Source organism: Leptodactylus fuscus, chromosome 5, assembly GCF_031893055.1.
Source record: "Leptodactylus fuscus isolate aLepFus1 chromosome 5, aLepFus1.hap2, whole genome shotgun sequence".
Classification (NCBI taxonomy): Eukaryota; Metazoa; Chordata; class Amphibia; order Anura; family Leptodactylidae; genus Leptodactylus; species Leptodactylus fuscus.
Window position 1 is genome coordinate 62,952,331 of NC_134269.1, and position 72,089 is coordinate 63,024,419.

At 41.1% G+C, this 72,089-nt stretch overlaps 1 protein-coding gene across 2 annotated transcripts; it reads right to left on the reverse strand.

Annotated features, from left to right (window-relative positions):
- Nucleotides 1-21,998: 21,998 nt before the first annotated feature.
- DET1 (DET1 partner of COP1 E3 ubiquitin ligase) lies at nt 21,999-57,982 on the reverse strand. Of its 2 annotated transcripts, XM_075273278.1 has the most exons (5): nt 57,903-57,982; nt 52,609-53,714; nt 45,551-45,741; nt 38,964-39,155; nt 21,999-22,238 (listed from the first exon to the last, which is right to left on the reverse strand). In XM_075273278.1, exons 2-5 carry the CDS (start codon nt 53,704-53,706, stop codon nt 22,049-22,051), a joined length of 1,671 nt encoding a protein of 556 aa, XP_075129379.1. In that variant the 5' UTR covers nt 53,707-53,714; nt 57,903-57,982; the 3' UTR covers nt 21,999-22,048. The 2 variants fall into 2 exon arrangements, with proteins under 2 accessions (XP_075129379.1, XP_075129380.1); XM_075273279.1 differs by lacking the exon at nt 57,903-57,982 and having other exon boundaries at nt 52,615-53,724.
- Between the last annotated feature and the right edge of the window lie 14,107 nt (nt 57,983-72,089).

Here is a 72,089-nt window from a genome sequence, read left to right on the forward strand (position 1 = left end):
GGAGTCCTGTGAGGATCTTACTTTAACTCTACTTAGAAATCCTTGTGGGCGCTCACACTACCGTTGGTGTCCGCTCTGCAGTGTCCATGGCTATTGTTCATACAAGTTTTTAGTAACGAACACTAGCTGGTCCATTTGCAATTTCCATTTTTTTCAATGGGATATTATATTGTGTCCTTTAGTATCCGTTTGTGTCCATTTACAACCATGTCCGTTTTTTTCAAGTGGACAAAAAAATCCTACATTCAGGACTTTCTGTCCGTTTGAAAAAAAATGGACAGTAAGTTCCCCTTTTTTTTTTTTTTTTTTTTTTTTTTTAACATTGAGGCCTATGGGCAACGGACATATATAACAAACATTAACTGATAGCTTTCAGTTACTGTCCGTTTGTGTCCGCTATGATAGGTGTCTGGGTTTTTTTTTTTTTTTTTAAATGGACACCTTCTGAGCGGACACCAACAGTAGTGTGAATACTACCTTACTGCAAATCATATAAACCTATATACCACAGAGTTTAGTTTCTCTCCCTCTATTATAGGTGTTTACAGATAGGGCAGCAAGTATCACCTAACAGGTTCACTTTAAATATCCTGGGTGGTAACTTCCAAAATGTAAAATCATCTTTAGAGAATGGAAAAAATACACCCATAGCTTCAATAAAATGAGCAACAAAAATAATTCAGCTGGTGTGTGCACAATAGAAGAAGAACTTGTGGACACAAAGAATAAATAAAAGGAAAACAGGGTCAGAGATATGTCACTAAAATATGAATATGCATAAAGTTACAAATCTGATTAATAGCAAATACACAAAGGTGAACAGTATAAACCGCATAATAAATACAATGTTTACAGAGCAGCCTTCCTGCATAATGCATTCAGCAAAATAGGAAGGTATACAAGAACCAAATTTATTAATATATATATATATATGTATATATATATATATATATATATACACACACACACACATATACATACACACCCAACCTGTTCAAAATGGATCTAAAACTACAGGTTCTAAGTATAGTAGCACCAACATTTTACCTACTGTCCATGTAACATGCAGTACCATGGAAATGGTAAGGTTGGCTGATTTTCTTGTCACGGGGCATTGGAGGAGGGTTTTTGTGAAAACATTGCAAGTCATTTTATCATAAATCTATAGCCTTACTCTAAGTTCCAGAATAGACTTAAAGAGGACTTGTCACCAGGTCTTAAAAGCCCAATGACATGCACGATCTGATATAAGCTGACACCCTGGAGCTATAGGTACTTTTTTTTTTTTTATCCAAATCCGTTCAGCCATTCCAAAGGTATAAGCTCTTTTGGTGTTAATAGACTAGGGCACAGTCCGTAAAAACAGTCATGATGACACAAACTGGTGCAGTAACTGGGAATCAGGGAATTCACAGTGATCGCAATAAAATACATCTTTGGCCCGGTTCACATTTGGGTTCGGTATACCATTTAGGGAGTCCCTAAGCAGACTCCCCAAACGGAAATCTATACGCGTTAAAAAGCGGTTAGCTAAGAAACCACATGAACCCCAGAGGCTATAATGGGGTCCGTGTGGTTTCCGCACGAAACATGCAGAGAGAAAAGTGCTGTGGACTCCCCAAACGGAATACCGAATGCAGATGTGAACCAGGCCTAAGTCTCAAGTCTGTCTCTAAGGGTACATTCACATGCGGCATATACAATGTGGATTATCTACAGCATACACTACTGTGGTACAGACTTTGAGCCACAACGTTCATTGTACGTTGCAGGTTTACACCACAGATTTAACTCTTTGCAATACTTTGGGTTAAATCAGAGGAAAACCTGCGGCAATTACAGTATACTGTAAATTTTGTCTCAATAACTTCACCATTTCAGGCATTTTTTCTTACTCTTTCTTACTTGTATCAGGTTATTGAGTTTACTGTACTTGTTGTTGTTGTACTTGTACTATGTATGTAAACCCGCTCATAAATGTACCGCACCATGGGATTTATGGCTCTATGTAAATAAATAAGAAGAACAATGGCATAACTAAAGTCTTCTGGGCCCCGATGCAATCTTATGTCTGGGGCCCCCTACCTCATCCCTACAGCGAATTCTCGATGGTGATGGTTACAGGTGCTAAGGAGTTTAATCACCCTTAGTGTGGTTAGGGTAATCTGTGGGTCTCCTTGGTTTATGGGCCAGATGGAAGCTGCAATCTCAATACTGATGGCACTGCTTATGGCCCCCCTAAGGCTCCTGGACCCTGGTGCAACTGCAGCCTCAGCACACCCTCAAGTTACGCCCCTAAATAACAAAAAGTTTTTGGAATAGAATTTATAAAACTCCAAATGGAATCAAATAATGCAAATCACACTTTTGTCGACGGTAATGAATGTAACTTCGCCACGCCTGAAGACATCACATGTTATTTTCACCATTTGGCTCCTTGCAATTATATAAACAGAATGCGAGATTATAATATTACCACTTGGCATAGAAAAGAATGTAAAGGGTCTGCATGATGTGGAGCATTTCAGTAAATCTTCATTCTTCAAGATTATGTTTTCTGCTATGACTCACATTTCGTTCTTCTATAAGAAAATTATTGGTTGGAGTTTCTTCGGCGTCATTACCAGTTGAAACAAAGGCTGGAATCACCAGATAGCTATGGTGGATTTTTTGGCTGTGCAGACCAGACGGTTCTTTTTAGCCAAAGTAAAACAATATATAAAGGGCAGACAATGTAGCGGAGATATTGTATGGTGTGGTTCAGTTACGACTGCACCAATTGTAATTGGGTAATTGTATACTTGACAATCAAGTTGCACATGATTGCTAAGTGCCATTATGAGCCGGAATAATAACCATCATGTAATTCTGATCAGTTTCTGTCATGTGCTGCTCCTGCTTGCAGGGCCTGTAATGGGCAGAAAATCTAACAGGATGCCTTAAAGAAATTGGAAAGCGGGAACAGAGATTAAGCTTTGCATTCTTATCTGATGAAGACAATTAATGTCTCTAAATTTGAGAAGTGCTGATTTTAAGGTTCAGAAAAAAGGCACTTACAAGAAATACAGGTCTGATATTGAAAGGAGGCAAGCATGGAGTATGGGTACTTCAAGAAGATGGACTAGCAAATCAGCTTGGATTAACTCCTCCATATAGTGTAGGACTTGATTTCGATGCTTGCACATTGCCGAGAAGACTGTAATTGGAAGCCAGACTAAAGCCGTTGTACGCAATAACCTGCGATTTTGTACCTGAAAGGCGCAAAATCTTTATTCGGAAACTGCTGTGTGGATCACAGTATGTTATAAATTGTAGTGCTTGACATATGCTAGAAAAGAGCATTAGGCCTACACTTTATGATTCCTTAAATAAAATAAGGAATATTGTGCAGCTCTACTTCCCCACACCAAAAAAAGTTTGCTTTTAAACTTTATTAATGCTTTTTCCCTGTACCTCTTGCAGAGCTACAGTTATATTACTATGGTTTTCAGCTGAAATATAACCTTCGTAGTATGAAAACGTTTTTAGTAATTATATACTTATTTTAAGCTGGGGCTTCTGACTGTGATGTCAATATGTACAAACAACAAAAAGTGACCATAGTGGCTGCTGACAATTACACAGACTTAAAGCAAACCTGAACTTCCCAACAACTTTTCAGTTTCTGCTAACATTTGTGTTATTCATAGTTGTTTTTTTTATCCACTTTATTAATGGATTGTGGCTCCTTTCTGTGAAACCCTGCACTACGAAAATTCACTTTGTTTTGTTAAATTTATGACTTTTTTTCCTTGGGTTGCGCAGGTCACTTTTCTTAAAAGTAGGCAGGCATGGCAAGAAAAGGGCAGAGCTTTCCAGCCAATATAATGAGACCTTATTTGCACAAGAAAACTGGCACAAATAACGGCTGGAATCTACACTGGCCTTAAAGGGGTTGGTAACCTTCAGACCAATATTGACAAACAAATGTACAATAAAAAGATATACAATTTTCCAATATACTTTCTGTATCAATTCCTCACAGCTTTCTAGATCTCTGCTTGCTGTCATTCATTCTGTTACTTCTAGTGGATAAAACTCTGACCATGGTCATGTGATTTACGGTCCATGGTCATGTGATTTACGGTCCATGGTCATGTGATGAGTACACAGGTGCCGCTCGTTATAGTCACAGCACAGTAATCAGATATCTGCCTGGTAATCAGCTGTGCACCTGTGTACTCATCACATGACCATGGACCGTAAATCACATGACCATGGACCGTAAATCACATGACCATGGTCAGAGTTTTATCCACTAGAAGTAACAGAATGAATGACAGCAAGCAGAGATCTAGAAAACCGTGAGGAATTGATACAGGAAGTATATTGGAAAATTGTTATCTTTTTATTGTACATTTGTTTGTCATGAGCACAGCAGAGCACAACTACAGGTCAGCACTATTCTTTTTTTTTTTTAGCCTATATTAACCAAATCTAATAGCAATTTTTCAGGTAATGAACAAAGAATATTCAGGTGACCAATCTGCTTAAATGGGTTTTCCAGGTTGAAAGATAAAGATGTCCTATCATTGCACAGAGTTTTTTGGACCGGATTTTGACGCAGAGGACGCCTCAAAATCTGGCTCCAAAAAACGCATCCCGCCTTCTGCTCCGGATTAGGCCCAAATGAATGGGCCCTAAGGGCTAGTTCACACGGAGTCAAATGGGCAGGATTTTGAATCTGCGTCAGAAACCGGCTCAAAAAACCACCTCCCATTGAAATCAATGGAAGCCGGTCATTTCCTTTTTCCGTGAGTAGTTTGTTCCCGCTTGCGGAAAACGGCTACATCTCTGGCATGCGCTGCATGCCAATTTCAGCATACCCTCTGCTTATGTGCTAACCTTTTATTGAAGATGAAATAAATAATTGACAATTTTAAATCGCTGAGGTGAGTGCCCTGTTACTTTTATCCTTTGTTTTTGCATAACTTAAGGTTCCATGCAATATATTGTGAAACAATAAAAAAAAAATATATATTTATGAGGTAAAATTGAAAAACATAATTTTGCCCTTGGTTTTTGTCTTTCGGTTTTACCCCCTTCACTGTAAGATAAATATTGGGGACCTAAGATACTGTGTCAACCATGTTGGATAAACTTTTTTAAATTTTATTCAAACATTTTCAAACCTGTTTTGTATTGTCAAGCTAATTTCAACATTTTTTTTATTTTTAATTTCAATATTTAATGTTTTTAGTCCCCCCCCCCATGAGGCGGGAATATGTATTTGTTTGATGACTTGTTTAATACACTGCAATACTTTTGTAATGCATTATATTGTGCAATCAATCATCACTCTATTACACCCTGTATAACTGCTGAGAGTCCACAGCACAATTGAATGTGGCATTTGCAGAGTTAAGCTACCTACATGCCTAGAATCTATTATACAAGGTGGGCCATTTATATGAATACACCTAAATAAAATGGGAATGGTTGGGGATATCAACTTCCTGTTTGTGGCACATTAGCATATGGGAGGGGGAAAACTTTTCAAGATGGGTGGTGACCATGACAGCCATTTTGAACTCGGCCATTTTGGATCCAACTTTAGTTTTTTCAATGGGAAGAGAGTCATATCACACATCAAACTCTTACAAACCCCAGCTGCTGCAGTATCTCAACAAGGATGACCCAGATCAGTGCTCTGAATTTGCAGAATGGGCAAAACAAAAAATTGGAACAGGACCCTAGGTTTACACAGAACGTTATGTTCTGTGATGAGGCAAACTTTTTTGTGAATGGCAAAGTTAACAAACAAAACCACTGCTATTGGTGTGACACTAACCCACACTGGATAGATCCCTCCAAGAATGCTGGAACACAAAAATTGATGGCATGGTGTGGTATATCGGGTGCAAAGATAATGGGGCCATTCTTCATCAATGGAAACCTCAATGCCACTAGATATCTGAAATTGCTACATGATGTATTCCCCTCTTTATGCACTGAAGCTGGAACGTTCCCTGAGATTTTTCCAGCAAGATGGTGCACCACCACATTATGGGTGTCAGGTCCGAGCATTCCTAGATGAACAGTTTCCTGGAAAGTGGATTGGTCGTTGTGGGCCAGTTCAATGGCCACCAAGGTTTTCTGATCTGACCCCCTTATACTTTTATCTTTGGGGTCATTTAAAGGCAATTGTCTATGCCATGAAGATACAAGATGTGTAGCATCTGAAACAACGGATACTGGAAGCCTGTGCTAGCATTTCTTCTGTGGTGTTGCTATCAGTGTGTCAAGAGTGGGAGAAGAAGGTTGCATTGACAATCCAACACAATGGGCAGCACTTTGAACATTTTATAAGTGGTCAGAAATCTGTAAATAATTCATGAAAGAATAAAGTTACATTAAAACCAAGCACACCATTGTTTTTCCTGTGAAATTCTCAACAAGTTTAATGTGTCACTCTTCCCATTGAAAATAAAACTAAAGTTGGATGCAAAATGGCCAACTTCAAAATGGTCAACTTCAAAATGGCCTCCATGGTGACCACCTATCTTGAAAAATTTCGCCTTAAATCTGAAAATGTGACACAGACAGGAAGTTGATATCACCAACCATTCCCTTTTTATTTAGGTGTGTGCATATAAATGGCTCACCCTGTATTATAGCTGTCACACGGTGGCTCCTGAGCCTCTTCTTTATCCCAAGCCAGGGGTGAACCTCTCTGTTGCCTGAGGCCAACTAGAGAAAGACACCCCCCTCCCACACCACCAAAATAAATAATCTCCACACACACTTGGCCTGGCTATCTTTGGTAATATGTTGGGCCCCCCTAATTAGGACACTCTCCCCATTGGAAGATCAAAAAATCCCCTTATTTGGCCCCACACATAGTATAACACCCCCTTTTCATTGGCCACCACACGATATACAATCCCCTTTTTTGGGAGGGCCACCACACTATACATGAAACCCTTTTTTGGCCCTGCACACAGTATATAACCCACTCTTTCTAGTACCCCACATGGTATATAGCCACCTTTTTTGGGGACAACACACAGTATATGACCCCCTTATTTTTTTAGCCCACTGAATCGTATATGGCTTTTTTTTTTACACCCCCCCCCCCAAGTTATATGGACTCAACAGGAGAGACCGACACAGGCGGAACTAGTAGTCAAACTGGAGATCACATGATCCAGCTGTTCATAAAGAAAGCCCCAGTCTGACTATCCCAATTTACATATTCACATTATATATTACGGAAAACCTGAGACACTGGTAATGTAGTTTAGGAGCATCTCATGTGATAGTAACATATAGGCACAAAGACAATGTGTACTTATTATTTAATACAACCTACAGAAAGAAACCAGAATGACTGGCACGGCTTACAAAAAGTGTACGTCAATTTCCATAAACTGTGCCTGGTCATTTGGGGGTTAAATAGTTTCCAGCATTACGTCAGTATTTGAATCTATGTAAGTGGTGTTTTTATGCCATTCAAGATCCTTTTTACGCATTTTGTGAAATTAGCAGAACAACTCTTGTGGCCATACTTGGTAACTTTCCAAAACACGGATCTGCTAGTGTGTCTCTGTCTCATTTTAAGTTAACAGCATCAAAGCAAAGCATTCAGTGCCCTATTTCATGACCGGCAAAAGGAGCATTCAGTGCAATTTAGGCCAATCTCACCTTCCCTGTAATCAGTGCTGAAGGTGCTATTAAGAGCTTAACTGGGTCACCACTGACAAATCAATCCATTAATTTCAAAGAACCAAGCAACTGGTTTCCAAAAGGCCGTCTCCAGTATACGTGTGCCTCTCTTCTCACCTCCTGATTTACTCTAACTAGGAGAGAGGACAAGTTAGTGGCGCAGGAAAGACAAAACGATTGTACGGTGTATTAAAAGTAAGTGACCTGAATTGAAATCAGACAGAGCTACTTGCTTTACCAGGTAGCTGGCGGTTTTTATTTTAGTTTTTTTCTTTCTTTTTGGGCACTTTTAATACAGATGACTGGTTTTGTTACAGATTGCTTCCTAACACAATATTCTATATTCTATAACAGGAAGGGGATAGGAGGCTTTAAGGAAGTAAAACGATAAATATTCTCTAGATACTTTATATAGTAGTTCTTAAAATTTCTGTATGGATACTGTTAAGACCTCAAGTGAAAATAAAATGAGATGTCAATCTCAAATTTGTTCTGGACAATTAGGTGATCCTTCACTTTCCTAGCATAAAATTGGCGCAGCCGCACATATAACAACCAAAACTATAAAAACGACTGCATCAGTTAACCCTCACTGAGCATTCTAAAGTTTACAAAAATTTCCAGACTTGCTATTTTTATTGATCCTGTCCCCAAAATAAATTAAGATAAAAGCAATAAAATAATTGTATACCTAAAATTATTACCAGAAAATATCAACGCATCCTGCAAAAAAGAAACTCTCTCAGGGGCAACATGGTGGCTCAATGGTTAGCACTATAGCCTTGCAGGGCTGGAGTCCTGGGTTCGAATCCCACCAGGAACAACATCTGCAAGGAGTTTGTATGTTCTCCCCGAGTTTGTGTGGATTTCCTTCCATTCTACAAAGACATACTGATAGGAGAAAAAACTGTACATTGCGATCCCTATATGGGGCTCACAATCTACCGTACATTTAAAAAAATAAATAAGTGAAAAAAGAAAAGAAGTCATATAATGAGCTGCAGGTAGAGCATGCACCCTATGGTCTATGAGAGTAAAAGAGATAGACAAGTACATAGTTTATCCTATCTTAAGGGGATAACTGTAAAACTGGGTGAAACCCCTTTCAGAAAAATATTTTTGCACAAATGAAAATCACTTTTTAGTCTATTGGTGTCCATGAAGCTGTGCACATCTAACAGCTGCAGCAGCCGACCCCCATCAATCTAATATTAAGTAGGACTGGGATACAACTGGTTCTCTGTCAGCAGAAAGAACAGGACTTCACCAAATAACCCATTGTTTCCTTCTGCTGACTGGTGGGAAAACTGGGGGTTGCACAAAATGGACCATCACAGAATCCTGGACCCAAGCTCTAAATGAAGTTTGCATATGTTTATTGACTTTTCACTTTCTTTATAAAATATCATACAAAGTAAACTTTGCTAATACATTATAAACTTTCTACTTTACTTTGTATATCGAAGTCCCAATAAACATGAATTTATTTTTTTTTATTACGATCTTTGACAATATTTTTTCCTGTTGTTTGTACAAAATATTTTTGTCTGCAAATCCATCCCCTAGTGAAGGACAGACCAAACTAATTTATTTCCTTATTAATAGCTATTCTTAGTGTTGCAGCCAATCTGGTCGTCATAGTTACAGTGATTAGCAAAGGCTAAAATATCAAGTCAGTCTAGAGGGAGGAGAGACATTCTGTACCTCAACATACAGTAACCAAGGTCAGCAGGTACATATAATCCTCCCAACCCTGTCCTGGATTATTGCAAGCTACAAGGAAGCAGAGAATCTGGCAGCTGGCTGCCAAATAAACTGTGCGCCAACCTCAAGATGCTTTCCCTTAGGCTTACAGTGATAAACAACTATACTTTATACCCATTCTAAAATAAAAGAACCATCTGCTTTCCAAATGCACAAAAATCATCATCTGGCTTGCATATATATTTATTGTCCTATTGAAACCTTTGATTTTGCCTTTATTTGCCACTAGTCCTGGACCAACTTGCACATATACTAGCAAAATCTCCTGACTCGTGTGCAAAAGTAAAGCTCCAATAGCTGCAACTTTATATCATGTAGTTGATTATGCTAAATATTTATGTCTAAGCATATACATATTATATATTCACTTAGAATCAGTACTTAAATTGGGAAAAAAACTTTTTTTTTTTTTTTTTAGGGGGAACTCTGGAATAATTAACCCCTCCCACACGCGCACACTATTATGCCCCTTAGTGGCCCCTGCACACAGTATTATGCCCCATAGTGGCCCCTGCACAGTTTTATGCCCCATAGTGGCCCCTGCACACAGTATTATGCCCCGTAGTGGCCCCTGCACACAGTATTATGCCCCGTAGTGGCCCCTGCACACAGTATTATGCCCCGTAGTGGCCCCTGCACACAGTATTATGCCCCGTAGTGGCCCCTGCACACAGTATTATGCCCCGTAGTGGCCCCTGCACACAGTATTATGCCCTGTAGTGGCCCCTGCAGACAGTATGATGTCCCATAGTGGTCCCTGCACACAGTATTATGCCCCATAGTGGCCCCTGCACACAGTATTATGCCCCATAGTGGCCCCTGCACACAGTATTATGCCCCATAGTGGCCCCTGCACACAGTATTATGCCCCATAGTGACCCCTGCACACAGTATTATGCCCCATAGTGGCCCCTGCATACAGTATTATGTCCCTTACTGGCCCCTGCACACAGTATTATGCCCCATTGTAGATCACCCATATACAATTATTATACTCTGGGGTCTTTTCAGACCCCAAAGTATAATAATCAGAGACCCACGGGAGGATACATAAGGGCACAAGCCCGCCCCACGTAAGTAACATTTTTTTTTTTTAATGTTCCCTCACCTCTCCTAACCCTCCGATCATTTTACTCGGGGGTCTTAAAACACCCCCGGGTATAATGATAGCAGTGTTTGAGGGGTTCTTTATACCAGGACACTGAAAGACAGTGAGTCTTTATGCTGGAACTGAGTTATGGCCCAATTTAAGAACTGCATAGTATACATTTTGTTGTAGCCAACTGTAAAAGAAAAAGAAGGAGGACTACCTAGAAAATGTACAAACACATCTTACAGATGCAAGGAACAGTCTCTCAACCAGTTTGGCATCTGTGCCCAAGGTATTTCCCAGGGCATATGGATAACATTAGCACAGAACGCAGTGCAACATGACCCATCAAACCCATATACAATAATTAGCCAAATCTATACCCAAATTACATTGGAATATCTTACATTGGAAAATCTTTGCCTAAACTGTGTTGCAGAATGTAGTATGCCATACTTTTCAATACAACTGTCTAAAAAAAAACGCCAATGCAACTGTAGGCATATAATTTTATAAGTCATGTCAGAAAGCAACACCCTAATTTGGTAAGAGCTCATAACAGCACCCCTACCAATTACAAGACTTGGCCATCTCGGTCAGTGAAACAGGCATTAAAAATAATGGAAGTGCTGAACCCTCAGTTGGACTCCCCATTGATGATAAACTTATTACATCCAGTTGAAAAGCATTACGTTTCTGTGGGTCAACCTCTTTAACACTGTGAGAATAATGTTATTTGATTTCTCCAGTGCGTTCAACACCATTCAGCCAGGGCTACTGAGGGAGAAGCTGAACCTTGGTGGTGTGGACCATCACCTGTCCAACTGGATCCTAGACTACCTGACAAACCGCCCTCAGTATGTGAGATCCCAGGACTGTATGTCTGACACTGTGATTTATAGAATAGGGGCACCACAAGGTACAGTTCTTGCCCCATTTCCAAACCCTATAACTTTATTTTCTACTCACTTCTTGGGGAAGTTCTCTTCTAATACGAAGCACTGCTCCATCACCACCAAAAACGCCAATCCTGCATTCATCTCATCCTCCTCGGCAGTGCGAGATCAACTGACACTGGCACAGATTATAGAAACAATGGAGCCTCTGTACAAGATGGACACATAAAGGGTTGTCCAGGATAACTTGTTTTTTTAGCAAGGTCGGGGGAAAGTGAAAACGAAACATACAAAAAACCCATACTTACCTGTCCCCAGTGCTTTAGTGTCACCCACTGTGGTCTGGTCCACCTGCTCCAAGATTTTGCTTTGGCGGAAGTCCCTGCCGCATTTGAACGTTAATGCCAATCAGCAGCCTATGTATAGGAACCTGTATAGGTATCCTGTATCCTTTCCTTTGACCGCTTAAACTCCAGAGCAGCAGGACTATATTGTAGTAGGAGTCTCCGGGGCATCGGGGACAGTGGAGTATGTTTTTTTTTTTTTTTACCTTCTCCAGCTTCCTTGCGAAAAAAGGGTCATCCTGAACAGCCCCCTTACTATGGTGTTGATAAGTGACATGTAAAATTCTGCAAAATATATAAGGAAAAAAGGTGGGTGTTTGAATTCCAACACAATAGTCCACATTACCAATTGAATATTTTATGAAGGGCCCCTTTAAAGGTTGGGACCCCACAGGTTAGAAACGCCACAGGAAAAATCATGGTGTTTTACAGTAATTGCAAAGTTGATGGGATTCATACGAATCCTATGCCCACTTTGCGGTAAAAACCACAGCGTGGACATGCTACGATTTCAAAAACTAGCAGCCAGGTTTTGGAAATCTAAGCATGTCAATTATATCTATGAAAATACCGGCGGCTTCCCAGTTTATATAATGGTAGCATAAAGTATGTGGAGGAAAATTCTGTCAACTTTCTGTTCAAAGCGTTGCGGGAAGAACCACAACGCATTCCCGCCACGGTTTTTCCCACATCGCTTTAGCACTGTGTGTCGTCCTGTGGGGCCTTAGCCACAAACTGTATATTCTGTTTTCCGGTTTGGAAACTACATTAAGCTGAGGCCACATGCTGCCGAAAAAACGAGTTTTTTTTATTTTTTTTTACAGATTTTCTGGCATTTGAGCCAAGAGTGGCTTAAAAAGGAATGGGAACTATAAAAGGAAGCTCTTCTACTTCTCCCTTTTGCTAAATCCAATCCTAGCTTTAACTGAAAAAAAACAAACTAAAAACCAAAAAACACAACGCAGTCTGCAACAAAAAGCCTCAGCTTTTCCACAGCATGTGTTTGTCATAGAGGTTCATTCTACTTAGACATATGACATAGCAGCCGAACAGATGACTGCCATTAACACAAGTACATTACCAGCAGGACACTTGAGAGGCAGATTAGGATTTGGGAGGAGGGAGTTAAGGAAAATGGTATGAGGGAAACATGAAACAGTTGCTTATAACCAATGAGGATGCTACATTTATTTGTCTTCCATCAGATCAGGAATCAGAATAGTTTCACTTGTGTCTTGATAAATCTCCCCCAGCGGCTATAGGATCTTCAATGCTCTCCTAATAGCCTTGTAATGCTAGACATTCACATCTCTGATCAAAAACAGTAATGACCTTTAAAATGGCGACAAAAAGAACTTAAAAAAAAAAAAAAAGGGTACTTCTCTCATGACTGTAATACTACAAATATACCCATCCTTCTACAATCCACAGGACCTTACATGTAATGTTACTCTACCTTTAAAAGGATTGTTCAAGCAAAAACGGACAACCCATTGAACCAATCAGCGACCTCAGCGAAGGGCATGCTATGTCACTGACATCAAAGGTCTCTTTCTAAGCTCCACTGAACCATCAGCCTCAGGAAGAGACCCATGTGAAGCCACCGGGGCAGAAGGACCAGAACACATTGGGAGGACACTGGAAGACTGGGGACAGGAGAGTATGAATTTTTTATTTTATTTTTTTCACCTTCCCCTGTTGGAGAAAAATAAATAAATAAATATATATATATGAATAATAATAATAATTAAATAACACATACATATAGGTATATATTTATTAATAATACATGCCTGGACAATCTCTTGAATATGCACAATAGCTGAATGCAGTATCTATTTGCACATCCATGCAGTAGGTGCATTTTAGACATGTATAATAGGTTGGTCAGAGCAGGCTTATAACTAAACACTGAGTATAGGGTAAATGCACCAAAACTGGTGCAAAGAAATGTGGAGCAGTTTCCCATTGCAGCCAACCAGATCTGGTTTTACTCCCATGTCGAATAAATACACATTTCTAAATCATTCCTGTATCCAACTTTTCTTTTTCAATAGGTTTCCATTCAATACAGACACCGACTGAACAATTACCGCCACAAAGAAATAAGAATCACATAACCTACCTCAGATTTGTAATAAAAACCTTTTATTTAAATTAAAACATAAATATTTTGCCATCTATTCACATGTATACAAAAGGTACAATGCAGTATATGCAATAGACAAAAGGTGTTTATGGCTACAATTCATCAAAACCTTGTAAAATATGCTCAGAATACATTAAAAGTACCACCTTTGGCATCAGCAATTCTACAGTCCAAAACATTTTGCCTCCTCCCTAGCAAAGAATACAGTCTTAAAAAAATAAAAGCTTAAAATGCAGAAAGACAAAATGATCAAGCTAGAAAATATTATCTTTAAAGGCTTACATGAAAATGCCTTTTTAAATAAAATCTGTGTTTAGCTTTATCACACCCACACAGAGAGATTTCACCTTCACAAGACAAAGACTTGCTGAATAGAGACAGAGTTCCCGTTAAACCTGGAGGTTGAAAGGTTTGACATGAAGTGAGGATCTTTATAGGAGATGCTTTACAGAAAATGGATTTCTCCTTAGTACTAAATATATTTGTCATTTAAAGAGACTTTTGCATTTGGTTTTACAGCACTCTCAAACACAAAAGGTTACAAGGTTTTCCCACATTCTGCTTTACAGGTTTTATCTGTGTGAGTTTTACTTCATTTTAAGGCCTTCAATAGCACTGTAAGGGGAAGAACACAAAAGCACGCTAGAGGGATCATAATTGAATTACTATTGTGTTGTGCCATCTTTGGAAAGGTCCTTGGAATCGGCAAAGATTATAGACAGCCTACAACATTTAACATGTTGAGTTCCAAACGTAACATAAAACAGAGCGGCATGGTCACGGAAGAACAGGTAATTGTGCGGCCGGCTCGAGGTGTCACCGCAAATATTACTGTTGGCTGGGAAATCTATCAGACACATCTGTAGACCAATAACCATGGAGTTGTGACATATTGATTTTAGAATATTGTTTATATGGAGAATTGTTCCAACCCAAGCAAAATGGACAAATTGGCAACTAAACAGTTATCCAACACAATACAATTCAGGAGGCAAAAAAAAAAAAAAAAATACACTTAAAGGATAAGAACAGATGGATTTGTCAGAGCATTTTTTAAAGTGTTTCTGCAGTTATAAAACAGCTTTGGACAATGCAGGTGAAGATTAGAAATAAATAGGTTTAGTTCTCCATTTATCATGCTGAGTTACTGCTTACATAGAAGTCCATAGAAAGGGGAGGGGGAGGAGACCCTGCTGGAAGAAGACTTTCACTACAAGGAGTGCGAGCGTCCTTTTGCAATGCACCACTGAATAGAATTAGGTAATAAATCAATTCACAGCTTCCTCCTCCCCTTTTCCATAGACTTCTATGTGTGAGGCTGATGATGGATACACGAGATAACAGTCTGAATGGAAGGAAGAGGAAAGCAGCCTAATAAGTGGAGAAGGAAACATTTCTTTAACATCTTCTACAAAGTTTCTTAGAATGACAATTTTTATTCCTATGAAAAGTCACATTCCAATTACGAATTAAGTTTACAGTTTCTATTACTGGATAATTTACCCTGTCTGTAGTATTGATGGCCTTAGTATATAGTATAGCCGATACCCCCACAGATCAGCTATCCTGGGACAGTCTGGCTCCTGGTAATGTATACATCACTCAGTGTATGAAGTATAGCAATTTCTTTAGGTCTTGAGTAGAGATGAGCGAGTACTGTTCGGATCAGCCGATCCGAACAGCACGCTCCATAGAAATAAATGGATGCACCTGGTACTTCCGCTTTGACGTCGGCCGGCCGCTTAACCCCCCGCGTGTCGGCTACGTCCATTCATTTCTATGCGAGCGTGCTGTTCGGATCGGCTGAACAGTACTCGCTCATCTCTAGTCTTGAGCGCTGTCACAGACTTCAATGGGGCACCACTGCAATACCTAAAGCTGCCACTAGTGTTTGTACAGCAGGTGAGAAGTGAGGCCCCCAGAATGTTCACCTTACTGGGAGCCCTGCTGTTCTGGAAAAATTAACCCTGCATATCTAATCCAAATACTATTACCAATATCGGAAAGTAGAGAACCCCCTTTAATCTGCAGCTGATATTTGTAGTCACAGCTAGCAATATTAAAATAATGTTTAGCTTCTGATGTGCCTGTTGGTCTCTATAGGAGATCCATCAGGTCTCGCTTATGACCACTTTTTATCAAAGAACATACAAATTCAGTGGAAAGTACAGAAAAGAAGGTTTTTCATCATCTTTGTAAATTTAAGCAATGACTCAACGCTAATATTTCAATACCAATGCTAAATCTCTCATATAAAAGGTCTGTCAAGCTCAAAGCCAAAATGGAGCTATCCAGAAGTCTGCAGGAAGATAATTCACATGTACTAAAAAGAAATGCAGGCTAACCATCGGCTTTCATGTATAGATTAAACAGATAATAGCAAAGATATTACAAGTGCCCTTATAAGTTACTTAACATCCCAATTACTATAATGCACAACATGAGCTCTCTACTAAATGCAAAATTTCCTTACACAAAATGAAATATTGAAATTTGAAGTAAATTTGTGGTTTTAAGATCCATGATCCTAAAAAGAAGAGACCCGAGACACTATTCCAAACACCAGGTTCACCAGATTTTAGTTTTAAGATGTTACAAGTGTCAGAGGCAGCTTAAAGGGAACCTGTCACAGAGTTCATGCTGCTCGAAACATGGACACGGTCCACCTGAAGTCAACAGGGTCCATTGTAAAAGAGCAGGGTGACAAACAAGACAATTTAAGGTTTCGCCAATAAATTGTCGATGTGGGTGTTAGTTGAGATAAAGCCTGGTGAAGAGGTGTGATTCATGACAAAACACATCGCTACCGTATAGGAGTAAATCTAGATGGAACTTTTAAGGATTCAGCATTGATTTTTTTTTTTGTCAGATGACTTACAAGAAGAGCCGAAATTTGGAGGAATTTTTTTTGTGTGTGGTACTAGTTGAAAGTATCTCCCTATAGAGTCTGACACTGTATAGTCAGTGCTTACAATATTATATATACTCTTGACAAGGAGAATTTTAATACACAGTTATCAATTTACTATATTCATAGTTTTTTTTTTTTATAGAAGGGCTCCAGCAAAAAATCTTTTTGCCCCCACCATTAGAAAAAAAGCCTGTGGATAGTATAAGGTCATGGAATAAGTTACTGACAACTTTATTGTGAGATTATGTGCTCCCCTCCAGAGCACTGGCCTCTTCTTTACTTCTCTGATACACATAACTGGGAAAGACCAGAGTTTCGAACATAGTTTTTGGTAATCCCTGCTCTGCAAACCCTCGCCATTCTGAAAAAGGGGTGTGGTGAGGGTGGTCTGTGGGCAAAACCACAGGCAACCATCAATACAGGCCTATGGGAGTCATACTATGGCTCTATTAGGCTTGTATTGTGAGGAGAGCACATAACTTCATAAAATTGCCAGTAAGTTACTGAATAACATTACACTGCAAACAGGCGCTTTCAATAATGGGGACAAAAATTTTACTGGATTGCTTCTGCAATAAATAACAGAGGAACCTGCAACAAAGATTCTTCCCATTTGTATTCTCCATAAAATAACAAATCTGAAGAGATGACAGATCCTCTTACAAATGAGCCAGGAAAGGGCTAGTCTCTAGAGACTTATTGAAAAAGACCATAGGTGTCCATGATCTATGCCCATGATGTATTTTTTCATGGATTGAACTCTAGCATTTGTTTCCCTGTAGGAGATTGCAACAAAATAAAACAGATCTCTGATATAAATCGGCTTGGTCATGTGAAGAAGCTGTAAATCAGGAGAGATTTGTCGATCACGCCATGCAGGATGTGGAAAGACTGCTAGATTGCTTCAGCGTAAAGCCCAGCTTTCTGTCATGAGGGACAAGTGGTTGGCGCATTAACTGGCTGACAGGTTCCCTTAAAGTGCCCTGAAACCACCAGTACAAATTTCTACTTGTCAAAAGACTTAAAATCAAAGGATCGCTTTATTCATTCTCCATTACCGTTGGCAGCATCACAGTGCTCTTACCAGAGTAGAATTAACATAAATTCTGTAAATCTCTCTTATTCCACAGAAAATAGTCATACACCCCCTAAAAAGATACATTCTGGGGTAAGAGAGGGCAGAGATGCAAAGATCAAACACAATGGACAATGCATATTGTGCTGCTATACAGCTCTGTTCACATGAGCATCATGGCTTTCATTTGTAAGAGCTATGCTAACTAAGTTTTCAAGTAGACACAGACAAACCCCATTAACCTTTGGGATTTAGTCAAAGGTGCAGTCATTTCATTTTTTTTTCTGGAAGAGTAGCAGGCTACACAATTCTTATAATAAAATTCTGGAAAGGTCAATGAAAACCCCATGGAAATTGCTAGATGCAGATGTTAGCAATCTTACTGAGAAGTTTCCACATATAAGGACAATTGTCTTTTAAGTGATTCCAAAATGCATTCTCATGCCATTTAGAGAGCGTTACACCTCTGCCCATTCTTTATAGCACTTTAGTATATAGCACAGATTCCTCAACACATCCTTATCTGTAGACAGCAAACAATGCAGACTCTGTAAGACCCAAGCAATACACATTTCCCCACATCTACACTTGTAATGGACAACATTTGCCTGAACATTACCGCATATGGATCGTAGAGAGAGTGCAGCGTCCCCATCTCCTGTCCATCCGTATAGTAATGTCATTTAATACTATACTAAAACACATAGTAGCACAAGCAACCCTTTAAAGGGAGTCTATCCTTAGAAAAAACACATTTTTAACTATTGGCACATTGGAATAGCCTTTAAAAAGGCCTACCTTCCATTATAAGCTTCTCCCACTGTTTCTGATAAAATCGGTTTCTTCTGTTATGCAAATTAAGATCACAGAGCACCAGGAGCGTTCCCGTGTGCTCCAAGCACCCCTGCGTCATAACTCTCCACCGCCCCTTAGCTGCTTATGTTCACTCCCCTCCTCCTCCCCTCTTTTGCAGGCATTGGACACAGCGCTGTACGCAATCGGCTCTGCCAATTCGGCCTCGGGCAGAGCCAATTGTCCATGTCTGGGCAGTAATTTTCCGGTGATCCACTATGCTCAGAGCACAGGGGGAAGTGATCATAATTTGCATAACAGAAGAAAACTATTTTTATCAGACGACGGAGGGAAACTTAGAATAGAAGGTGGGAGTAGAATAGCCTTTTTAAAGGCTATTCCAATGTGCCATTCGTTAAAAATGCGTTTTTTTTAAAGGATAGACTCTCTTTAAAAGGGTTATGCAGGAATAAAAAAAAACCATGGTTGCTTCCTTCTTCTTAGCAAGTGACATCATTTTAATGGGGCTGAGCTGCAGCCTACCCATGTGATCAATTGATGTGAGATCTATTCCTAAGAAGAAGTAAAGCAGCCATGCTTTCTAATCCTGCGAAACCCCTCTAAGATTCAGCAAAAAGCCAAGGCAGGGACCTTCCTTCACCCTGCAATACAGATAAAATGAAGAAACAATGGGTAGTCACTTGATCAGCAGTCTGGATAGCTACATTGCAGACACAGATTGAACACGTTACTTTAGTTTATTAAATTGGGAAACCCATTCATAACAATTGGTCATTGGATACTACTTAGATATATTTAAGTCTCTGATCAGAAAAGCACCGATTTCCAATTAAAAAGTAAACACCTTCAAAACTGCACATAGATTATTAAAAGGAAGTGTCACCAGAACCCAGAATATTAACCCAGATAGGTTATGGTCACCTGAATCAAACAGTGTTCTCACCTTGTGAATTGGTGCCAAGATATCGTCCAAAGAGTTAATAGGCCACAGCCTTGTTGCTCCATATGGCTCATATGCATACTGAAAAAAACGGTGATATTTAGGGAATGGCGGCACCGATTCCAAAGTGATTCAGGTGACCTAACCTCACTATCGACAGAGCTGGGCTGCTATACTGGATGTTCTCGTGACAGACTCCCTTTAATGCTTGCGTTATAAAATTTTCTTAAAACGCTAGTCAGACTTTGAGTAACAAATATTTGACTAGTGTTCTCTGTAGACCTTTGGTTCAGCAATGATAGTCCTAGTTTACAGACCTCACCAATATGGTTCTCATATTCATCATATTTGCCTTTCTGATGTCTATATTAGAGTCAGATGCAGTGTATGCGCAGCTTGTACTAGACTACAAGAATGAGCAGCTTACTTTCACGTATAAAACACATTTCAGATTAAAGGTTTTGGCCACTTTATGATTATTTTTACTAAAAGTGCTGAGAATAGCATTAAAATCACTTCCTAATATATTGCCATTAGTAGGTCAACAACTTTCTTGGGAATGCAAAACTGCGGCCACCCTTGTTAGCATAGTCTTCTCCATAGTGCTTCAGTCCTATACATGACTGCATGTCCAGGGTCATGTGACCTGACGCCTCCATTAATATCCTCTTTTGGAAACTGTCTGCAGTGTTTTTCCACAGATGCTGCTGATGAACGTGCTGGGTCACATATATGCACCTGTCATGCTCAGGACTGGAACACTATGGAGAAGACAGTATTGGCAAGGGGGCCAATATGCTGCCCTATAAGGAAGTCAGCACTGATCTACTAGTGACAATATACTATAGTATCTAGTGGCTTGTAACGCTATATAAAGTAAGATGACCAGTCCCTTTCAAGGGAGTCTACCACCTCCCTAAGCATATTCAGCTGCTGCCACTGCATTACAGAACACTTTACAGTGATAACCTACCTTTGTATGTTATTTAGCACTGTAATGTGCTCTGTAACACAGTGGTGACAGCTGAATATGCTTTGGGGAGGTGGTAGACTCCTGTCATCAAATAGTAACATGACAAAATGTTTTAACGCACAGATTACATTTTTACCCGATACCAGTTAATCATAATAATGATTTAGGCCAAGGCCAAACATATTGGGTCCGCAGTAAAAACCAGGTGGTCTTCACTGCAGATTTTAGCAAAGGTTGCAAGGGTTGAAAATCACAGGCGAACAAGCAGTAGTAAGTGACATCATGTGTGTTCAAAACCTAAAGCACAACACACTGAGCTGTGGATTTTTATTCTGCAATGTGTAGAAGGGATTTTTTTTTAAACCCCATTCACTACACAGCCATTGTACTGCACAGTAAGTTAGCTGCCAGTGATTTCATTGAGGCTAACCTGCTGCGAGTATACCAAGTGTATCCCTGATCTTAAGAGAACACATGGGAGTAGATTTGCGGTGTCCCAATGTCACATGTTGCAAACATCAGGTTTTTAAATGACACTTCCAACAAAAATGGTCACTAGTAATTTTACACTGACCTTGGCACAGGACACCACCTTACCAACAACAGGGCATGGTGAGGGTGTGCCGTGTGCAAGGCTATTGGTCATGCCATATTAACCATCACTTACACCAGTTTTCTGAAATTTATGCCAGCTGGATTTGGGATAGACACATAACCCTACGGAGGATGTGTTTGATTTATGATGAGGCCCGCACTTTGTCAATTGAGGACAGTCCTCCGAGGGCGCAGGGATGATCAGAACTGGTGTACAATATGCCAGTATTAATGAATTACCCCAGCAATTTCCAGTCCTTACCTCCTAGCAGAATGACATGCCCCAGGTTCCTAATAAAGTACTGCAGCTGTGCCCTGTTCACTTGAATACCAGGGCACATGGGCACAGTACTGTGCCTATATAAACAGTAAAAGGTAATCCTTTTATTCTGCCGACCAACCCCTGAAAATACGCACCGGTGACATAACTATGACCTATGCCAAGGACAGGCCATCGTGTAAGTTTTCCCAACAAACCCTATAAAAAAAAAAAAAAAAAAAAAAAGAAGAAAGAAATGGAAAAAACACAATGTAAAAGATTATTATTTCTAGTACCACACTAGACAGAAGGTGACTTCAGGTAGAGGTAGATATAATTGTGGTGGATTGCAATTCACAAAGTAAGAAGTTCAAAGCTTTGCACCATCAACAAGCATATTAGTGTGTATTTGACACCTCGGTATTTTATTCATAATTTGTACAGTTTCCGAGGTGAATATTCTGATTTGGTCTCTTCTTTAAAAAACAAAACAAAAGGGTGGGTTTAAGGCATCTGGTTACATCTCTGAATTCCTGTTACGTACAGATGTGTCTCATGTGAAAGTTTACCACATATTCCGCATTAGTCCGCTGCACAGAAATTGCAAATGGTTCAAATGGATGAAACGTGAAGGCCACAAGTCTACGCACGGTGTGGTTGACAGGTCGCCCAAGAAGACCCGCCTGGATTTTAAACTTTAGAAGTCCTGAATCTCTTGCATAGAACCTAAGAACAGAAACAACAGAGTTAAGGACAAAGTAAGGTTTCACAGAACACAATGTAACTAAACAAGAATTACCAACAATGGTGATGGAGGAAGATTTACTTATTTCCTTCTAAAGAAGTATCAATGAAGGAGAATCAGTGAAAGTGAACAGAAAACAAGCCATGTGTCTTTGTCACTGCAGTATGGTCAAACGTGGTGATCTTCAAGATGAAGGAAACCACTTACGGGTTATCAACGTAAATGACAACGGCAATAATGTCTGCCCAGGAAATATGGAACTTACAGATTCTTCCATCATTTTTCTTATTTCCTTCTAATATTGCGACCAAGATTGAGCCAGAAATCAGAAACATTGTGAAAAGTGTTACTTTATTGATCGATGGGCCAATTTCTGCAGTATTTTGTGGATTATCTTCTGGAGATGAAAACTTATCTAATATAATAAGTTCTCCAACTAGATAAATTGCCCCATGAGAACATCTTTAGACTCCACGCACACAACCTTATTTTTTTGTCAAGGTGCCATCCGTTGTTTTAAGGGATAGCACACAAACTCATACAGGTGACAGTATTCAGAAATCAGGACAGGTCCTAATCTCGTCCTTTTAACAGTCCAAGCTCTTTAACTAAAAGGTAACGATCCACGGAGAACAAGTAAGGCACAAGAATACCATTCATGTACTGTATGGTCTGCTTTTCACAGACCTGTATAGGGCACTCAGTCGTGTGCATGAAGATTTTAAGAGTATTCAAAATGGTTTTCTTTCTTCTGAAGGAAAGCAGTCTATAAAATGAGACTACTGTCAGGCATATCATCCTGCAGCCCGTTCTGTGGTAGCTAAGTCTGAAATTCCAAGCTCTAGGAGATGCTTTGGTACCCCTGAAAATCTTCTCAAAAGTTGGAAGCTGTCTTATACGCCGGGTATAAGGTAGTTAAATGTGGACTGTTTTAGTAGGGGAGGGGGGCGGAGGAGCGGGATCGTAACATCGCCATGCTCCTGCCGCCGCTGGCTTCCTGCAGCGGCAGGAGTGGAGCGATGCTGCAACCCCAGCGTTTGTTCGGGCAGCACTCTCTCTCCCCAGCATCCTCTGTGCTGCAACAGCAGTTGCCAGGTATGTAAAGATAATGCAGAGCAGTTGTCATAGCAATCGGGTCTCTGCTATAATATAGTGGAGATGCTGGAGCTAATGCCCTCGATCAGAGTCCACTCTGATTACAGGAATTATTACCTCCAAGTCTACTCCCCGCACCGTATGCATCCCTGTACAGCTGCATTTCTCCAGGTGAGAGGTTGCATACGGACACTGGCAGTTTGCCTTACAAACTCTTCATTTGAATGGGTTGTAAAGCAGACCGTCGGCAAGCCATCGCCTGTCCAGTTTCTCCGGGGTTTAGGATGGAAACCCCGGGGTGGACAGCGGCAGAAGTGTGAACCCTACTTTACAGAAAAGATGGTTCGGGACTGGAAAACAAATAAAAAAAAAAAAATGCATTACAGAGTATGCCAAGGGGTAAATGTGCATAAAGAAGAGGTACCCCCACAGAAGAGGGGTAGTCTTACAAAGCAGGTATATTCCTAACTCTATAGTTAAACTGGAAAAGTTGGAAGTCTTCTTATACGCTGGAAAATTTGGTAGTTGCCTAAACCAATGCCAGAACATAGAAAGATGGTTTCCATAAAGATGTCCATGCATAATCTATAAGTGATCGGCTATCAGCTATCCTAATCTTCCCATACACACGCACGCTTGTTTGACTTAGCATACATGTGTCTGAATTGGAAGAGGAGAGTAGGCTGCAGCAGGACTACTCTGGCAACAGCATAAGGACAAAGAAATATTAAATGGTTGGAAGTCCAACCAAAACCAACGGGTTTGGCCAACCATAGTCTAATGTCTATGCTAAGCTTCACAAGGAGAAGTAACTTATCCCTGACCTTTGAATGTTAGAGTAAGCTTTTATTATATATTCTGTGGATCTGGTGTAAATGCATAAAAGGGGTTTCCTGATGTTATGACAAACATACATAACCAAGACTCTAAAAAGTCCCTTCATTACCACACTGCATGCCCCATTACTTAGGCTTCCAATCCCTGTCAGGCTAGAAGTGACGTCATGCCCACCGCTTAGCCAATAACTGGACTCATTGCTTTTGTGTGCGTGAACAATGGACATGATGTCATCATCAAGTCAGAACAGGGACCAAACCTGTGGCAATGGAACAGAGGCATCATTAATAGGCGAACTAGGTATTCAGAAAAAAATCCTTATTTGGCCTTTTTTTTTTCCAAAGCATCAGAAAACCCCTTTAAGATGGAAATACTCCTTAAATGTTTTCCCCAAGCTGGAGGATTTTGATGTAAGAGATAAAAAGATGCATACTGTCACATAAATTAGCTCAGTGCTGTGATAAAATAGCGTTGTTAGAGATGAACAGCCAAATTACTATGTTGAGCAGAAAGGGACATTAAGAACAAAGAGTAGTGATTGCTCAGGACAACCGGGGAAATTCAAGACGACTAAAACGATGCAGCACCTTAAAATTATGGAAAAAGGCAACAATAAAAGTTTCCTGCTTGTCTATGTAGGTAACAAGAAAAGTAGGGGTGGTTAAATATCTCCATCCATAGGACTCAAACAGAGTCTGCTGCATTCTTCGCTTAGAAAAAATAAAAATCTGAAAATCCGGGATAATAGGTTTTCAAGTTAAATATATATTGGGCACTTTTAAGCAGAAAACCATCATAATCTATCGCTAGTAAAGGCAGATTTTTAAGAGCAATGGGCATTACTGTCACTGTACCTCAGAAATGTCATTTTGTGACCCGTCTGTCCATCACTACAAAATATTACTGAACTTAGTTCGTAATGGAAAAATAAAATCACAGGAACATACATAAATTTTTGCATTAGTTTTTAGATTACAGACACATTATGATAATCTAAAGGGTATCTGAAATTTTTTTCATGAAAAACTGAAATATGTGCAGGGTCTTGCTGGGCAGTCTGTTCTATGACCAGAAAAGCCTTTACACATGATGTCTTGTCAAGTTTTCGGCTGCTGATAATCACATTATGGCTGCAGGAAATTTAGCATTAGTCTCTAAGACTGTGGGTGTGTATAATAAGGAGCAGTCTTCCCCATCCCCTATCCATTACTAATACTACTGGTACTTCTTCCAGGAGTAACTGTACAATAGAAAAGCCCAAGGGACTATAATATAGATGATCCAGGAACACTGGACTGCAAATACACAGCAAATAAAGGCAGGCAAGCAAGCAAGCAGCTATAACACAGGGAACCCCCTTCCCCCCCCCAAAAAAAACCAAACACACACACCAACAACAACCATCTATGGGCACAGTCAGGAAAGCTGCTTGCTGTCTGTGAAGAATATCCCATTTGTAATCACACAAACAGCCAGAAGTAGATACAAGTGCATAGAAGACTTATACAAGGAAATTGTGTAATTTGCAGTATCTTCAGTCCTTTGCACAGAGAAGCAAGTTAAGGTGTGTGCGTGTATAGGCTGTAAAGAGAATCGCCCCTCCCCTCTTTAATCACTGTTTAAAGACAGAACAGAACTTGGACACCTATTGGCAGGAACTTTAAAGAGGATCTTCAGGCAGAAAGCATCCAAATTTTAGTTAAAGTGCATTACATTTTGGTCCAGAATCACATGCTCTATGAAATGATTCTAAATGGTCTATAAAGTTAGTGACCATTTAAAGGGGGACAACCCCCCACAAATTGGTTGCAAACCTATTTCTCCCCTACCTCTGCTATCCTGTCAAATCAAAATCACATTTCAATATGACCCATTGATTAAAAGGGGTTGTTTTCAGCAAATAAACATTATTGCCTGTGTAATAAATGCTTATACAATTTTCCAATATATTTTCTGTATCAATTCCTCAAACTTTTCTAGATCATTGCTTGCAATGATACATTGTTTACTTCCAATAGATAAAAATCGGACTATGGTCATGTGATGTACAGTCCATGGTCATGAGATGAACACACAGGTACACAGCTCATACAATAGATGTCCATTTCCTGTCCTGTGAGCAGTACACCTGTGTCCAGTCATATGACCATAGGTTTTTTGTTTGTTTTTTATCCACTGGAAATAAACAATGAATTATAGCAAGGGTAGATCTAAAAAAAAAAAAAAAAAAAAAAAAAAAAAAACAGGAGGTATTAATACAGAAAGTATATTGGGAAATTGTAGAACTCTTCAGTGTACAAAACAACAACATTGATTTGCTGAACTTGGACCACTCCTTTAACCACTTCAGTACCGGGTCAGTTTATGGTTCAGGACCAGACACATTTTCGGGTTTTTAGTATGTTCCGTTTTGAGGGCTATTACATTTGTATCATTTGGGTTATTCCACTAATTTGGGCATCTTTTTTCGGTTACACATAGGGCTTTATTATTATTATTATTAATAATAATAAGAGGGTTTCTAACCATCCCAAATGAAATATAGGTATTGAAAAAGGAATAGGATATATAATAAAAAAACTTATTGGTATTAAAAAAAAAAAAATACAAAAAACTACAAAAAGTAAAATATGGTCTTTTAGCGATTCTGCCATCATACATAGGAGGGAAATAAATGCAATCTTCTTCCTCTGCTACACTCATCTCAGGCTAAAAGACACTAGCTCTGGATTCAATAAGAATCGCCTGGTCCCACTAATCTCACTATTCTAAGTGGCCCAACTTCAGGATATACTGACAGGTATGTAACCCATCTGATCGATTTCCAAGGTGTATCCCGACGAACCCGTGATATCACCACAGCGGTTCCAGGATCCCCAACGGCAAGATGCTTGCTACCCACAGATGGATGGACCAGAGCCCTAAAGGTGCCACCTACAAGTGTATTGGATCCCAGCACCAGAAGTGTATCATCACCACCCAGACCCCAATAAAGATAAAAGGTGTGTGTCAGTATACAAGGATTATAGGGATATTCTCCCTGTCCCTATGATCACCCCATTATTAGTTAGGCTATTATTAGCACCGGGGCTCACCATCAGAGCTCCAGGAATTGAGCCTATGTTTTACAGTCTCAAGTCAGGAGGGTCCAGCGGTGGCAGACACCCCCTGACCAGTCCTTTGATGATCAGAACTTTTTACCTCATATATGAGATCACTGCACACTTCTCTCCTTCCCTGACCTAAACCAAAGCTGTGCATGTACTGCATTCATCTTTCAGCCATGGAATGGAGTGTGTGAGAAAGTGCATCTCTGACCATAGAAGTAAAAAAAAAAAAAAAAAAAAAAAAAAAAAAAAAAAGTCCTAGACCAGTGGTTCTTAACCTTTTTTTGACGTACCGAACCCACCAGTTTCATATGCCCATTCACCGAACCCTTCTTTAGTGATAAATCAAATGATTTTTTTTTTCCATATTAAAGACATAGGTATATGTTTTCTTACTGGTACACAAAATGAACAGTGCATAGGGCCTAGGGTTCGATCGAACCCTGGTTAAGAACCACTGTCCTAGACTGAAGGTCCTTTCATGACATTGTGGCGTGCGATAACTCACTGTGTACATGTGTATGGTGTATATGAGCACTGAAACCTTTATAGTTGAGGAGCTGCCCTCCTTTATGCAGAGGGGTGCACCTTGTTATATATGGGGAGCTCTTCTACCGATGCGGGTACATAAAGACTGGCATTGAATACGCTGACACTTGTTTTGACCAGAAATTTTAATTAGATTTAAATATTTTCCTTATTGTGTTCTGGAGTGTGTCATAGTCAAGCACACAAAAATATGGTCATGTGGCTGGATAACTTGAGTCTTCCAATTGTAAGAAAATATTGTAGTTATACAAGACAAAGAATAGAAATGAAATATGTCAAGTTTTGATCAGGAAATGATCTACGGTATAGTGGTTGACAAATATGAAAAGAATAAAAGCACCAACCAAAATATATATAACAAAAAAATATTAAAAAATAAAAAAATAAATAAAAATATATATTTCACAGAAAATGCAAAGACAATTATCGCAAGTCACATGACATGAACCCTGTGGTATTGTATTCATAGCTATATACGGTTTTTTTCAGTGATCATACTACAATACTGTAATCTGCATTTTATCTTTTTCCTATGTGCATTGCAGGATTTGAGCAGATGGGCAAGGCTTGGCGAGAAGTAGGTTTCTGTGTAGATGAGAGAGGCAGGCGTGAAGTGTAGCCTATTCACCATAAGTACCATAAAAGCAAAAGTTTCCATGGTAACTAGTGTTTCCTTGTATTCATGAGAAGACAATAGCGGGTGAAGGAGCCATAAAGGAGTGACAGGGGTGTTTTGGTGTATTGCTACAGCTGTAAAAATGGATTACATCCCTTTTTCATTTGTCATATAATGTCGCTTCTGTGCGATGGCTTAATAGAATATTCTGATAATTAGGAGCATGGACGCAGAGAGTGATGGCACAATAGCGAGGATGCCAAGGTCCGGTTAGTAAAATATCGAGGTTTCCTTTATAGTGAGCTAGCTCACACAGTAAGAGGATAGAAATCCCAGTTTTGGCACAGCAAAAAGGATTCTTGTTGTACAGATGCTACTCCTTTGAGGAATAGAACGTCTTCACTCAGGTTTTTTTTTTTTTTTTAGACTATACAAATATTAAGAAATTATCATCAACCATGGATCTAAAAGGTGATGACTAAAGATTTGCAGCTAATAATAAAAAAAAATTCATTCATGTCTAACATTATTTCAGTGGCACTTTCTGATAGCAATGAGGCCATTACATTTATATTGCATGCAGGGTTATTGTATGACAGAATCCAATGAAGTCCATCATAGGTCAATGGCATACATCAGCTGCAGGTGGCATACAACAAACTCGGCAATTCAGAATTTGGCACAAGGGTGAAAATAGAATAGCTTAGGTAATTTACGGCATGTCAATATAATTCTTAGTAAGTGTAGGTCCATGTTTATAAACTAAGACTGGCATCCTCTCCCCCCCCCCCCCCCCGAATAGTCAATAGAACCAGGGATCCCAATCCCATCTCCCATGCTGGTGCTTGCCAGGCCTGAAGCTGTATAACATTTGCGATCTTCAGCTTAGAACGGCCATTGGTCCAAGACTGTCAATTTTTGTGTCAGTCTATGTAAGAGATAGTTGGAGCTATTAATAATATAGTTGTTAAAAGACAAAAGACTCTTAAAGGGGTTCTACGGGAGATTTTGAAAAACCTACACTAATCTAAAACACCCTCCCCCCTCCAACTTTCTAAATAACGTTATTAATAAAGATGTATATTTAACCATATTCCTGGGGCAGTCATGTGACCGTCCAAAGGACATTTTCTGATAATCCAGTGATGATCAGTTTCTCCATTTCTGGAAACAGTCACTACTACTCCCCCCATGCACTTCACTCATACTTACCCCTCCACAGCTTCTAGCGGTGAGACGGATCCTCTTCCTGTACTAGCAGGGTGCGCACTCCTCTTCTCCAAGCAGTGTGCGCGCACTGCTGCCGGTAAATCACCTCTATTGCGCGTCCACGCATGCACAGTAGAAGTATCAGTGGAAAAGGTGCGCACACACAGTATAAGAGGAGAAGAGGCCATCTCAAAGGAAAAAACCATGGAGGGCAGGTATGTAATATGTGTTGGGGGTTGGGCTGAGTAGGTAGGGTAGAATATATAGGATAGGAAGGATAGCTAGACAGGGAGGGGGAGTGAGGAAGGAGGAGGGGGAGGGAAGACAGGCGAGAGGTGACTGCTTACACTTGGGGTGAAGCAGTCAGTCACTAATAGGCTGATCAGAAGGGCACTTGGTAGCATTGTCTAGTCTTTTTCTGTTTCTGGTTGATATACTACTCCCCCGGGAGGCAACACCGAAAATGATGGCTGAAGCAACCACAAATGCCCTAAGAAGTGCCCCCTGGACTCCAAAGGCCCTCAGCCTCCTGAGCAGGTAGAGCCTGCTGTGTCCACTTCTGTGCAGCACATCCAGGTGATCGGCCCAGTCCAGCTTATTATTGAGGAGCACATCCAGGTACTTATAGGATAGGAAGTTACATAGCAGGAAGCAGAAGAATAAACTATCTTAAGGATAGGTCATCAATTCCAGATTACTTTTAAATAAACAGGGACCACCCGCCAATTGAAATTATTAGCAACATACTCTATTTTTTGTGAATAAGGGGTTCTCCAACTCTTAAAAAAGATGCCCCTTTTCTTTAATGTGTGTGTAAGGGGGGGGGGGGGGGGTCATATTCTCTTGGTCCTCTGAGTCCAGTGGCAGCTGCTTTATCCTTTCAATTACCCATCCATCCAGATGTTAGCCCAAGATTATACGGATTGTGCCAGGAGAAAGCTGGAGGCAATCGCTGACCATAGAGGTTACCACCACAATATTAGTAAGGCCACTAATAGATGGGTGACAAAAAGGAACAAGCAGACATTTTTTTAAAAAAAATTCTCTGCTACTATTTGCCACAAAGGGACTTTTTTTTTTTTTTTTTTTTTTACATAAATTGGAGGAACCCCCTTTAAGGCTGAGGCCCCCTTTTTGGTTATAGCACGGCGGATGCTAGGATGGGTTTGTGCTGCTGGAACACCCCTCACCTCCGAGCCCAGGGCTGCAGTATCATCCCACTCCTGCCACTACAGGAAGCTGGTGATAGAAAGAGTAGGGCGATCTGATGGTTCTCCTTAGGAGAAGTCTTCAATATTTTTAGACTGTAAAACGTAACCCATTCCAAGTGCCAGAAGCACTATTGGGAGTCCCTGTTCTCATGATTCCCCCCAAGTAATCGCCTACCCCAGATCCTTATTGCCTCTCTAGTGGGACAGCTATTCTTTGAGAATCCCTGCAGGCCTGCTAATTTTCAAGGGGTAAATGCTGTCGAAATATTTGTCTACAATTCCTGAAAAGTTTTTTTTGTTTATTTTTAATTTAATTTTTATTTTATTTATTTGCAATAAATAGAAGCAGCACATAAAATAGGCTGCCAGGCGATAAAATAGGTGAATATAAATAGAGATCTCAGGAAAAATGTAACATTTATGACATTATTTATACAATAATGAACTGCTTAGAGAAAGGGTCCATTCATGGCTTCCTACCAATCCCTGCTGACAGGTGTATTAGGATTCCGCCGTTTTTGAGAGAGTCTATGAAAATGTAAAAACACGGACCTGGAAATGATCTGTACATGACTTTCCAGCTATAAAAGTATTAATTTTTCATCATTAGCAAAGCCTCTGCTTTTATGTACAGGGCTACATTAGAAATAATGTACTGGGCAGACAAACCATTCCTCAACCTGAAAAATCCAATAAATGCACGTACCTTGTTTTCATTCTTTTAGAGGTCTAGCAAGAGTCTGTTTGTGCCGATTTTAATATGAGGTGTTGCCTAGCAACAAGCTGGCTTTCTTGGCTTGTATAAAAGAGAACTTGAATGTAGTTTTTAGGGAGACCCAACAGTAATATTTAGCAATATTAAAGTGTATGTGACTCTGGAAACAATTGAGAGAGTCATTTTCATCACAAGCATATACATTATTACTACTACAATGGAAAGGAAATCTGTCTAACCTTTAGTTTATGTCATTGCTCTGAAATGAGAACGAAAGAAAAGAAGGAAATTTTAATAAATGGCTAAAAAGCGTTACTCCTGTACCAGATGTCACCTACTATTGCATATTTGATACACTGGCTGGCATCCATGAAATTGGACAACCTTTACGCAAATGTCAGATTGAATGTAACACTAAGGTTGGTGACGCACGGTCAAGGAGGAGGGGGAATGCTGCTACACTTCCAATACACTCAGGGTATCCTCAAAAACGTCCCTAAAATTGGCCAAACTCTACCTGTGTTTTGAATGAGAAGCACGCTGAGAAAACAAAAACTAAATAAAAACACGCTTCCTTGCTAAATCACTGCGGAAAAACGCAACGCGAGGCTTCATTATATATAGTGTAAATCATGCGTGCAAACCTGCAGCGTAAGGCTTAGTTCGCAGTGTATGGCATCCCGTCGTGGCTTTCCGCTCCGGATTAGGCCCAAATGAATGGGCCTAAGCCAGAGGGTGCAGCCACGAGGCGGAAGCCGTGACTGATTCAGCCACGAAATCAGTCTGAAGAAAGGGTAGATTGCTTCTATTTTCCGCTATTAGCAAAATGCCGCTAGCAGAAAAAAGAAACGCTAGTGGTCTCCATAGACCACCATTGTGAGGGGGCAGATTATGACATGGATTACACGCCATAATCCGCCCCCTCTGTGCTCCTCTAATGTACGTAATGAGCCTGCCAAGGCCAGTGACTAGCTGCAGTAGGATGAGGATGTCATCACTACAGTCACCAGCGTGGCACTGGAGCAGTGGGTTATATATTTATATTATACTAGCCTCTGCCCGCGACTTCATCTGACGTCAATGATCCGCCTATATTCAGCAAATTGCTGCCATCGATGGTTTGCCTGCTCCGGTGTTTCGGCAATTCTCAAACTGTCCTACTGCTGAACTTGTTCCTCACGCCATGCCTGTGATTTTTCCGGCAGCTCACTGGGACGTCATATAATGAGCATGTTGTTGGCACTGCTCCGGCGTTTTGGCTGCTCTGAGAGCCACTTGACGCCTAGCTTGCTCAACCCTCCTGAGCTCCACTTGAGGAAAACTCTGACTTTGGGCTACCTTCATGGCTCTCATGGTTTTACAACAAATTAGATTTTTTTTTTTTCCTGGCAAGATTAAAAGGGGCTCTATCATTGGGAAAAGTCATTTTTAACTAATCCCATCCTTGCATAGCCTTTAGAAATGCTATTCCACACCTACCTTTGAATATGAATAAAAACGGACTTATTCAAAAACCACTGATGCAATTTACATACTAAATGTAGGTGTGGAACAGCCTTTCTAAAGGCTATGCAAAGATGTGATTAGTTAAAAATGACTTTTCCCAATGATAGAGCCCCTTTAAAACCGGCAAACTGACATTTTGGACTAAAGAGATTTTCCCATATCAGTGTGTCAGTACTGGAGCAAATTAGATAATATGCAAATACTTGTTCACAACGGACTGTGTGTTTACATAGAGAGATATCAGACCAGGCTTTATCAGCAACCTCCAATTAGCTGAGACACTGCTGCTGGCAAGAGCAGTGTAATATAGCATGTGAACATAAATTCATAACATATCATTTACTGGGATAAAAATTAGCCTATATGTTAACTGAGATTACAAACTACGTGCCAAATTTCATCCAAATCCGTTCAGCCGTTTTTGCGTGGAACAGTAACAAACGTACAAACTTTAACATTAGTAGGATAGGATAGGATAGACCGTATATACTCAAGTATAAGCTGAATTTTTAAGCACAGTTCGTGCGCTGAAGAAGCCCCCCTTGGCTTATACTCGAGTCAAGCAAAAAAAAAAAAAAAAGTGTGTGTGTGTGTGTGTGTGTGTGTGTGGATGGGGGTGTCTTTGGCCAGCCGCAATAGTAATGTATAAAATCTCCGATAAAATAGTGAAAAAAAAAAAGCTTTAAAAAATATAATAAAAAAATAAAATAAATAAAAGTTGTAAATCCCTCCTTTCCCTAGAATACATATAAAAGTAGAAAATGACTGTGTAACACATACAACATTAGGTATCCTGTGACTGAAAGTGCCCGGTCTACTGAATATAGGGTATCTTCAGTGCTCCTGTTCTGTCAGGAAGGGGTTAATAGGAGCACTGCAGATACCCTATATTCAGCCAGGCTGAATTCCAAGTGGGGGGGGGAAAAAAAAAAAAAAAAAAAAAAAAAAAAACAGTCCTCAAACTCAGGGAAGGGGCAGACAGACAACCAAAACACCCCCCCCCCCCTTTCCCAGCACCCACAAAACATTTTAATTTTTGAAATTTTCCAGTAGCTGCTGCATTTCCCCCCTAGGCTTATACTTGAGTCAATAAGTTTTCCCAGGTTTTTGTGGTAAAATTAGGGGGGGGGTGGGGGGTCAGCTTATACTCGAGTATATACAGTAAATAATTTCTGGGTCTTTTTCTGGAAATAAATAGGGTTTTATATTTGTAATTTTTACGTTTTATCTGTCTTTTAATATTTAAGAAAATGTAAACAGAAAAGGGGGGAATGTCTTTCACATTTTTATATTATAGCAGAGTGCTTTAAAACAAAAAAAACACCAAAAAACTAACAATGGTGTTCACTTTCCATTGCGGCAATTTTAACATAATCAACACTTAAGGTGGGTCTAGATAGAACCTGTGATGTGTGCGTGGTAGTGGCTTTTTTTCACTTTTCTTTTTTTATCATAGATTTTACACATTGTGCCCCCCCGTCCCACCAAGGTAATTTAATTTTTTTTTTTTTTTTGCAGATTTCCTCTGTATGGAGACTGATACATTAGCCCGTTACAGGAAGTACGCAGTCTTCTATGCTGTACTGCAGAGCTGGTCTGGGCCCTCTTATATGATAATGAAAGGACTGCCAAAGGGGGGGGGGGAATCTCCAAAGAACAGAAAGTACCTAACTATTAATGACTGGAGCAAAAACTGCAAGATTTCAGTCATATTTATTTGTATCTACTGACATGGAAATTTTCTGTCAAGCATATTTAAACAGTACTAAAAAAAATGTACATTGTGTCCTATACATTTGCTTTAAGGATGTAAGGTGTTGTAAGCCACCGCCTTCTACAAAATGGCCTCAGTTGTGCAACTATCTCAGGTCCTTACCCAAGATAGGCCTGCATAACGGTCTGTATAGTAATGCTAGGTTCAAATTAGCAGTTGAGTCTCTGTAGAAGATTCCACTTAAAATCGCCAAAGAAAAGTCTTGCAAACAGGACTTTCTCAGTCATTTCAGTATAAAACCAGCGGAAACTGGGAGGAGCCCATCATAGTCTAGAGGTCTGTGGGTGTTCACGTGTAACTACTTTTTAAGCTGACAGGGTTTCTGTCTTTTGGGCCCCCGTGCACACCTGAAGGATGGAATACCAAATGCTAATGTGAATCTAGAGTTCCTTGTGCTTTGTGCAGTCTGTCACTGTGTATTGTACAGAAGATGTTGAAGATTGCAAGGCAAAACGGTAGCTCAGTGGTTAGCACTGCAGCCTTACAGCTCTGGAGTCCTGGGTTCGAATCCCGCCAGGAACAACATTTGCAAGGAATCTGTATGTTCTTTCAGTGTTTGCGTGGATTTCCTCCCATTCTACAAAGACATACTGATAGGAAAGTAAATTAACATTGTGATCCCTATATGGGGCTCACAATCTACATAAGGGAAAAAAAAAAAAAAAAAAAAAAAAAGATTGCACAATATGATGTAATACAATCACTTCATGTTTTGCTGCCGCATCATTGCATCAATCTCAGTTTTGCATTTTTCTAGAGGGTGACAGACCTATAGTCTTTGGGTATGCCCTCATCCTGTAGTCACATCAACTTGTTAGACTGTCATATAAAAAGGGAGGTTTTCCTGTGTCTTCAGTTCTACCTGGACTGCTTTAGCTACCAGAGCTGACCCGCTTGTAGGATAGGACTAGTGTGGCAAATCCCTTGTGTGCCAGAGATCTAGTTACCTTGAGCATCGAGTACAAACCACTGAGAAAACAAAGCATTGTTTCATGTGCCACGGGACAGTCATACACGCACTGAGCGAGGACTTTGTTCCCGTTATGCTGGGCTGTTGATCCTGACTGTACCTTACTGCTAAGCAACTGGCGCTAACCTGTGTTATGCTTAACCTCAGGTACCTCAGTAAATTCTGGTACAATGTGTCTGTGTGAGGAGAGCATTACTCGGCCACAACACTAGTACACAAGAAGAGGGGGATCTAGCTAGATACTCCAGCCATCCCCTCGACAGGGCAAGTAAAGATGTACCTGATAAGGTCAAAGCCGTGTTTATGACTAATTGACCAATAATCCCGGGTAATTGTCGCCATCCTAATTAATTAGGCTGAGTGCCAGGCGGTAAAGAAGTCACTCCACTTTATGTATTGGTATTCGTTCCTCTCTCAGCTAAGCAATGTGTGCTGACACACTTTTATTAAAAACATGGGGGTTAAATAGTAGCAGAGAAAGGAAGTGATATAACAACAACGTAAGTTTTCATATTCATTCCTGATTGTTATGATACATCTCAATCAAACAGAAAAAGTTTAAGCAGTGCCATATAAAGCCAGCTACTCCCGATCCTGCATGGTAACCTTGGGGAGCTGTCTTCTGGCAGCAAGCCAAGCATTTGTTTTTCTTGCACCCATCCTGGAGGCAGGCGCCCTCTTATCATATAACATTATACCAGTTTCAAACATAAGTAACTATATCTAGCATTCAGCTTTTAAAGGATAATGTTTTTCATACATTACATGATTATAAACTTCACACAACTAGTCTCGATTAAATAATTATTTGTTGTAGATTAGAGACAAGAGGCCTGCGGCCGAACTGAAAGTAGTGTTCAAGGGACGCAGTGTTCAAGGGGCGCAGTGTTCAAGGCTACATGCACATTTGCATGGATTCTCTCTCACAGGTCCATCAGAAAACTGACAAATGAAAATGTTCAGGTAGCCTGACTTTTTAATTTAATGAAATAAAAACAAAACAGACACCCACCCAACAGACACCTGACAGATCCTGTCATATTCAATGGGGGTCCCTGGGGATGCATTTGTGCCTTCAGTTTTGGGATTCATTGCTGTACCTTTTTATGACAGGACAACTGAGAACGCAAGACAATACAGTTTTCTGTAGACCACTTCATAGAACAGGGATCGGCAACCTTCGGATCTCCAGCTGCTGTGAAACTACAACTCCCAACATGCTCCATTCACTTCCATGGGAGTTCCAAGAACAGCAGAGCAAGTGTGCATGCTGGGAGTTGTAGTTTTACTACAGCTGGAGTGCCAAAGGTTGCCTACCCCTGTCATGAAAGATCTTCAAAGAACAGCATCACACCTGTCCACAGGTTGTGAATGGTATAGTACTTCATCTCCATTGTAAAGAATGACCGGTATACTACAGTTTTTGGAGGAAGTCAGTCATGTTTTTTTCTATTCTTGGAAAACCCTCTTTCATATCCTCACAAGCCAGAACAATGATTCTGGGAGTTTATAGGACTGGTGGCCATATTTTGTATGCACTTACAAGCCATGAAGCTGTGCATTCCTGGGATCTAAAGTGCAGAATCCGACTCATTATAAGAATTCACAAACTAATGTGCACACCGCCGATAGCCGAGATTCGATTATTTCCTTAGCCAAAGTGGTAGCATAACAGCTTTAAGTACACATTCCTCTAATAGTGGAAGAACAGCAGAAAGCAATGTGCATAATAAGCAGGGCTGACATGCATGGGATGTTTGTGCTCCTTTATGCTTTTACACAGCTGATTTATGCATTGGCTAAAAGCTCTCCAGCTGTTCATACCTCTCCGTACAGAAGATCTCAAACTTCACATTAGGTATGTTCCAAGAGAACCGGAAACGAAAACAAAAACACACCGCAACGTGCAAAATGGAAAAAATAAATAAGAATTAAAAATGATGTGGACTTGGAATTCTTGCTCTTCCCATTAGAGACCTCGACAAGGTTTTGTGTGTAATTGAAGGCGGCGATTAAGTTTATTCTCTGTTTTCATTCCATTTCCAGTGCTAAAGAGGAAAGCTTTGCCTTCTGAAAACATTAGCAAAATTATGTTTGTAAATCTCTGATGTGAAGTAATTTACAGCACGCGGGGCAAATTCTCGGTAATTTCTGACAATGTTACCGACGACTAAAAAATAGAATTTAAACAGCTTGTAATCACCGGCATTTCGATGGCAGTTAGGCTTATTTAGCGACATTAAACGTGGTCCGAAATGCAAGATTATGGAAAATTAACATACAGGTGTCCGCAGCTTACAAAATGACAAACTATCTCACTTTCTTTATTTCTATAGATGTCTTGGGCTAGGTAAATGGCATGTTGGGGGGGGGGGGGATTATTCAGCACAGTGCGGCTTATATACACCGTATACACTTGTACTCAAGTATAAGCCGACCCCCCTAATTTTACCACAAAAAAAACTGGGAAAACTTTGACTTGAGTATAAACCTAGGGGGGAAATGTAGAAGCTACTGAATTTAAAGTTAGGTGCGACACAGGTTCGCCATGGGGCATTTTCCTGAAGCCCGTGGGTAATTCTTCTTTGCAGTAGCAGACAGTCATCATATCTTCTATTTTGACAGCTTTACAAGCTCCACAATTTAAAATTACCCTTGGGACTAATATTGTGTGCGGCTTAAGCATTATGTGCATGAAAAGACATCTCAAAAGACTTTGTCTACAAAAGTGGCCTCAATTTGTTAGGAACAACAAGTAAAGGAATTCTGCTACCGTTTCCATCATCTAAATCATAGACCGGTCTATAAAATAGGAATCGATCCGCTAGATATAGTTCACTATAATGGAATCCGCACTTCTCTATCTATAGTTGTCTGCACCTTTTCTACATACATGTATTTACAGGAACATATGTACAGAACATTATAAACCTGTTTCACATCATTACACCGTACTGCAGTGATGGACACGACATAAATGGTAAGAAGGTAAAACGGAACTAGGAATATATGCACATTATTCCAAGATCATGGGGGGCTACTAAACTGGGCACAGTGGGTCTCCAGCATTTGTCCAGCCCAAGCCAGAATACAAAAAAAATACAGGATGAGTCTTACCTGATTGGGTGATCTCCACATGTTTTAGGCCTCTCCATAACAGAAACCCATTTATCATCGTAACTGAAGAGAGAAAGGTCAAGGTAAGGACTACCACTGTAAGACTGGGCGCTGATAGGCAGCTGGCTCAGAAGCCTCCTCACAGCTTCCGTATGGCCGCCATACTTGGCATTCACAATTGTATCTTTAAACCTAGGAGGAGAGGTATGCATTAAACTAGGACATATCTGGATGAAAAGTACACATGCCAAGAAAAAAAAAAAAAATCTATAATGATAACACACAACTGAAAGTAAAACAAAAATTGACTATTTATGAGGTGTTGCTGGTTTAACTACCATTGGTTGCACCAGATTAGTGTGTGGTGTAACTATTTCTCTGAGAAGGTGTCAGGTAGTATATACTACCTTCCTTCCTGTTCATATTTTAAGACACTCTCAGGGATATATGATAACCCCATTTGTCGTTGTGTATTTTGTATAAGGATCTGTTATTTCCTATGGGTGAATTTATGTGTTTGGTTGTAGCCAGAGGACATTGTTCATTTTATAATGTGCATTAAAAGTTATATTTTAATATAGGTTCGTTTTTCTGTGATGTTGAATAAAGGAAAAAAACAATATACTGTATTTCTAAAGGGCTTGACTGGGACCTTTAATGAATACTTATGAGGCGTTTCATAAAGATTAAGAAGGATCAGAGTTTAAAGTTATTTGGAGAGAACAATCCTCTCACAGTGCAACATATACATATTAAAGGGAGTCCATCATTGGCTAGATCATTTATAAAGGGGCTCTATCATTGGGAAATTAATTTTTAGCTAAGCACATACTTGCATAGCCTTTATAAAGGCTATTCCACACCTACCTTTTGTATGTAAGTTGCCTCAGTAGTTTTTGAATAAGTCAATTTTTATTCATATACTAATTAGGGCGAGTTCACACCTGCAACCGGTCTCCGCTTTAAGGTTTCTGTCTTCTGCCAAGAAACTGGACAGGAGACAGAAACCGGCAGTCAGTTTTCAAACCCATTCATTTGAATGGGTTTGCTAAGTGTTCGCCTGCGACAAAACTGGGTTTGCTTGTTTTTTTAAACCAGACACAAAATCGGACATGCAGGACTTTGTGTCTGGTTAAAAAAAAAAAAAAAAAAAAAAAGTTTTGCCACGGAGATCAGAAGACTGAATGCCAGGTTGCCGGCAGAAGACGGAAACCCACGAAGCGGAGACCGAGCGCAGGTGTGCACCCGGAAGTGTCTGTGATCACTGTCTGCTATTCTCTGTGTATGAGAGCCGGGAGAGGAGTCATCAGCACAACAGCCTCTGCTGTACATACACATAGAGAATAGCAGAGGGTGCACAGAGAAGGTTAATTAGCATATGAATAAAAACTGACTTATTCAAAAACCACTGAGGCAATTTACATAAAAAAAGGTAGGTGTGGAATAGCCTTTCTAAAGGCTACGCAAGTATGTGCTTAGCTAAAAAATAACTTTTCCCAATGATAGAGCCCCTTTAAATAAGCACATCTTTACATAGCCTTTAAATAGGCTATTCCATGCATACCTTTTATCCATTGATCCTCGCAGCCGTGTTTTGTTTTTTTTAAATTGACCCCATTTTCTTGATATGCTAATTATTCTTCAGGGAGCACCGGAAGCTTTATCTCTGTTCCCCAAGCACCGCTGTGTCATCAGCCGCCTCCGTTTCTCACCAGCCCCTTCTTTACAGACTATCCCTCCTTCTAAACCTCTTCACTGCTTCCAGAGCAGCTATTAAGCTATTAAAATCTCACACATGCACTGTACACGACTAGCGGTTCTAGAAGCAGTGAAGAGGTGTAGAAGAGGGATCATCTGTAATGAAGGGAGCAGTGGGAAACAGAGGAGGCTGCGGTGCTCGGGGAACATTGCTAAATCTCCTGATGCTCCCTGAAGAATAATTTGCATATATATATATATATATATATATATATATATATATATATATATATATATATACGGGTTAATTAAAAAAAACATCTGCAAGGATTAACGAATGACAGGTATGCCTAGAATAGCCTTTCTAAAGGCTATGCAAATATATACTTATTTATAAAACAAATCTAACCAATGATAGACTCCCTTTAAATCATTTTATATTGGTTCACATGCTAAAACAGATTGCTTGACTTGACTATGCATGTCAGATCTGTATACTTGTCCCCAGAACTCCTTTCTTTGCATTTGGCATAAAACCTGTACTGTGTTACCTAGAAAATATTACGCATAATTATTCTTGGAAAAAGGAGCTCAGAAAAACAGAAATGTTTATTACAATGAGAAGAGGGAGACTAGCTGCTGCCAGACATTACTGTAGTGGCTAAATAAAAGCACTGGTCATGTTGATACTTGACATGCTTATCCTTGTAACCCTTAACATCTATCACTGGACACCCTCATACGCTGTCTACCAATAAGTATTTGGACACCTTTGCTAGAATAGAAAAAACACACTTATTCCTATGCAATAGTTGGTAGAACCCAGCAGATGCTTCCTTATGGATGGTATTGATCGACACAATACTCCTGGATCCCTGTTGAAACTCCTTGTGTATGTGAGCCATCGGTTGGGTGCGGTTTCTCTGGCCAGCACTCGTCGGTCTCTATCTCCCAGTTTTGGGGGTCTGCTGACTTGGGGCACAATCCGATAATCACCATTCACCTTCCACTTCGTAATCACATAGGCCACTGTCTATTTTGGGCAATTCAGTTTGCTAGCTATGTCCCTTAAGTATCGACCATTTCTCTGGTACCCCACAATTACCCCTCTCTCAAAACTGGACAACTCTGCACTTTGTGGCATCTTGCATGCGACTAATGCCAATGCTGTTTCCTATTTAATGGTGGAAGGCGTGACGTACATCACAACAGCAGATATCTTCATTTGCATGGGTGTCCAAATACTTATTCGTAGACCGTGTACAAATTACATTTTTGGAGGATCTATCAACCTCTAATATGTATCGGAAACATGAGAAAGAATGGTACCATACAAGGTCATTCCAAGCATAAAAATACTACTAATTTTTCTTTTACAACAGTGGTTCTCAACCTTTCTAATGCCGTGACCCCGCAATACAGTTCCTCATGTTGCGGTGACCCCAAACCAAAAAATTATTTTGGTGGCTACTTCATAACTGTAAGGGCTAGTTCACACAGGAGGCGGTATAGCGGATCTATAGCGGATTTAGGCACTGAGCCGCTCACACAAAACACAAGCCTGGTGGTCTAAATAGACCTCCATTGTGAGAGGGCGGATTATGACGTGGATTTCCCACCATAATCTGCCCCCTCTGTGCCTGTGTGAACGGGCCTTAATTTTGCTACAACCCATACCTCCCAACTTTTGAAAAGCAGAAAGAGGGTTAAAATGTGCGGCGCGCAGAGCGCGCTGCGACAAATTTGGCTCTGCCCACTTTTATGTTGACTCCGCCCATTCTCATTCATTTTTCACATGCTCCCACACAGTATAATCCTCCTACAGTCACCAGTAAATTATATGTCCCCCAGTTTCATATACACCCTTCATCTGCCCCAGATTCATGTCCCCTCCATCTCTGCCCCCCAGATTCATGTCCCCCCCATCTCTTCCCCCAGATTCATGTCCCCTCCATCTCTTCCCCCAGATTCATGTCCCCCCCATCTCTTCCCCCAGATTCATGTCCCCCCCATCTCTTCCCCCAGATTCATGTCCCCCCCCATCTCTTCCCCCAGATTCATGTCCCCCCCATCTCTTCCCCCAGATTCATGTCCCCCCCCATCTCTTCCCCCAGATTCATGTCCCCCCCCATCTCTTCCCCCAGATTCATGTCCCCCCCCATCTCTTCCCCCAGATTCATGTCCCCCCCCATCTCTTCCCCCAGATTCATGTCCCCCCCCATCTCTTCCCCCAGATTCATGTCCCCCCCCATCTCTTCCCCCAGATTCATGTCCCCCCCCCATCTCTTCCCCCAGATTCATGTCCCCCCCCATCTCTTCCCCCAGATTCATGTCCCCCCCCATCTCTTCCCCCAGATTCATGTCCCCCCCATCTCTTCCCCCAGATTCATGTCCCCCCCATCTCTTCCCCCAGATTCATGTCCCCCCCCATCTCTTCCCCCAGATTCATGTCCCCCCCCATCTCTTCCCCCAGATTCATGTCCCCCCCCCATCTCTTCCCCCAGATTCATGTCCCCCCCCATCTCTTCCCCCAGATTCATGTCCCCCCCCATCTCTTCCCCCAGATTCATGTCCCCCCCCATCTCTTCCCCCAGATTCATGTCCCCCCCCATCTCTTCCCCCAGATTCATGTCCCCCCCCATCTCTTCCCCCAGATTCATGTCCCCCCCCATCTCTTCCCCCAGATTCATGTCCCCCCCCATCTCTTCCCCCAGATTCATGTCCCCCCCCATCTCTTCCCCCAGATTCATGTCCCCCCCCATCTCTTCCCCCAGATTCATGTCCCCCCCCATCTCTTCCCCCAGATTCATGTCCCCCCCATCTCTTCCCCCAGATTCATGTCCCCCCCCATCTCTTCCCCCAGATTCATGTCCCCCCCCATCTCTTCCCCCAGATTCATGTCCCCCCCCATCTCTGCCCCCAGATTCATGTCCCCTCATCTCTGCCCCCAGATTCATGTCCCCTCATCTCTGCCCCCAGATTCATGTCCCCTCATCTCTGCCCCCAGATTCATGTCCCCCAAATCTCTGCCCCCAGATTCATGTCCCCCAAATCTCTGCCCCCAGATTCATGTCCCCTCATCTCTGCCCCCAGATTCATGTCCCCTCCATCTCTGCCCCCAGATTCATGTCCCCTCCATCTCTGCCCCCAGATTCATGTCCCCTCCATCTCTGCCCCCAGATTCATGTCCCCTCCATCTCTGCCCCCAGATTCATGTCCCCCATCTCTGTCCCCAGATTCATGTCCCCCCCCCATCTCTGCCCCCAGATTCATATCCCCCATCTTGCTCACACACAGCCTGAACCCCACTATTATGCTGACACACAGCCTGAAACACCCCCATCTTGCTCACACACAGCCTGCATCCCCTCCTATCATACTCACACACTGCTTCCATCCCCTTCCCACCCCTTGCTTACACTTGCTGTCTCCTCCCTCCATCTTACCTTCCAGTCTCCACTCACTGCAGCCTTCCCTTCCTGTGTAACTCGGCACTGTACTGAGTAGCGCCGCCCACACACCAGAGTCCGATCACATGATCATGACGTCATCACAGGTCCTTGACCCCACTAGGATCTACCCTGCTGCAAAGGCAGCGCGGCTTCGTAGCAGCTAAAGCCATCGGAAATATGTATTTTCCGATGGCTTTAGGCGACCCCTGTGTTTTGTTCGTTCGACCCCCGCCGGGGTCGCGACCCACAGGTTGAGAACCGCTGTTTTACAACTCTTTTGATCCTATTCTGTCTCATTGCAGTTAAAGGCCGGGTTCACACGATGTCTTTTGGCACGTAATGTGCCACGTAGACGCCGCGGGAGCTTTTACGGGCCGTATACGCTCCCGTTGTTTTCAATGGGAGCCGGTACCGTATACGCGGCGCTATTTTGCGGCCGCCGCAAAATCACGGCCTACGTGGCACATTACGTGCCAAAAGACATTTTGTGAACCCGGCCAAACTTGAGAAATATGTAATGAAGTCTTCCCTATGAGTCCCAGAAGATCAGTCACATCCCCACTCCTCATTATCTTATGTACCCCCACCCCCCTGCAACAACACACAAAGATTGGCAAGTCCAGGAATTTAATGGAACCGCACACAGATCTGAAGTTATTCCATATCGGCAAGATATAACAATTTTTACTAACGTAAATGTTTATTAATTTTAGGGAATATATTTACACTTCATGAATAGTAAACTAATTGTAATATTCCCCACCGTCGGCCACATAGAGTAGCTTGCAAGAGAACGTATTAAATGACAGGCCTAGGAGCCTTCACAAAGCTCCTGGCTGCCACAGAAGCAGGCCCCAGTGATTGCTTCCTTTCATCTTTCATTTGCCTTGCAAATTACTGGCAATTCTATTATAGGCTCCATAGAGCACCCTGTAATAGAAGAAATGCTGAGACAAGCCCGGGAGCATTCAAAAGGCTCCCAGCAATCATGGCAATGGATCACTGGCCTTGGATTTCATTCTGGAGACTGCTGATTTTCCCCAAAATAGCACCTTGTTTAGCTTTAACTGAGGTGCCAGGGGCCTTAATGCCTGCAATCAGTGTGGGCACTGATCTCGGCCATTAGTGCCAGACCTTTGCTGTACAATACAGTAGAGACCTGGTGCGAATGGCGGACGGTCAGCTGTTCACAGCAGCTCCCAATGTTGGAACACTAACAAAGAAAGGAATTGGAATCAGATGCTCTGTCATCTGTGTAGTAGGCCAAGCCAATACAATTCAGCTTTGCTCCCATTTAAGCTCATCAGCTAACTGGCAAGGGGTACCGAGTGTCGGACTTCATCAATCTGATATTGATGGACTGTCCTGAGGATATATCCCTCTCAAGCCGTTTACATTTATGAATCAAAGATCAGAAGACACAAACACACTTCTTACCTGCGCTGGATCTGTCTAGCAAAGTTGTTACTGGAGGCAGAGCAAGGGAACTGCACAGCTTCACTATGAAGGGTAGCGTTCCTGAAAAGGTCACAGAAATTCTCAAAAAGTTCCAGCAGCTCATTGGATGTGTTCTCGAAGACTGCGATGACTTCTGTGGTAACCATATTATATACCACAAAGAAGGAAGGCTGAGTAATGACAAAAAGAAAGACCAGTATAAAACATTCAGAAATAACCAATTACAGCCATTGATGTACTGAGTATATGTGTTGAGTGTATGTGACATTTACATTCACACCTTTTTCCCTCTTTCTGGTACTAAACTTGGTTCTTAAAAACAGATCAACCCATTTGGCAACACAACTCTAAAATTGCACACACATTTGTGTAATGTTTTTTGGGACCACCCAACTATCTCATATGTATTGGGAACCCCAACATCACCCAACAACAGATGCAGAATGTGAATGTGTAGTATGGGAAGATGGGAGAAATTGGGAGGAAGTACACCTTAAGGTCCCTATACACATCAGATGATGTTGGTCAAACATGTCCATTTCAGTGGAACTTCTCAACCATCAAATGCACATGGGGGTCCAGACTGTCCTCACAGGGGAAAGATAGATCAGGTAAAGTTGGATTTCAACATCTCCAGGCCTTTGATGTCACAAGAGATAAACTGGTGCCAAAGTGTTTATACCCCTCTCCCCAACAAGAGTTTTGGTGTGTGAGGGGGGATTTGAGAGAAATAGTTCAGGACGAATGCTACTTGAGATGTATGGCCTATTGAATTAGCTTGAACACCATTAATATTTAACTAATAATTTTGCTTAACAATTGGAAACACTGATACTTTAAAACTTCACTTTTATTTAGATAAATAAGATCAAAATATAGGGCAAAAAAAGTTGAGTTTTGGAGACTAATAATCTTGGAGAATCTGTGAATATAATAATTTGGCTTAGCGTATGTTCTCATTTACATTACAGGTTCCAACAGAAGCCTCCATTGCAGGGTTTGCTATAAACTGCAGACCAAAAAAAGTACAGCACGCAAAACTTTTGGATTCCCATTAAGGTTAATGGGGTACACTGGGATCTTTTGTGTCTTTTGCCGCTTTGGATCAGAAAATCAGAAATCTCCATGAAGATGTGAACATAGCCTTTCATGTAAGGGCTAGTTCACACGGGGACATGGAGGAGGATTTTGACAGCGGAATCCACGTCATAATCCTCCTCCATACAATGTTAGTCTATGCAGACTACTAGCTTTTTTTTTTCTGCTAGCAGAGAAAAAGTAGTGACATGACCTTTCTTCAGGCGTTTTCCACCTGAAGAAAGCAATAGAAGTGAATGGGAGGCGAAAACTGCACTTTTTTTTTTCAAAAATAAGCGACGCTTATTTTTGCAAAAAACCACGACATGTTTTTTTCAGCCCAATCACTTTACAGGAGGGGAAAACAGCCTGGCTTTTTTTTTTTTTTTAAAAAAAAAAAAAAAAGCTCCAAAAAAAGCTTGGCAAGGTCCAAAAAAAGCTTCCTAATTAGGAAGCTTTTTTTCCAGTGCCATAATAAGCCACACGTTATTTACGTGTGAACTAACCCTAATACATAGCTGATGGTACCCCTGAAAGGTAGTCGCGCGCATGTCTGGCACTGTGAGGTACCTATAACTACCATACTTCCATTCCTATTGATTGACTTTTTGTGCTATAAAACTGCAATCCAACGTGACCATCATGAGTCAGAGTAGAGCCGAGCTGGTGGCTTGTTTGATGTTCCACCTACACATACGATCAAAGGGAACATCTGTCTTCAAAGAGCCCACAGTCGGGGCCTAATTTGTCCACTTTTCTACAAGAAAAACCTCCTCTTGCAATACTTCATGTCTATAAACTACAGCAACTGTCTATTTCATACCACTTCATATATTCGGATTGGATCTAATCAATTAAATTAAGTGAGGCGCTGTGTTCTTTGGTTTCTTTACAATTCATAATCTTATTTCTTAACTCTGTTGGAAAATTGGAGACCTGAAAAACAAGATATAAACTTGTGTAACAAATAGTTTGTTTCATTTTTCCCTAAAATGTTAGAAGTTGCTAAGAGCTTTAATGCGTACTTCGCCTGGTATGATTGAGGGACAAAATGGCAGGGAGGGCACAAAGCAAAAATTAACAGCTTTAACGCAACCAAAGTGGTTTACAAAGTCCAATAGCTGGTTTACAGCTCGCTTTACCATTCAAAGCCGCCTGAACGGTACAAACAATTATGCCGAAAAACCCCCCACAAAAGTGACAACTTTTCAAACAAGAATTTTTTTTTTCTATAATAAAATGTGTAATTTAATATAAAAGGGAAACAAACTGTTCCATGAATATATTAGAACATTTAACTTTTTTTTTTTATAAAATGGTCCTGACCTTAACACACTGTTAACTCGTAATACAATACAACTTTGTTATATTCCGTTACGCATTGCCTTGTGCTTTTCTTTTTGCCACATTATAGAGTTTTGCTTGTAAAAACAGCATGTACTGCAACCTCAAAAAACACAGGTACAGAAACCTGACAGCAACCAAAGAGGTTTGACATCACAGGTTCAAAGCCCCAATACTAGTGTGAACAAAGCAGAAACTTTATAAATATAAAAAAACCACAGCATTTTAATATTTCCATTACTTTACACTTACGTTAGGTTCACACCTGCACTTGGGTGTCCATTCTTCGGGTCCGCTTGGGAGTGGTTACCCAAGAAGCCCATAGACTATAATAGGGGGCCGCCAGGTTTAGGGGATGGAATCCCTGAACAGAGACCGGGCACAGGGGTGCGTCCAGCCTAAGTCATGAATTGTTCAAGAGTTTGGTTATTAGTTTGATATTCATATTCATTTACACTACGTTTTAGGATTTTGACAGGATGGGTTTCTCAAAATATCCAACTACATAGGCGAATGATCAGATATCAGGGACGGTGTCTGCTTCCGTAATATATTACTGTGTATTATCCTGTATCTGTATTATTATGCTGCTGTAACACACTGAGATTTCCCCACTGTGGGACTATTAAAGGATTATCTTAAAGGAATGGGTTTGACTTTTTTTTTTTTGTCAGAATATAGGTAAGGAATGTCTTCATGAATTATTAGGCTAGGTTATATAACCACTTTTAAACCACATAAACTTTATATTTTTGTCTCTTCACACAACAGAAAAAGGAGAATTTAAGACTGACTTCCGGTCCTTGGCTCTGCAATGCCAATTAGCCCCAGATCAATGAGCGTCTCAACTTAGATCCTAAAGCTAGAAGTCATGGAAACCGTGGCAAGATTAATCAGGACGCTATATTTTCAGTGTCCTGCTTCAATCAAAACCTGCAAAAAAAAAAATCACTGTGTGAACATACTCTTAAAAGGTGTATTCTTACTCTAAGGTGACCGTACACTTTATATAGCTGTCGGCCAAATGTTCTTTGGGCCGACAACTATTCCTCCCAAATACAACACTAGTGGCAAGGAGACAAAGAATTGGACATGCCCGATTCTTCTCTCTCAATCCTATACGTATTTGATAGTTAACTGGTCCCACCATCTTACATTAAGTACTTATAGGCACTTTTATGTTGTATATATGAAAAAAGAAAAAACAATCAAAACAATAAAATGTTCAAAAAAACAAAACAAAAAACGGTTCTTAAAGGGGTCTATCAGCAAAATTATGCCAATAGAGCCCCACATATGCATGAATAGCCTTTAAAAAGGCTATTCAGGCACCGTAAATGTAATTTTAATCCCCCGTCCCGTTTTAAAATGAAAGCTTAAAAACATATGTGCATATCTTATCGAACGTGTACTGGGGGCAGTGATGCACGATGCCGCGCCATCTTCGGGCACGCCTACCTCTTCTGTCTTCTTGTAGTGACGCCCACTGGTTCCGTGTCCTTCTGTCTTCTTATCCCGCGCCTATGTAGTAGCGCTTCCCTCCGGAGCACTACTGCGCAGGCTCACTTGCCAGTCCCGTAGAATTCCACGAGCGTACTGCACGCTTGCGAACTGCCATTAAGTAAAATGGCGAGTGAGCCTGCGCAGTAGCGCTCCGGAGGGAAGTGCTACTACGCAGGCGTGGGATTTGAAGACCTCAAGCCAGAAGAAGACCAATAGGAAGCTGGCAGAAGAGACGGGACCAGAGGCAGTCGCTCCAAGAAGAAAGAAGAGGTAGGCGTGCCCAAAGATGACACGGCATCGTGCATCACCGCCACCGATGCACGTTCGGTAAGATTTGCATATATGTTTTTATGCTTTTATTTTAAAACGGGACAGGGGATTAAAATTACATTTACGGTGCCTGAATAGCCTTTTTAAAGGCTATTCACACATGTGGGGCTCTATTAGCATAATTTTGCTGATGGAGCCCCTTTAATGATTCAGATCTGGAGGAAAAAAAAAACCTCAAGCAAATATTACCCTGTGAAATGGAGTAGGCCACAAGTCTCTCATTCTCACATTTCTATGGAGTTGGTGAAGGAGGCCCCTAGCAGTCTAATTGATCCATAAAACATACACTCCTATTAGAGCGGTGAGCATTACATCTCATGCTTCATGGACCAGTAGATATAATAGTCCCTATGTTTTATGGATTCAAACGCATCAGCCTTACTGGAATTATAAACTAGGTAGCTCAACATAGATAAGAAGATTATTAAAGTATCCGAAAACTGCATTCTTAAGCCTCATGCACTTCTCCTTGCACATCCATATTTTGACCTAGTTGTACACTACTATGAGCTTTCTGTAATTTCTATGTACAGTTATCCATTTCTGTTGGAACAGTTTAGTATGGCTATAACATTGACTAAAAATTCACTGGACTCTGAAAAGGCAGGAAAGAATGTCACATACAACATCAACCAAAGCAGAACCATAAATGAAACCTTAAAGGAGTTGTGCCATTAGTGACATTTATTCCCTACTAGCTGGTACCCGCGACTTCGTCTGCGGTGATTGTAGAAGTGGGTAAATACAGGCGCGGGTAAGGTTTTCGTACTGTGTATAAGGGATGGGATATGAAATGTAACTTTGTATCTTGTTGTTGCTGTATGTCAGAGAATACGTGAGACTTTTTGTGTTGAACGTAATTTGTATTTGAGCTGCTATACGGTGTTGTGAGAAACTGTACATAGTGTCTTTGGGACAGAGGTATTTGAAGTTAATATACTGCGATATACGACATTGTATGATTTGGTATTTTCTGCCAGTAGTGTGTTGACATTGTTTTGTTTGTAAAAGTTGCCATATTCTGACAGCAGTCACTTTTTGATTTGTCTGTGTCGGGGGAATGTCTTTTTTTGCGTGTCCGGGTGTAGTTTGTAGTTGTTGCATTTTCGGGAAATGCTTTTGGTTTGATCACTTTTTATTGATATTTGTATGATAATGAAAATAGTGAAAAAACAGGGGTTTTGGACTTTTCAGTATGTTTGCGGCTACGGCGTTAAGCGTCCAGGCAAAATATTTGTATAGCTTTGTAGAGCGGGCTATTTCGGACACAGGGATACCTAACATGTATGTGTTTCACAGTATTTAACTACTTTTATATGTGTTCTAGGGAAGGGGGGGGGGGGATTTGAATTTGTAATACTTTTTATTATATATATATATATATATATATATATATATATATTTTTTTTTTTTTCCCTTTTTTTGTTTTGGTTTTTGCATTTATTAGACCGCCTAGGGGTATTGACATGGGTGGGCGGTGTCGCGGATTGTCAGAGCAGTGGGGGTCAGCAAACATGGCTGCTCCGGAGCGTTAAAGAGAGCCTCCTGGAGTATCATTAAGGTGAGGGTCAAAGTGGTAAAGTATATGTATATGTGATTGTGTGGGGTTAGGGGCTAGGCTGTAGAGGGCAATATGAATTTTGTGGCTTGCTATGGTCCAAAGTGTGTGAGATTGCAGAGATGGTGATGTGAGTTTGGGTTTTGTGGGGGTCCTGGCACAAACGTATGTGCGCTATTGTGACGAAAAGCAGCCTATTGCGCAATCGAGTGTAGTGACTATGTTTATGGAAAATTTCAGCCAAATCGGTGGAGCGGTTTTGCATGATTGAGGAACAAACATCCGAACATCCAAACACACATTCACAAACTTTCACATTTATAATATTAATAGGATTCACAGGATTGGGAAGAAGAGTCACATCGCTGGTGGCCTGACCACTGGGTCTACCAAAGATCAGGAGAGCGTGGGCAGAAAGTCATCCTTTGGTCTTCCTATTAAAGGGGCTCTATCACTAGGAAAAGTCATTTTTAACTAATCACATCCTTGCATAGCCTTTAGAAAGACTATTCCACACTTACCTTTAATATGTCTCAGTGGTTTCTGAATAAGTCCGTTTTTATTCATATTCAACTTCCTGTGCTGGCTGGAAGCTCATTAGCATATGTATAAAAACGGACTTATTCAGGAACAACTGAGGCAATTTACATACTAAAGGTAGGTGTGGAATAGCATTTCTACAGCCTATGCAAGGATGTGATTAGTTAAAAATGACTTTTCCCAGTGATAGAGCCCCTATAAAAGGGTTTTCCAGGATAAACTGAAAGCCCACTGGTCATCGCCGAAGGTGTAAAATTAAAAAAAAAAAAAAAAAAAAAAAAAAAAAAAAAAAAAATGTATTCTTTCCTACCACTGGTCTGGTCCTTTTATTCAGGCACCCCCCATTACCCTTGGTGTTGGGCTAGACTCAGTAACTATGATGGGGTGGCTCCCATGACTATTGCATCCGATCACTGGCCTCAGTGGTCACAGCACTTCAAACCAGACGGTTACAGGGTACTCAGTGATTCTGGTCAGACCCATCACTGGAGGGAACAAAGGATGAGGATGGAGGGTAGGCGAGTAAAACTCTTCAAATTATTTTGTACTTTACATTCACCCGTGGTTTTTCAGTTTATCCTTTAAGTGTTGTAAGAATAGTTTATAGTGGTAAAACCTGATGACATGTTCTCTTTAAATAACCTGTTACCTCCCCCACAAAAGGAATTTAGGAAGTTCTTTATACCTGTACCTGTGATGGGTCGTTGACTCTTAGTGTAACCACGTCTTCACTAGTATACTTGATAAAGAGATGGCTTTCATCCAGTAGTTGCATTTTCCACATTCTGAGTTGTCTGAGCTGGTCAAAGTACTGAAAAAACCGCCTTTTGGCCATAGCGCTTCCATCGCGCTCTGCTCTCCGCCATAAATATACCAACAGTCTGTGCTTCAATGAATTAATAAATGGTTCTTTGTATAAATTCGCCATTCCAGTCTGAGTTTCACGTTGAACTTCAGGGTAAACAGCTGACAAAATGAGAAGGTCATCCTCATAACAGAATCGTCCTATCGTCCGTACATCAATGAAGGTGCCCTCTGCGGTCACCTGAAAAACATGAATCGTTTGTTGCTGAACAGAAAGAATAGCCAAAATGTTTTTATACAAGTACAGGCCTTGGTTGTGTGAAAGGATGATTTTATCACATTTAAAGGTCCTTGTGTCACAGAGCCTGCCGGTGTGGAGGTCTATTATATGAAGGGAATAGTCCTCTAGTGGAGACCTAGGGTTGGGAGTCACAGACTCACTGTTACGATAGATTTCATAAAAAGGTGGATATGGCTCCTCGGGAAGATAGGCCGCTGATCCCACAATGACATAACGACAGTCATCTGTAAATAAGCTGCATTCTCTGTTCAAGTGCTCCCCATTTGAAGCCACATTAGTGATATGGAGGAGAACAAAAAAGCGCTCAAATAACCGTCCGCGAATGTTCACAGACCTCTGATCATTAGAGTTTGATAAGATTTCTCCTTCGTATCCATTCAAAAGATCTTCAGCAGCTTGGCAGCCCTGATACTCGTAAATCTCTAAGGAGGTCTGATCCGAGGAAAAGGCGATAAAGTATCTACCGTCGGGGGAGAACTTGCGCAGAAAGCAGGGTGGTTTTTCCACATTGACCACTGTGTAGTTAGGAAAGACATTCTGATGAAAAATGCGAACTTGGTGCCAGTGAGAACCAGGCTTCCCAGAACTGATTTTCCGACGTTCGAGGCGATGAATTACATTTTGGTTCTGGATTCTCCTAGGACGTATCGTAGGGGCGTCATGATCCATCTTAAACATAAGGTCATCTATAAAAAGAAAATAGTAGAAATCAACAAACCCTGAACAATATAGGAACTATGTCACAAGACATCTCATAGCCATTCTATCCACAGGACATCAGATTAGTCAGGGTCCAGCACCCAAAACAATCAGGCAATGCATCCAACAAAGCCATATACAAAGGATAAGACTGGAAACGGCCCTGCTTCTAGTTAAGTGAGTTCCAGGCACCACTGCTACAGTCTAAGGAGTTCTGCGTTTAGTATGGAGCTTCTAGTCCATACAGTTCCACTCCCATTCACTTGAAAAGGGGCACAGCTGCTCCCAGCCGTATAGTTAGTAAATGGCTTCCACAAGCAGCATCAGCTAATCGGTTCATGGTTTGTATGTCAGACACCCGCCAATCTGGTACTGTATACCTATCCTGTGGATGAATGGCTTATTCGTCCACCGCTTTCAGTGTAAAGATCAGGGAACAACACGGTGGCTCAGTGGTTAGTCTTCCAGTGCTGGCTTTGAATCCTGCCAAAGACAACATCTGCAAGGAGTTTGTATGTTCTCCCCGTGTCTGCGTGGATTTTCTCCCATACTCCAAACACATACTGATAGGGAAAAATGTATATTATGAGCCCTATATGGGGCTCACAACCTACATAAAAAAATAAAAAAAAACGGCTCAGTGTAAAAATAAAGGCTATGTAATTATCCGCTATTTTAGTGGTCTGTCTGGCCGGTGTTCTGGTACTCTGACGGACCAGAACAACAAACAGCCCAGTGTAAATGTGAATGTAGCTTTATACAAAGAGCCTGTCAGTCACTACTAGCAGGGGTGGGGAAATCCTCTCATCATACATCTGGTCGTCTCAGCTACAACTACACCGTACTTTCTGATGGTCTCTGAATCAATTGGCACAATAGCTTTTCTGCTATTTTGGCTAACAGGAGAAACAAAAATTTGCATCATAGTTAGATGAATGATCTGCTCTAAAATAAAAATAAGGATAAAATATTGGCCTGTAAACCCGGGGCCACACGGTGGCTCAGTGGTTAGCACTGCAGCCTTGCAGTGTTGGAGTCCTGGTGTTCAAATCCCGCCATGGACAAAAAACCATCTGCAAGGAGTTTGTATGTTCTCCCCGTGTTTGCATGGATTTCCATCCCATATTCCAAAAAAGACATACTGATAGGGAAAAAATGTACATTGTGAGCCCTATATGGGGCTCACAATCTACATTTAAAAAAAGAAAAAAAAAAAAAATATATTGGCCTGTAAGAACCCAATGGACAGCCCTACAAACTAAGGGGGGCAGGGTAGTTTACATATTAATGCTCAGCATCTTTTTTCATATTTTCTTCCCCACCTTCCAAAATTAATACTTTTTATTTTTCTGTCAACATAGCTATATGAGGGCTTATTCTTGGCATGTTGAGTTTTAATTTCATTGGGCACCGTTTTGAGGTACATATGTTTTGATTAGCTATTATTAACTTTTTGGAGGGTCCATTAAAAAAAAAAAAAAATTGCACTTTGTTTTATGGCATCACTTTGCAGTAAAAATGAAGTGGCAACTTTGTCCAGCGGCTCATTAGCATTATGACTATGGCCTCAAAGTAAAATGTATAAATTTGTAATCATATAATACAATTACTAATCGTACATAATTAGATGTATAGGCTATTGCTTATTTACTTTCATGGGATATAGTCACTGGATTTTAAATGAATTAGATGACATTGACTGTGTCTGACTGACCATGGCTGTCAGCCATTTATGAAGTTGGACTTGAGCTATGGAAAAATAGAGGATTTGAGTTACAGAGTCCACAGCCCTGATCGTCCGCCGTGTGAATCTGGTCTAATGGGAAACCCTATACTACATTGCTATCAAAGCAGAGGTAAGTATCAATCAGTTCCCTACTTGGGGTAACACAAGAGAGGTACCATGGGGGAAACTAATGTTTGTATGGTCCATATGCCATTATGGACAAATCCACAGTTATCTTAAGACTTCAAATTGTAATGAGGGAAGACCCAGGTGAGGTGAGTAAACATAAAAAACAGTGTTACTCACCTCCCATGTTCTCCAGTGCATTCTCTTTGGGTCTCTTCTGAATGACGTTAGGGACCATTGAGGCCCAATCACAGGTCTCAGTGATCCCTGACATCATTCAGGAGCCAGGAAGAAGCCCAGGGAAGGCGAGTAAAACTGTTTGTTATATTGGCTCACCTCCCCTGGGCCTCTGCTTATTATACTCGGGGATCTAAACCGTATAATAGTAGTTTGTGTGTGGCAAAACCCAAAAATGTTGTGCATATTTTGGAAAATTTGTATCAAGAATCAGCTCAGTCAACCCTTTATATGTAAGGGTGCATTCACACTGAGTAAACGCTAGCTTATTTTGTAAAGTAAAATTACACTTGTAAATTTTGCTATCCCATTGACTTCAATGACATTTTACAGGCGTATTTTTACAGGCGTATTTTTTACAGGCGTATTTTTACACTTGTAAAAAAATATCATTGAAGTCAATGGGATAGCAAAATTTACAAGTGTAATTTTACTCTACAAAATAAGCTAGCGTTTACTCAGTGTGAATGCACCCTAACACATTTAGTATGGTTAAAAAAAAAAGACAGATGTCCATTATGTTCAACCATGGGATGGAAAAGGGCATAACTGCCCAAATTATTATGTGCCATCATGGGACATTATACTGTGTGTAGGGGCCATTATACTGGGTTGAATGTAAACAATGGTACCAGTCTCATAAAACATGTAATGGAGTAGTGGTGCAGGGAAGAAGGGTTCTCAACCTATAGCAGAAGGTAATAATCCTGCCGCACACATAGAAAGTGAGAAATAGCTAAAACTTTAGTGTTGTAATTTCAACACAAATTGATACACCATGCATAGAAGGATTATAAGGGGGCGTTCACACTACCGTCGGTGTCCGACAGGTAGTGTCCGCTCAAAATCTGTCACGGACATTAGGAGCGGACACTAGCTGTGTCCGTGACACCTGTCATTCATTTCAATGGGCATCGGGTGCGTTCTTTTGCACTCCGTGCCCGTCCTTCCCTGTCCGCAAGTGAAGATGTCCGACTTCTCAAGCGGACAGAAAAACCCTGGGTTCTTCTGTCCGCTTGAGAAGTCGGACATCTTCACTTGTGGACAGGGAAGGATGGGCACGGAGTGCAAAAGAACGCACCCGATGCCCATTGAAATGAATGACAGGTGTCACGGACACAGCTAGTGTCCGCTCCTAATGTCCGTGACAGATTTTGAGCGGACACTACCTGTCGGACACCGACGGTAGTGTGAACGCTCCCTAATATACACATGGAGCAGATCAGTAGTAGAGTTAGGACATTTCGGTCTGAAAGACCTTCATCACGCTAGATCTACAATATAACGAGAACAGAATTACCAACCAATAATCGTATCAAATGGAGCTGTAACATCCGTACAACATGGCAATAAAGGTGTGAAAAATTGAAAAAATAAAAAAAAGAAAGGAAACCATTGCTAATAAGGAAATAAACAAACCATACTAATATGCACCAAATGGAAGCAACCAAGAAGAACAAGCAAGGTATAAGGAAAGAGTGGAAAAAAAATAAACATAGAATGATAACGAAATAAGAAGTACAAGTGATCAGAGATCATGTAACTAAAAGAGAACAAAAAAAAATTATAGAAGATATAAGGGCTAGTTCACACAGGTTTTTTGCATGCGGATTTTGACACAGAATCCCCCTCAAAAAAGGCTCCGAATTCCTTTCAGTGGGAGCCGCTCACCACTTTTTTCCCCCGATAGCAATTTTTTTTAGCTAGCGGGAAATAGTAGTGACATGCCCTATATTCCCACGGACTCCACGGCTGAGACAGCTGCGGCACGTGACTCAGTCCCAATCAGACCCATTCATTTGGACCTACTCAGGAGCGGGATGCCGCAACAGGGTGCAGTGCACTGTATCGAACGACAGCCTGTCCCGGCTAGCCTCAGAAAATTCACAGCCAAAAAGGTTTCTGCCATGTGAACATACCCTAAGACTAAAGACACAATCAGGCACAGATAGGCTAAAAAGCAGGACAGAACTAACAGGAAACTATCTGAAACATAAACAAGTGCCTACAATAGGACAGAGACAAGGAGAGGTAGAACAGGAGAGAAGGGGAGAAAAGATCTGGCACAAACCCAATGCAGACTCACCTACACATGCAGAGCAAGGGGACACATGGTGCTGGTGGGCTGGGAAAGTATACAGCGTTATTTGTATAAATAACGCTAAAGAATGGCGCCAAAGGATGTAGAGAGCTCAAAAAAACTATGTCTCCAGGGAACAGGGAACCAGGAGAAACGTTCCTAGTTCCCTGTAGTGGCAAAACCGGAAGTGATGCGACCAGAAGTCGCCGTGCGTTTCACGGGTGCGTTCCAATGGTGGAACGCACCCGTGGAACGCATAATACGGCGGCCATATTGGGGAAAAAACCTAGTATGAGCGAATGCAGTTTAGCCCCTGCTCCAGTCGCTTATACTAGGTTTTTTGAGCTCCCTACATCCTTTGGCGCCATTCTTTAGCGTTATTTACTGCAGGAAGTGCCAGATAAAGACTAGGGAATAAGAAATAGCGCTGAGTAAAGAAAAAGGAGGAGGAAGGAGTAAAAGAGGGAGGCAAAATAGGCAGAAACTAGAGATAGAAGATAAAAGAGTAACATAACCATCTATAGAATGTAAGCACAAGAAAGCAAGAGAAACAGAAGTGCATATATATAATTAACAGTACATATAAATGAACATATGAATGAACAAAAATAACCTATAGATAAAAAGGGAACGAGGAAAAACAGGAGAAGAAAAGAAATAAGGAGGAAAAGAGAGAAGAATAATAGAAGTGATAAATATTCCTATAGGAAAGTGAAAAGAAGAGAAGTAACAGAGGGCAGAAGAGTCCCTGTAGGGTGACACTGAGGGGATAAAGAAAATAATGTCAATTAAAGGGGTTGTCCCATCTTAAGGATCCGATCTATACTGGTACCTTATGTAAATTGAAGATGTTTCCTAAATATATTGCTTTAGAAATTCTGCTTCCTTCTCCTGCAATTTCTCCCATTGTTTACACTGCATTGCTATAACCACGGACCTATGAGATAGGACAAGTGATCTCACTCAGTGGTGAGGAACGCCTCCCCTACTCCTCATAGTACTCATCCAGCAGGGGTTAAGACTAGAGATGAGCGAACAGTGTTCTATCGAACACATGTTCGATCGGATATCAGGGTGTTCGATGTGTTCGATTCGAATCGAACATCACGTGGCAAACTCCAAAAAAATTCGATTCCCCTCCCACCTTCCCTGGCGCTTTTTTTTGCACCAATAACAGTGCAGGGGAGGTGGGACAGGAACTACGACACCGGAGGCATAGAAAAAAATCGTAAAAAGTCATTGGCTGCCGAAATCAGGTGACCTCCATTTTAGACGAATAGTGGATTTCAAATCCGGGTCATATGAGAATGTGAACTTTGTGACTAAGAGACAGGGATAGCTGTACAGGCAGGGATAGCTAGGGATAACCTTTATTTAGGTAGGAATGTTATTAAAAATAACTTTTTGGGGCTCTATCGGGTGTGTAATTGTGATTTTTGTGAGATAAACTTTTTCCAATAGGAATGCATTGGACAGCGCTGATTGGCCAGAGTACGGAACTCGACCAATCAGCGCTGGCTCTGCTGGAGGAGGCGGAGTCTAAGATCGCTCCACACCAGTCTCCATTCAGGTCCGACCTTAGACTCCGCCTCCTCCGGCAGAGCCAGCGCTGATTGGCCGAAGGCTGGCCATTGCATTCCTATGCGAATGCAGAGACTTAGCAGTGCTGAGCCAGTTCTGCTCAACTACACATCTGATGCACACTCGGCTCTGCTACATCTGATGTAGCATAGCCGAGTGTGCATCAGATGTGTAGTTGAGCAGAACTGGCTCAGCACTGCTAAGTCTCTGCATTCGCATAGGAATGCATTGGCCAGCCTTCGGCCAATCAGCGCTGGCTCTGCCGGAGGAGGTGGAGTCTAAGGTCGGACCTGAATGGAGACTGGTGTGGAGCGATCTTAGACTCCGCCTCCTCCAGCAGAGCCAGCGCTGATTGGTCGAATTCCGTACTCTGGCCAATCAGCGCTGGCCAATGCATTTCTATGGGGAAAAGTTAGCTTGCGAAAATCGCAAGCTGACAGGGATTTCCATGAAATAAAGTGACTTTTATGCCCCCAGACATGCTTCCCCTGCTGTCCCAGTGTCATTCCAGGGTGTTGGTATCATTTCCTGGGGTGTCATAGTGGACTTGGTGACCCTCCAGACACAGATTTGGGTTTCCCCCTTAACGAGTATATGTTCCCCATAGACTATAATGGGGTTCGAAACCCGTTCGAACACTCGAACAGTGAGCGGCTGTTCGAATCGAATTTCGAACCTCGAACATTTTAGTGTTCGCTCATCTCTAGTTAAGACCGAGAAAGTGTTATACACTGCATGTGCACGAGGACGTGAAAGGTCTCTATAAGACCATACCTCATAAGGCAGCCAGAAAACCTCCATAACAAATGTGCCAGCCAGAGAGTACAGACAGAAGAGCCATGCCAGGAGAGTGCCCATGAGGAATAACAAGCAGAAAGAACCTCTATAAAGACAGTGTCAGAATGCCCAAATAAATCTGTTACCCCCCACAGTGCGGAAAAGGTGCCTTTTTCGCTGCAGATTTTATGCGGTTTTCTGAGCCAAAGTCAAGACTGGCTTGAAACAGAATGGGAAATCTATAGGAAGGTCTTATACTTTTCCCTTCTTCTCAATCCACTCCTGGCTTTGACACAAAAATACATTTCTGTAATGTGTGGATGGAATTATTTTCCAAATTGCAGCTTTTTCATTATGTGTGGCTTCAGCCTAAAAGACACCATCAAAAATGCCAAACAAAAAACAAACTTATGTGAAATCACTGTAATAAACCCTACAGTCATTTCTGTCTTTGTTGCCTTTTTTTATATGCATAAACATCAGCAATTTTTTGCTGCAGAATGTTACGGAAATGTAAAATGCTTCGGTTTTTTTTTTTACCGCAAGTGTTTCCAAAATGCAGTAGAAAAAGAATAGAATAAATGAAACACTATGCTAATACAGCATACAATGCAGGATAAAATCATGCCAAATGTGTTTGTTTATAGCTCCTGTTTCCAAAGCATTTTAATCAGCATTTATACAACCTGAGCATGCATTAGCTCCCTATGTTATTGTATGGGGAAAAAAAAACCTTTTTTTAACAAAAAAAATACCTAGCAAAAAAAACACACACAACAACAACTAAAAACAACACAGATTTTTAGCACTGTGTGGATTTTCTTTTTTTTAATCCTCACCCACTTTTCTGGAAATGTAAAGCAGTGGCCCATATTTACTAATCCTGCTGCGCCTAGAAAGTGGCTAAAAATGCACCTCAATTTGAATCATTTTTGGCATATAATGGCTTGTCTCAGCTTCTGCACTCCGCTTACCACTTTTTTTTTTTTAAGCGATTGGCAGTGCAGATTGGGAATCAAGGCCAGGCAAAATTTGGACGCCCCATCTATCAGATTTACCACGCCAGATTTGGAAATGGCAGCGTTTCCGCAGCACAATTTTTACTGCAAAGTGGGCATGGGATTTGCTAGAATGCCCAGGACAGTACTGGAGAGGGGGTCTGGAAATATGGATTTTAGACGGTCGTCTCTTTGCAGGTTTCAATCGGTGGTGAAACTCACAAAATTCACACTCAATCACAATTACTTCTCTTTTGAAGACTGCATCTATCTACAGCAGACTGCCACCGCAATGGGGAGTAAAATGGCGCCACAGTACGCTAATCTTTTCATGGCCAAGCTTGAGAGTGACTTCCTATCCACCTGCACCACCAGGCCCTGGGCCTACTATCGCTTCATCGACGGTATCTTAAATCATTTGTACTGGTTCTGAACAACAGCTGAAAACCTTTCATGAACAATTTAACCAGTTCCATCCCACCATCAACCTGACGCTCAATTACTCCTTCTCTGAAATAAAATTTCCTGGACACAGTCATCAAGATACAGGAAAACAAAATTTAAACACCACTGTATCCAGTGGCGTAACTACCGTGGTAGCAGCTGCCACAGGGCCCGGGACATTAGGGGCCCGGCAACAACCGCTACCCCTGCGGGGTTTTTTTTCCTTACTAGGCTCCTAAATATCCCCACACCCTCAAGGGCCCCATACTTTCCCTACCATAAGGAGAAGATCGGCTTCTTGTAAAAGCTTCCGCACACAGCAGCTTCCTGTTCCGCCCCTCCCCCTTCTCAGTATCGGACTGTGAATGGAGACATCCTGTGTGATGTATCTGCTCTCTTCACTGCTAGACAGAGCTGCACAGCCAGGTGTAAATATATTTTTGGATAAAATATGTATAGATGTGTATATGTGTTTACATTATGTGTCTTATGTACTGCGTGAGTCCTGTATGTGTGTAGATAGGTGTGTGTATATGTTGTATATGAATGTATGTGTGTCAGTAGATGCGTATATGTGTAAGTATATACAGCATATCAATGTCTGTGTATCTATCTATCTACCGTGTCTATCTATCTATCTATCTATCTATCTCTATTTGCTTATATACATGTCTACCATTATACATACTAGAATTGTATTTTATAATGTGATGTTTAGGCCCGGTTCACATCTGCGTTCAGGTCTGCGTGGAGTCTGTTTAGGACCCCCCAAACAGAAACCTATACGCATTAAAAAGCGGTTACTTTCAGGGTCTCCAATTATTATACTCTGGGTTTCGAAAAGACCCCAGAGTATAATAATTGTTCATGGGTGTTCATTATGGGGCATAATGGTGTGTGTAGGGGCCACTATGGGGCATAATAGAGCGTGCAGGAATGTGGCGGAGGTCGGTCGAGGTCTTTAGTGTCAGTCAGGAAAGTTCGCAACGGGGCCCCGCCATTCCTAGTTACGCCACTGACTGTATCGGAAACCAATTGACCGCCCAACCTACCTAAGATGGGATAGCTTTCATCCTAAACACATAAAGAACTCCATTGTCTACAGCCAGACTATCAGATACCATCACATATGTTCAGACCCTAGAGACCTTGGGGGCCTCAAAAAACACATTCTTGAGGCAGGGTTACCGTCCAAAAACAATTGAAAACCAAATCACCAGAGCCACCAGAATACCAATATCAGCGTTATTAAAATACAATACCAAACAGGAAAACAATCGGGTGCCCCTGGTTGTCATATATAACCCACACCTGGAGATGCTGAGAGGAATCACACTTAAATGACATCAACTACTGTAAAAATACGACCCTCTAAAATCCATATTTCCAGACCCCCCTCTCCTGTGCTATAGACAGCCACCAAACCTCAGGAATATGGTTATTAGCAGCTCATTAGCAGCTCACGGTCACCTCCAACTAACACAGGAACATTTCCATGCGGATAGAAAAGGTGCAAAACCTGCCCTCACATACCGACCACTGACAAGATAGAGATACCAAACTCTAACAGGGACTATAAAATCCCAGGTACGTTCACCTGTAACACACCTAATGTAGTGTATTTAATAATATGAACCAAATGTTCCACTGAAAATTTGTATGTTGGAGAGACTGGTCAGAAGCTTAGAATGTGAATTAACTTAAATCCCCATACTATTAGAGAACAAAGAATGGACTTTCCCGTGTCAAAACATTTCAGCAATGAAGATCATAATATCACCAATGACATGAAAATTTTGGTTTTAAGAGGGAATTTTATATCAAGGAAAGAGAGACGGAGTTATGAGTACAAGTTTATGACCCTGCTCCAAACATTGCTAGAAGGGATGAATCTGTCACATGGGTTCATGGCATCCTACAGAAATCACTGAACTGAGACAGCCATAAGAGACACTCTGAACTGATAAGAACATTACAAACTGATGAGTTGTTTATTTGTATGTACCAATAACCTTCTTCCACCCTCCCTCCTAGAATTCTATTCCTGAGTGTCCTTTTGTACATAAATATGCATCCTTCAGGAATTGTTTTTAGATATACCTGAAGAAGTCCAGAGCTTCGAAACATTGTAATCTGTCATCATTATTATTTAGCCATTAAAAAAAAAAAAAAAAACTACTGTTTTTTATATTCCCTACTCACTGGCTAACACGGTACAAAAACAAACATTTTCCTTATAAAAAATTGAAGTCTTAATAGTGTCCAGTATGTTTGTCAATTAACAAAATGAATTGAATGAACAAAAGAAATCTAAATCCCATCCATATTTGATGTGACCACCCTTTGTAGGAGCAGTTCTAGAAGTGATGATATTGTCCTGATCTCAACACCATCAAGTCTGTCCGGAATTACATGAAGAGACTGAAGGATTCGAGCACAGCTACATCCACAGAAGATGCACATAACATTAAAACACTGCTGACACCCTCAGACACCACCTCCCCCGCCGCCCTCTCCTATGGAGGTCTGCAATTCTCACACACTCCCCGCCCCAACAATAAACCTGGTGGAGGTGTAGGCGTCCTCCTGTCAGACAATTGCTCATTCACCCCAATCCAGCCACCACCTGCCCTCACCCCCCCCTCTTTGAAGTGCACGCGGTTCGTATCTACTCACCCTCCAATCTCCAACTGGCCCTCATATATCAACCGCCTGGACCTACTGCCGCCTTCATCGACCATTTCACCACCTGGCTCAAACACTTCCTATCCACAGACACCCCCACCATCATCATGGGTGATTTCAACATCCCATTAACACAGACTACCCCCCCCCCCCTGCTTCCAGTCCCCTGTCCCTCACTGCTTCTTTTGGTCTCTCCCAATGGTCCTCCTCTGCCACCCACATAAGGGGGGACACACTAGACCTCATATTCACCCGCCTCTGCTCCATATGCAGTCTCTCTAACTCCCTGTCCACACTCTCTGACTACAACCTACTGATATTCTCTGCCCTTTCCTCTCTAATAGACCCCCCAATCCCTAAACCAACAGGCCCCCGCAGGAACCTCAACCATCTTGACATCCGCACACTCTCAGAATCTTTCCTACCACTTGCTGATATATCCTCACTCCAGGACGCAGGTGCCGCTGCTGCCTTCTATAATACCACCATCACCTAAGTTCTTGACTCTGTGGCCCCCTTCACTACCACTAGAGCCCGACCAATCAATAGGCAACCCTGGCACACCGACTTGACTAAAAAACTGAGACGTGCCTCGCGGGTTGCAGAACGCCTCTGGAAGAAAAGTCACTCCCAGGAGGACTTCCTCAGTTACAAAGAGGCAGCTCTCGCATTTAAGAACGCATTCACATCTGCACTCTCTTGCAATCCCAAACAGCTATTCACCACCTTCAACTCCCTCCTCCCTCCTACTGTGCCCCCTCCAACATCACTTATCTCAGCTGACGACTTTGCCTCTTACTTCAAAACTAAAATTGACACCATCAGAGACAGTCTCACTCTACTCCCCCGACAACCACTCGCTACTCCTCATCCTTGACTTGTTTCTCCACCATCACTGACAAAAAACTCTCCTTCCTAATCTCTAAATCTCATCTCACCTCCTGCGCACTTAACCCGATCCAGTCACACCTCATTCCCAAACTCACTGAAGTCATTACTCCAGCCCTAACCCATCTCTTCAACCTATCCCTAGCCAATGGATCCCTCCCCTCCACCTTCAAAAACGCCAAAGTCACACCTATACATAAGAAACCGTCCCTTGATCAGTCCTCTCCAGCCAACTATCGTCCCATCTCACTGCTCCTGTACGCCTCAAAACTACAGGGGCAGTACAGGAGGAGGGACGGTCTCGCCAGAAGAAGTGTGGCAGGGATAAGTATCTAGTATGGGTCGGGGGTTGGGCTGAGTAGGTAGGGAAGGATGGGATAGTTAGAGAGACAGGGAGGGGAGAGAGGAAGGAGGAGGAAGAACGGTGAAAGGGTTATTGAGGAAGTTAGATAGCAGGAAGGAGTACTCGCTCATCTCTATTTATTAACCCATTAGTAGCAATAACAGACATTAAAAAAAAAATGCAACAAACTAGAATGTGCCATTTTTATGACGGGTCTGTAAATTAAAATTGGGGGTGGCCATTTTAAGGTATAGCACATATTCTATAGTGACAGATATGTAACCAGTCCCTAAGCACAACACCTAAACCAGACAGCCTCCACAACTTGGTTTTAGTAGTAAGTCCAGTGTAAAGGAAGCAGTACAGTGGCTCAATGGTTAGCACTGCAACTTTGCAGTGCTGGGGTCCTGGGTTCGAATCCTGCTAAGGACAACATCTGTAAGCAGTTGTTATGTTCTTTCCGTGTTTGTGTGGGTTTCCTCCCACACTCTAAAGACATACTGATAGGGTAAAAAAAAAAAAAAAGTCTAGTGTAAGTAAGGTTGCAAAAAGAGCTAGTGAGTTATATCTTTTCTATTAAGAACCACCAATTCCTCCTGACAAATAAGACACATTATAAATATATATTTTTCTTCCATCTGTTCAGAAAATTCAAGTAATACAAAGGGATTCCCTACACAGTGAACAATTTTAGATGAGTCTGGTCCTGGAGGTGTATAATACCTGGGGCTTCTTAGGGTTTAAGAGGAAAATTCTCAGTAAGAAGGTTAATTATGGAATGCTTGACAATGATTTAAAATCTCTTCATGCCTAAGGTAAAATATTAACATAAGTATTATTAATGTGTTATTTTATCCATTTTGTACAGTTAATTCCTATCATATAATTTCCAGCCAGCTATGTAATTCCCTTGTCTTTCATAACACTGTTCTTCAGGTGTCAAGCATTCTCAAGAATTGAAGAGCAGACTATATAGACAGAGTAGGACCTTTACATTATATTAGCACCTGAGAAACGCATGATATGTAGAGAAATATCACCAATTAAAATAATAGGTTTCAAATGTGCATTTTAGATAACTATCAGTTGAGTTATGTTATTAGTATTTTTTTCATTAAAGTTGGGACTATAACTTGTTCAATCGTCAAAAGATTGCCTTTAGCTTGACTTTTAGATATGGGATGTCCCTCACTCCTTACTAAAACCACCCAAACTACAGTAAATATTGACTTTGGAATAAACGCACAAAACGCTTGATTTTGGGTGTCAAAATGGCCACAGCTTTATTAAACTCACAGAAGTAAGTAATCACAAGAGTCAGGTGAAGTGCTAGATCATTGGGATTCACAAATACTGTGAGATCCCCAGCTGTCTAACATACTGCACCCGACCAGACAGCAATAAAGGGGCAGCACATTCCGGTTTGCAATTATAGCAGAGCCAGTACACTTTAAGGGTGGTTTCACTTGAATTTACGCTCTGCTCATTCAGACACGTAAACACTAGAGATGAGCGAACACTAAAATGTCCGAGGTTCGAAATCCGATTCGAACGGCCGCACACTGTTCGAACGGATTTCGAACCCCATTATAGTCTATGGGGGGAAATGCTCGTTTCAGGGGTACGCAAAATTCGATAAAATTATACTTACCAAGTCCACGAGTGACGGTCGGGCTGGATTCTCCTTGAAGTCTTCTCCCGGTGCAGCGCCCCCACGGCATCTTCCGGCTGGAATTCACTCTGCCTAGGCATCGGGGCCTAGGCAGAGCCGACTGCGCATGCAAGGGCAGAGTGAATTCCAGCCGGAAGACGCTGCGGGGACGCTGCACGGAGAAGACTTCTAAAGGTAAGAGAAGAACCAGCGTTGATTGACAGAATGTATTGCATCGAACCTTAAACTTCGAACAGCTAGTAGTGTTTGATCGAGTACGAGTATTTCAAATACCGTAGTATTCGATCAAACACCTACTCGATCGAACACTACTCGCTCATCTCTAGTAAACACGTGTCAAAGTGACCGCTGTAAAACAGAATCCCATAGACTTCAATGTGTGCCGGTCTTACGCGCGCTACACATTGAAATCAATGGGTTATAAAGACTCCCATTGTTATTTTAAAAAAGGTTTCTTCATAGAAATATTGAAATTATATGTTTTAATAGCACCCATTAATCTTCTAAATGTATAGGTCTGTGCATGTCATTCTTTTGAAGCTTACCTAGACATGCATACTCAGCAGAATATAGTACAGCTTCTGCGGGATCCCTAGTGATAGAAGTAGGGATATCATTTAGTTTGGACAAATGTTTTCCTTTTGCTTCTCAGAGAGAAAAAAATACCAAACCAGAAGCATTTTTGCGTGACTAAGGCTAGGTTCACATCTGTGCTTGGGTTTCCGTTCCATCCGAATGGAAACCTAATCTGCATAAAAAAGCAGTTACCTTAGGAAACTCGCGGACCACATCCTACTAATATTATAAATGTGAAAGTTTGTGTGTTTGGATGTTTGTGAGTTTGGATGTTTGTTCCTCAATCACGCTAAAACGCCTGGACGGATTTGCGTACAATTTTCCACAAACATAGTTTTCCCTTAGGATTGAGTCAAAGGCTACTTTTGGTGCCACTAAACAACATGGCTTCCTAGCAGGAGACTCACAAAAGCAGGACTCCTAGCCCCAGCTATAGACTCCCACACACTGCCTGGCATTTCCTGCCACAACCTGCCTGCACACTCCTTACTGTCACCTCAGGAGTCGCCCTCACTCTACTCACTCACATTTACATATAGCTTTCCACTATATAACACATCACATTGTCTGTATCACGACATACACAATATAACACATCACATTGTCTGTATCACTACATACACAATACAACACATCACATTGTCTGTATCACTACATACACAATATAACACATCACATTGTCTGTATCACGACATACACAATACAACACATCACATTGTCTGACACAATACAACACATCACATTGTCTGTATCACGACATACACAATACAACACATCACATTGTCTGACACAATACAACACATCACATTGTCTGACACAATACAACACATCACATTGTATCACAACATACACAATACAACACACCACATTGTCTGACACAATACAACACATCACATTGTCTGTATCACGACATACACAATACAACACATCACATTGTCTGTATCACGACATACACAATATAACACATCACATCACATTTGCTAGCCCACCAAACTTTTTAAAGCACTTTTACATTTTCACATGTCTGTGTCCGCCCAATTCTCAAATCACCGCAGACGAAGTCGCGGGTAAAAGCTAGTATACTATAAGGGGGTCTGCGTGGTCTCCGTTCAGTTTCCGCCCGAAAAGGGCGAAAAATGTGGAGAGAAAAAACACTGCTTGCAGCACTTTTGTCTCCGCATTTTTCATGCAGAGGGGAGCAAGATCCCCATATGGAGACCTGGCGCAGATGTGAACCGAGCCTTGGAGAGCCTCACTAGAATGACATGTGCAGATCTACCTTAAACACAAGAGGGTGCTATTACAAGTAGATAATTTTGTTATTTATTTGTTATGTATTTTTTAATAACAATACTTTACAAAGTGACTCTATGGGGTTGACATTACATGCAACTTTTTTTTTGCTTTGGGAGCGTTTGGTACATGGTCTGATTTGTACTTGCAATTTGTCCTAGTGATAGTCTTATTTTGCGAGCAGCTTGCTCATGAACATATTCTGCAGCGCTCGGAGCAGGTGAAGCTGGAATACATGTAATAAATTCATTTAAGAATCATTCTCAGGTTACTTAACTTAAATTGTCTGTGAACGCAGCAGGACATAAATATGGAAAGATAAATAGTTGGCAACTGATGAAAAAAGAATAAATTGTTCGCTGCTTACTTCATATTCATGAACGCATTGTGCTAGGCTTTCTGTGCTGACCACTTTCATATTTACAGGATCGGTGATGTAAATGTAACTGTCATCCCACCTTATTCATTAATCTTTTAATTCATATGTTAATATGTGGACCCACAGTAAGTGCAGCAAGTCAGATTTATTGGTATCTAGGAACGAAAGAGAATGAATGAGTTGGAACAATTGCATATTATACAATATGGCACACATATATATACCATAATCTGAAAATAGGATAATCATATAATGGGGCTATTAAAGGCCTATTATTTCTCCATTTTAAAGCTTATTTTTGACTATTACTTTGACACCCACATAATAGGGTAGTGAAGAAGGATTGTAGCAGCAGTGGCAAGAAGGAGCGTGAGCCTTGAAAAGAGACGTGAATTCATAGGCAGCATATTTTTCAAGTAATATTAGCTCAAGTGGCTCAATATGGGATTACATCAGTCTAATTTAAGCTGCGAGTTCCTAGTGCAAAGAACAACTATTTACTAGAAGTGAGTATATAATAGTGAACTCATTAAATAAATATTAATAAATACAATTTACTAAGCATCTACAATCCAAAAGGGGTCTCATCATATACAATGGCGCAAATTTATTAGGCCTGGTACATCCCCCGTCAGTCTTAATAAAGGCACTGACTTGGTCAGGAACACATGATTTATGAAGAGACTCTGGCCTGCTCAGAATGGAGATTTATGCCAGTTAGGTGTAGAAATCTGGCTTATGTTATAATAAATATGTTGAGCCGAGGCAACCCTGTCCTGCCCTGCTCCACCCACATTTGCACAATGTGGCAACCTATGGTTGTGACCAGTTTGGCACTAGTTATACTGGGGTGTAGAGATTAAGGCTATGGCCCAACGTAGCGGAAGCACAGCTTTTTTTGTTGCAAATTTTCTTGCGTTTTTTTTTTGTTAGCCAAAGCTAAGAATGGCTACAAAAGGAATGGGTACTCTATAAGAAGTTCTTATACTTTTCCCTTCTGCTCAATCTACTCCTGACTTTGGCTCAGAAAACCGCAACAAAATCTGCAACAAAAATAGCTGCGTTTCTGCAATGTGGGGCCTCAGCCTAAAGGTGTCCCCCCCCCCCCATCTACCTCTCTCAGCAGTTTGCCTGCTGTCTCTTCTTCTCACTTACTGTATTCTTCCACAAACTGGTGGACGGGCTTACTAGATAGAGACATATCCTTTACTATGAAAATTATGTATTATCATTACTAGAAATCTAATATAAAATAGAGTAATAAAGTGTGCACAGTAAATGTATATTACATTACACAGGGTTGTATAGAATGGTCTTGCAGACTAACTTTATCTTTTTTACAGAGCAAACTAACTACTGACCTGTCATAAGGTACATAACAGCAAATGTATTTAGGAAACTCTTGAATTTTTGAAGATCGCAGTATAGATAGAATCTTTGAGATCGGAATACACCTTTAAGGAATCTAACATTTCTGTGTCAGATGTAAGACATGTGGGCTTTACTGCATGTGGATTCCAAGTTTGTGGTGCCTAGAATAGTTTCAAGTTGGTAGCAGGACTCAGCAGCGATGATTTTCTTCCCCTGATGGAAATGTCACTCACTAAGTGCTACTTGGTCTCCCATCTTCTCTACATAATTTAATGTGACTGTATAGGGCCCATGCACACAGAGGAAATTGGCAGTGACACTTTTATAGTGCTACCAGAACTTCTTTCTATTGAGTAGCAGTCAGTATAATGATAAAACAGGTCTATGATTAAACAACCTGTTAACATTAAAGAATGGATAAGGCAGGTAGCCACTAAACTAATGGAGTGGTCAGACTTAAGGCCATCTGTTAAAATAATAGTCATGAAAAGATTAAAGGTATACTACCATTATTACAAATTTCAAATACATGGAATTAGTACTTATTGTAGAGTAGTAAGAACCATTAAATTATTCCTTTTCACTATGTATCTAGAACCCCTGGTATAAAGGTCACAAATATGACGTATTTATTACAACAGTGGTTTTTGACTTATGTCCACCCTTCCTTGAAAGATTTGGAAAACATGGTACTATAGGTTACAGCTTGGAAGCAACCAGGCAAAGGACTTACTGTAACAAGTAAGGTAATGGACTAGTGGGATGAAAGGACTAAAAGGGTCTTTAAATATGTTTTTCCCTATCAGTATGTCTTTTTGGAATATGGGATGGAAATCCATGCAAACACGGGGAGAACATACAAACTCCTTGCAGATGGTTTTATGCCCTTGGCAGGATTTGAACACCAGGACTCCAGCGCTGCAAGGCTGCAGTGCTAACCACTGAGCCACCGTGTGGCCCCTCCCTTGGCAGGATTTGAACACCAGGACCCAGTGCTGCAAGGCTACAGTGCTAACCACTGAGCCACCATGTGGCCCCTCTTTAAATATGTTTTTATCTAATCAGGATATATGGACAAATAGAGCTGTGTACGACTTTTTCATGTGGAAGGTTCAATTCAAAAGAATGGACACTCCATAGTTCCCCTTATAGTTAAGGGGGTCTACTGGACTCTGTATGTGATCAC

What these genes read in the sequence shown, in the direction of transcription:
- DET1 (XM_075273278.1), bottom strand. Translation starts at nt 53,706, where the DNA reads ATGTTTAAGATGGATCATGACGCCCCTACGATACGTCCTAGGAGAATC. An exon ending in ACGACCCATCACAGGTACAG is followed by an intron (nt 45,742 to 52,608) that starts GTATAAAGAACT and finishes GTCATTACTCAG; the next exon opens with CCTTCCTTCTTTGTGGTATA. An exon ending in GCTAGACAGATCCAGCGCAG is followed by an intron (nt 39,156 to 45,550) that starts GTAAGAAGTGTG and finishes CTCTCCTCCTAG; the next exon opens with GTTTAAAGATACAATTGTGA.